Source organism: Chenopodium album, chromosome 8 (genome assembly GCF_948465745.1).
Source record: "Chenopodium album chromosome 8, dcCheAlbu1.1, whole genome shotgun sequence".
In the NCBI taxonomy this organism is placed as follows: Eukaryota; Viridiplantae; Streptophyta; class Magnoliopsida; order Caryophyllales; family Amaranthaceae; genus Chenopodium; species Chenopodium album.
The window spans coordinates 2,339,124-2,410,858 of NC_137841.1; the positions used below are offsets into that span (position 1 = coordinate 2,339,124).

A 71,735-nucleotide genomic window follows, 5' to 3' on the forward strand; every position below is an offset into this window, starting at 1 on the left:
ATTACATTGTACTCCGTAAAAGTTAAGTAAATACGAAGATCATTAGCAAATTGAAAACAGTTTCGTTTGAAGTTTTGAGGTAGTAGAAAGAAAGCTATGCGAGATTAAGAAGTATTATTTGTACAAAATTTGCTTGACAAAATTTGATCTAAAACTATTGTAACTATAAACTATTTGGTAAGGAATATATGCTGATCACTATTTTAAAATTGTTGTCAAACACGCCCCACAATACGTTGTTTAGAGCTTGATTGAATCGGTCTATCCTTGAGTCAAACCACTAAAATATACTTTGTATATGAGTATTTGGCACTAATATTCATCAATTTACGTATGCATGTCATGTAAATTGACACAAGAGAAAGAGAGATGAAATAGATGCGATAAATGATGGCAAATTAATTGACAAAGCACAGTTCTAAAATACCATGCCACCATGCCGTCAAAACAAGGAAAAAAATATTAATTTGGACATTCTTCGTTGATTAAGCTCTAGTAGAAATTCACTCATAAAATTATATGTGTCTTAATCGTTACAGAAAAATATAAAAATTTAATTAGCATAATTAGGTGTATTTTGATGATTCATGACGTTCTTTTTATCAAGCATGACATATTGATATGCATGTAAAAAAGTGATTGATAGCTTATTTAATCTATTATATACATTGTTTTAAGAGTTGATTTTTTATTTAAATTACGATATAGGTTGTTGTTATGAGTTGATTTTTTTTTTAGGGATGACCAAGCTAATGTGTCAATAGTTGATCTGACTTGATAACTTATCTAAAAAAAAATTCGGGTTAGGGAGTTATTTAAAACGTTGATATTTTCAACTAACTAGGAAATATATAATAAGCTAAGTGAGCTTAATTATAACCTTTAAGCTAATTTATATGTAAACATTGAATATATTATTGGCAAATGTGAAAGTGTGAAAATTTATAAGATATTTTTTTGGTAAAATTTGTTTAATTAATTAGTTCTTCTTAATAAAAGAATGAACTAATATGTTACTATACTATTTTGTCATAACGAACTAAAAAACAATACGGAATAATATTTGTGCTTTTTATATTTGATGAAATTATCAAGAGAGATTACTCATTGAAAAAAATTTCATTCATTCTTCAATGAGTTTTACACGCGGAATTACGGCAAAATTGATACAAATTAAATATGGTTTTCAACTTTTCATTGTCAATTTTATTGTGTATAATTTTATTTTATTTTATTTTATTTTATTTTTTATTTTTTATTTTTTTTTTAAATTGCAACGTTAGGGTTATCAAATTTTTCATGCCAATGCATACTTAAATTTTATTTTAGTAATATTTATTTTTGAAAAATTGATATTTTGAAAGGATATCAAAATGGATTTAATTAGCAAGATCCAATGTGACTAAATATTTCTACCCAACAAATAAATTAAATCAAAAGATAGTCTATGAAATGTGAGATAAATAGGAGTACATAATTTCAAATGGAGGAAGTATTTTTACCATCTTCAATGAAACACATCGTTGTAATACATCCTCCTTCAATTCATTTGCCACTATTTAATTTAATTAAGAGAAATACATAGTTTAAACCATTAAAAAATCTATAACTTGTACTAGGTGACGTTCACGGCCAACATGCTTGAACTCAATTTAATAATAGAGTTATCACATTGTTAATTATAAAAATATAAAGTATTAAGATGTAGTTAGGACCCTTCATGCAGTATTTGATCTATTAAAACAGGAATAATATGATAATGACTTGAATAACATTTCACTTGAGCTGACTAATTTAGAACTTTTTGATAATTAATTAAATTGATTGCAATTACGCAGAACTGCGTGAGCAACTAGGAATAACCACATTATTCAAAAATTGACCGATTAAAGTGTTGCAATTCTTGCAAATATCCTTACACACATACTTCGTATTAAGGTGTTGGAATAGTGGTGTTTATCGCGGCATTCATTAAGCCATTAAGGGTCTATTCACATTTACTTAATTTCAGTTCAGTTCAGCTCCAATCAGTTCAGTTCAGTTCAATTCAGCTCCAATCAGTTCATAAGTTCAGTTCAGTTCAGCTTCTAATTTCCTTCTCTTATAAAATATTCATTTCAGCTCAGTTTAATTCAGTTCACTTCAGTTCAACTCCAATCGATTTAGTTCAGTAAATATGAACATGCCTTAACTATAGAATAGTGTTGCAAGTCTTTGTATTACAAGAGTAAAATTAAAATACAGATAATTTGTTCAAAAAAATTTCTTATCTCTGCACTTTACTCTTTTTATTTTATTATTATTATTTTTATTTTTATTTTATTATTTTTTTTACTGATAACTAGTTATTATACATACTCCGTATACCATACAAATTGGAGACTATTGATATAATAAACGCTTTGAGACTTTATCCATACGACCATACGGGTAGGAAATTAGTAGGTTTAATATTTGTACATTGATCATAGCCTCCTAATTATTCAAACATAATACGGAGTATAATTAATAATTTTGTTGATTGTTCTTATTTTCATATAAGGGCGACCTTCGCTAAAAGGCTTGAACTCAATAATTAATTGGTATAATTGTTGGCCAAAGTCAATATAAAATTGAGATCTAGATAAAACTAATAAAAACATTCCTTTCTTCTTGTTTAAAAAAATTAGACATTCTTTTCTTCTTCTTCTTATTTTATTTATGAGTATTAAATTAATGACTACAATACATGGCTAATATTGACTTTTTTTTTACTAGCATAATACTCCGCTCCCTCCGTCCCTTAAATATTGAAATGTACACAAAAAAAAAAAAAAAAAAAGGTTATACTACATATATGTATACATTTTTAAAAAAAATTCTTGTAAAAATTATTTAAAGTTACAATTAAATGAATACTAGATGAAGCCCGTGCGATGCACGATTTATTTGAATATTTTAAAAAATATTTTTTTTTGTATTTATGTGCTAATTTGTTACATATTTAGATAACATTTCTAATATCAAAAGGTAATATTTTATATTTAATTAATTTAAACTTAAAAATATCATTCGCCAGTTTTTCTTACGTGACATTTGAATTAATTAATTTTAAAAGAAATTTATAATCTCTTATTTAATTGGCTACCACTAAAATTATAATCCTACGTGGCAAACTCAAAAAATTAAATCCTACGTGGCTCTCTAAAAACTCGAGAAAAAACTCACTTTTATATATATACTAGTTTTGTGCCCCGTGCGATGCCCGAGTTGTTAAATGAAGATAAATTTTTAATATAAATGTCAAATTTTTAAATATATCATTGATACAAAATTAGTTAGGAACTGATGTGCTTTTATGAACGATTTGCTATATCGAAATTTTATTAACAAAATTATAATTCAATTTGTACAAGGTATTTTATTGAAAATAAAACTCTAAACTAACAATTTTATCCTACAATTATATCCAAATAGAATTTTAAATTAACTTTTTAATCGTCTATTTAAATCCATCCAACGTGGCACTTGGCGAAAAGTTGAAATGCCAAGTGTCGATGCGTTATGACCTGGCTAAAAGTTTAGCTTTATATATTAGTTATATGATATTAGATTCTTTGTCAATTATCAGTTATCGCCAGGGATAGATTACTTCTTGTGCACTATCCTCTAATAATGTATGTATATGCGATTTGATACTTCCCCTACATAAGCACCTACTTATCAATTTTTTAAAAAAATTAATAGATGTACGTCTATGTGCTACAATTGCTGACTTAAACTCCTCTAATAACCAACTAATTAATATTATAATTGAACAAAGTCCATACATTACTAGATCTAGATAAAACTAAAATTCTTGTTTTTAATTGAGTTTACATACTTGTATAATGGTTTAATATAAATAAAATTAAATAATATTGGAATTGACTTATTATTAGTATTAGTTTTAACCTCAATATTAAATCATTATATAAGTAACATGTAGAACTCCATGCATAAGTATATTCTAATGGTTGACATGCCAATGAATAAAATTGCAGCATGATGATGCACAATGACAGAGACAATTATAGACGGCTACATGTGAATAGTTTGATCGTGAAGTACTACGTACAAAGTTGGAATTATTTTTTAGTCATTGATCAAAGTACAATTTTTATTTGTTCCATTTCATTTCATGCATTTTGCTTGCCTCCTTATTTCCAGCTAGCTTGAGGAATCTCTAACAAGCTATATTGTACGCATTACGTATACCACTCCTCTCCAAACTCACGTGGAACCAAAAGTTGTAAATCGCATATAGGTCATGTGTGGCATTTTGGCAAGTGGCATCTTTAGTTATCGTGGCCACGTCTAGGACGTATAAAGAAAAATGACGTAGATTGATGAAGTGATTAGCAGACTCTTAAAATTTTTCCAACTAAAATTAAACCTTACTTTATTAAATAGGTTTTGACTATATACTTTTGTACCAATAAATTTAGATTCGTTATAAGTCTATTGTTTAGAGCCAAATTAAGCTGTGAGATATTCATGAGATTAGCAAATATTAGCTCCGTATAAGATAGCACAAGTTCGTTCTAGTGATGACATATACAATAATTAATGACAAAATAAGTTAGATAGAGCAAAGCTAAGCATAAGTTTTTTTGATGATCTAGATAAGGCTATGTTATCTTCACTTTAGTTAATTAAGATGTTGAATTATTTAAAGTATAGTTTGAATTTTCAAGTTTACTACCGTGTGAAATTATCATTCGATTTATAATGCATGAATATATAGTCTGAGCTAATTTGATTTTGATCTGATTCCATTTTTGCAAGAATAAGTAGTAAGAAATGAGAATACAATAAATAAAAAAATTTGATACACTCTTGCCAACTAGCCATGTTCTTTTCTTAGCATGAGTACAAGTTATTTAGAGGACAAGGAAGTTAATTATGAGATTCTAAACATCTAACCAACTTCATCCATAAATTAAGCATGATCTAATAAACAAGAAAAAGACAAAGGATATATCTTAAATGGAGTCCACTTTATGTGCTAGTATTAATTGAAACTAGATTGAGTCTAGCTTAGCTAGGTAGAAATTAAAATAGTAGTCAGAAATTAAATGTGTTGGTGTTTATTTAGCTTAGGGTTAGCTATGAGTAGCTAGCTAGGGTTTGGCATATTTGAATATAACGGTGCTAATACTTTGACTTCTTATCCTCATGAAATTGATCTTGGTTCAACTCAATTGGACATTGTAAGGTTAAAAAAAAAAAAAAAAAAAAAAAAAAAAACCTTAGGAAATCCTCTTTTCATTGTAAAAATATTTAGTGCTTCGTATTAATTACAAGGCATCATATTACTTCATTAATTGTATCTTTGGGTATTGGTTGGAAGAATTATAACCTTTGGATATTGATAGGTTTGTAATTAATTAATAAAATCGTGTTCGATTCCCGTCAAAAAAAAAAAAATCATTAATTGTAGAAGTTTGATAACACCATATAATACGGAGTACATACGATTATATATTACTCACACAGTCATATATACGGAGTGCATGTTTAAAGATATAAAATACATTTTTATTAGAACAAATGGATTTTATTATAACATGCACCTTTAATTTTATCATTTCACTCCAATTTTTTGTTTTTTTAGCAGCTTTTTTTGTAGTTCTAAATTTTTTGAACTTTAATTTTTTGAACTTAAATCATAAATTATATATTTATTTTCAAGTGAGTAAAATAAAATTAAATAAGTGAACCATTTCTTGAAACATATAATTATATATGTATCCACTAATAATATTCCTAAATTGGGATCACTGTCATCCTAAACATTCGCATCACATTGTGATAAAACTATAAGTCTTCACAACAATTGACCAAAATACTATCTTGCTTCAAGTCAAATTAAACTTTTATACCTTAATGGCTTGTTCTGATTGACTAAATTGAGCTGAACTGAACTTATTGGAGTTGAACTGAACTAAATATTTTATGAGAAAAGAAAATAAAAAACTAGATTGAACTGAACCAAACTGAACTTATTAGAGCAGAAGCTGAACTGAACTGAAAATAAACTGAAGAGAGCAGACCCTTAGTGACTTAATGTATATCAAAATCAAAGAGCCTTTAATAATTTTTTATTTTTATGGAATATAATTATATAGTATTATACTACTACGTATTATTTATCTAGGAACTTGTTATTCAATTCTTTCGCAAAGTTTAATAATTGGGCAATGATGGATAATAAGCATGTTTCATGACGATGGATAAGAAAAGCTACTATCCTACAACGTTACGCTAAATTGAAAGGTTTTTTCAAGATGTTAAAAGTGTACTGATTAGCAACCTTAGCATCCCCAAGCAAGTTAGCTGAGAAGGAGAACTAGATACATACCAAAGGTAGTACACTATTTGATGCTAAAACGCGTAAAAATTCAAAATGACTACTTTGTAGTACTCCCTCCATCCCTAAATTACATTCCTGTTTCTAGTATTTATTTCTCACATAATAGAGGAAAACAGAAATGTAATTTAGGGACGGAGGGAGTATATACTTCGTTTAATACAAGTAGTATGTATATTGCGCAAAATAGTGTTGTTGGGTTTTCTTTATTGGAAAATATATAGTAATTGATAATACATAAGCTCTCTTTATATTAGTAATTTAGTATGGTATATTACTTCCTCCGTCCCAAAATAAATGAGGCGTTGAATTTTTTTTTCACTATTTATGTACTAACTTTGACTTTAGTTTTATGTTAACATAATAACAACATATTTTATCATAAAATATGTTACTCTTTAGATAGATATATTGATATAAAGTTACTTAATATAGATATTACTTTAAATAATTTTCATTATTACGGAGTATTTACTTATGTAAAAATAAGGTCAAAGTAGTAGTGTCTCGCCATATGTGCAAAGTTTGACTGTATTAATTATTTTAAGACATAGGGAGTATATATGGTGATAAACATGATATTTCGTACACGTTAGGTACGCGGTAGTAGTATCGCAAACACACATATACATAATACATACAATACTATTGTCTTTTCTTCTTAACGACAAATGTGATTGTTTGTGTTCGTTTTTCTCTAATAAGATTTTTCTATTCAATTCTACATGTATTGTATATAAGTCGTTGTAAATGAATGGTCAATTCCATCAAATATTGGCATTGATCATTCAAGCTATTAGAAGTCGGTTGGTTTTATATATGTTAATATTGTATATTTGTGAAGTTTATCTTGTTAGGAGTTTTAGACAACTTAGATCTTGTTTTGTATTGTGTATATACATGTCGTTAATATCAGTACAAAGGTTAAACCGTTTTCTCCACATCTTTCTCTACTTTAACGTATCATGCCATTCATGCTCAAAAACTCTAAGCTTATATTTCGAAATGCAATTACATGATTTAACACTAAACAAACATAATCATGCAATAATTAATTAATATGCATGCATGCAAAGCGTACTTACCTCTCTAGTTTCCACATGCGTGGTTGCAAATTAAAGCACCTTATATTTTCATCCTCCAATGTTCTAGGATTAACATGCTTCAGTCAGATATCAGACCACACAATAAATCGCACGTAGTTAGAATTATTTTAAAAAGGGCATCCAATAATATAGATATTTGCCATTATTTATGATTGTTTTGGAATAAAAATCATCATGTTCTTTTGTTGTTTGTACAAAAATTTGATCATGCATTTGCAAGTTATTCAATTCTAAGGTTTGATGATTGTGTGATTGCAAATTTGCAACATATGTACTTCAAACAATAAGGGACCTACATAAAACAACATTAATTTGGATTTACGCTACTAGATTGTATGCCAAAAGAAGTGGTGAGTAGTTTACTCTTTTTTTTTTTTTAGGATACATTTTGTAGTATACTACATGAGATATTTTTGGTTCAGCAAGGATTAGTAAACTTTGACATAAATAAAACTAGTTGAATCGAGTAAAAATATGGATGTCAACTTAATTAGTTAAAGACTTGGGGCGGAGTTGCGGAAGTGGTACCTAAGATATGAGATCGAATCGCTTTTACATCATGACAAATATAAATTGATAAGAGCAAAGCCATATTCCATTTATAATGTGGTTTTTTTTATTTGTCGTTTTGGTGAAAGTATCTATTTCTAAATGGAGTAAATCATTATGGAGTATTAAGTAGGGATTATATGTGCCAATAAAGATGTTTGTTCATCGATCGTTGTTTATAGTTGGAATTTAGTGTTATAATTAACATAGTATATTGTAAATTTTTGTTATCTATATTACTATTTATGTTCTCATTATTTTTTGCATCTCAGGTAGGGTTTTTTGTACATACGTTATTCATTTGATCAATTCTATGAGAATAACGCAATAAAGAAGAATTACAAAGTTACACAATTGAAACATTAAAACCTCATACAAAATTTAATCAGAGTTACACATCGTAATTTTATTAAAAATAATTTTTGAGTTTTACATAAAACATAATTGCACGTACATTTTTCTTTTACAATATTTGTTTTTTTTTTTTTTTTTTTTTTTTTTTTTTTTTTTTGGTGAAAACCTACAATATTTGTTTTTAGTGTAGAGAAAATCGTAGAAAATAATAAATTATACATAATATAATCTCATCACCATAAAAACTTTAATCAGCTTAATTAGCTGACAATACAACATCCCTATAACCCTTAATAAAGTTGGCTATTTATGGTGAAAAAGTTGTTTGATTTGGTCCAGTGTGACCGTGTGAATGCTTTCTTTTATACCGACTTGTGTGGGCTTGCCTCAAATGTACCTTGTTGTCCTTTGTGCAACTTATGATTGTGGTGTCTAAACAATGGTCTTGTAAAGTTGTAGCCCATAATATAGGACCTCCAAAGTTCCCTTGTTCTCGCTTCCTTTGATGCATTGTTGTATTATTGTTTATAAAAGTAGAATAAACGTCACTAATCACTAATGGCATGTCTTGGATTTGTCAAGTTTCTAAGAAAAATAAAATTTAGAGTGAGGGATAATTCAAGTATTTCTAGCTTTTCTCCCGATTTTAAGAGATTCTTTGACTTTCTAAACTTAAAAAAAAAAAAAAAAAAAAAAATCTAATGCTCAAAATTTGACGAGATAGTTTGAACGTTTTCACCATTTACAAATAGAGAATGCGAAAATTTGACGAGAACGAAAGAGAATGCAAAAATTGGATTTTTAAGGAATTCTCATATTTAATTAAACCATGGTTAGGTTTTTAGTGAAAACTAACCTAATGAGGCTTCATTAATATCATTGGTGGGAATAAACAACTTTTATATGTGGCTGGTGACACTGTGTGACCAACCATTATAAGGGTTACTTTGTAAGTGTTATAAGGTTTACTCGTTTAGTAATACTCGTTTAGTAATACTCGTTTAGTATTACAAGAGTTATTTCATCACTGTTATAAAGGTTACTTGGTCAGTATTATAAGGATTACTTGGTCAGTATTATAAGGATTACTTTATTCTTTTACAAGCACAAAACGCGCTAGATTGTAAACAGAGTTAATATGTGAATTATAAAAAATAAAAAAAAAACATTTAAAAATTTCAAGGTAGCAAAAGAATGTTCTTTTTAAAAAAAAAAAATTTTTTTTTTTTTGTTTTTTATGTGAAACATAAAATTGAAATGTGTGTTTGTTTTGTTGGATAAACAAAATGTTAGCCAGAGTCGGTCCATAGTATACTAATTGCACAAAGAATAACATTTTTCACTTACAAATGTTGGGCTGATTTGGCCCAAAAGTAGGTCCAAATGAAAAGCATTGGCCCAATATAAATATAAAACTGGTTAATATGCATGAGACTTATTAGGAATCAGATAAAGCTTGGCAAGCTAATTAATTCGTAAAAGATAATCTTGATATGAGTTTATGAAAATGTACTTAATTGATTTTATCTTTTAAAATCTGGTTTACTTGGTTTTATCTTTTTCGTTTAAACCTTTATCTTTTGTGAAAATGAATATGACTAAAAAGGTTTTGCTAAACTTGAAATTCAGTTTACTTTGATTTCGGTTTGAAGTGATAAGTTTTGATTTATTTCTAGCTTATCTTCTTATCAAAACCCTACTTTGTAAGTCGACAACCTCTATTTGAAGTTGTAGTGTGAAAACTACATAGATAATGTTAATTAACATATTAAGTAGCAATTAAAAAGTATAAATGGTTAATTAACATATTTAGTAGCAATGGAATTTCAATTTATTTTGCAGTTAAAAATTCTATTTGACATTTATGTAGTCCCTAAAGTTTTAACAACTTCTTATATTGTTATATATAGTAATAAAATTATCGCAAGTCCTTAATGTTTAGTGTACTCAGCAAAAAAATTGCCAAAAAAAATATAAAAAATAAAAAAACCAACTAATGTTTGGTACAGTCAGCATCAAAAGTCTCTAGTGTTTGATTCATGTATTTATGTTAAGTTTATCTTGTTAGGAGTTTTAGGCAAGTTAGGTTTTCTATTCATTATAAATGCAAAGATTAAGTTGTTTTTGTTAAGATAATTATGTAAATAATTAGCTTAGTCAACGTATATATTGTTTCCTAGTTTATAGGATATGTTTAAGTTAGTTTCCTTGATATTTGCCTAGGATGATGCCTAGATAATACTGTGTATATTTGTATAAATATTGATGTGCAATGGAGGAAACGATTCACGGAAAATATTCTTTTATGGTATCAGCAGTCTAGGGCGATTAATCTTCCGCTGCACCCTAGCTTTCCGCCATTCCTCTTCTTCCCTTCTTCTCTTCTTCTTCTTCTCTGCTATGGGGGAATCAAAATCCTCTTTCCACCCTGCTCTTACTGTCAACAATATCAAGTACAACATCCCTGTTGTTCTCGAATTGCAAAACGCACAGTACTCTACTTGGGCTGAATTGTTTTAAATTCATGCTCGATCTCATAAGGTGTTAGACCATATTATACCTCCTCCTAAGGAGAAGGCGAAGGTCCCTATCACTGACGAGGAAAAGGAGACATGGTCTGTTCTGGACGCTGCTGTCCTCTCGTGGATTTATTCCACTATCTCCAACGATTTATTGCTCACAATCATGGAACAAGACGCTACGGCGATAGAGGCATGGGATAGGTTGCGTGATTTATTTCAGGATAATCAGAATTCTCGTGCTTTGACCCTTGAACAGGAATTTTCGACCACCAAAATGGAGGATTTTCCACACGTCTCTGCTTACTGTCAGCATCTCAAGAGTCTCTCCGATCAATTGCGCGGTGTTGCTGCTCCGGTGGACAATAATAGGTTGGTTCTTCAATTGGTTTCGGGTCTTACCGAGGCTTACAAGGGAGTTGCGACCCTTATTCGACAGAGCAATCCTCTTCCTCTGTTTTCTCAAGCACGGTCGATGCTTACGCTGGAGGAGGCCGGTCTCGCAAAGCAAGCCGCAACAGGGGCTGCGTCAGCCATGGTGGTTCAGTCCCGGGATAATTCTGATGATGGTCATGATAATGCCGGGGGTTCTCGTGGCCGCAATAAGCAGAAAAATTCAGGCAGCCGCAAGCATTCCGGTGGCAAAGGCGACGGTTCCGATGGCAAGGGTGGAAACTCCGGTGGCAAAGGTGGTCGCCGAGGGAACTCCGGCCAGCAGCAGCTGCAGTGGCAGGCTCCTCCGGCTTCCTGGCAGCAGCCGCAATGGGCACAGTACCCAGGTTGGGGATGGATGCCTCAATGGGCTACCCCTCCATGCCCATACCCCAATCTGGGCTGGGCTCGTCCTCAAGGCCCACAAGCTAAGCAACCTGGTCTATTGGGTCCTCGTCCACAGGCTTATGCAGCTTCAACTCAGCCTATGCAGTACGCTCCAACCGACATTGAAGCGGCTATGCACACTATGACGTTGCATCAACCCGACCCCTCATGGTACATGGACACCGGAGCCACTTCTCATATGACATCCTCCAACGGTAATCTCTCGTCTTATTTTAATTTGAGCAATCATCATGGTATTATTGTTGGTAATGATCATACTATTCCAATTAACGGTTGTGGTCATACTACTCTCTCTTCCCCTAATCCTCCCTTGTCCCTAAACAATGTTCTCCATGCTCCCAAACTCATTAAAAATCTAATTTCAGTTCGGAAATTTACAACCGATAATAATGTAACTGTTGAGTTTGACCCTTATGGTTTCTTTGTGAAGGACTATCGGACGGGGAGGCCAATAATGAGATGTAATAGCACGGGTGATCTTTATCCTCTCACCAACACCACTTCCACAAATTTTTCTTCACCTTCGAGTTTTGCAGCTTTAGCACCTTCTCTTTGGCAAGATCGTTTAGGTCATCCCGGGTCGAGTATTTTACATACTCTTCGTAGTAATAAAAGCATTGAATGTAATCGAACTACTAGTTCAAGCATTTGTCATTCTTGTGTACTAGGGAAACACATTAAATTGCCTTTTTATTCATCTATGTCTTCTACTACTTTGCCGTTTGATATTATACATAGTGATCTTTGGACATCTCCTGTTTTGAGTTCTTCGGGACATCGTTATTACATGCTTGTTTTGGATGATTTTACTAAATTTGTGTGGACTTTTCCTTTGGCTAAAAAATCAGATGTCTATGATAAATTTTTAGCTTTTCAATCCTACATCCGCACACAATTTGAGTGTCCTATAAAAAACATCCAATGTGACAATGGGCGGGAGTATGATAATAGTTCTTTTTGGGAATTTTGTCAAATGGGTTGTCTATCCGTCTTTCTTGCCCACATACGTCTTCACAAAATGGTAAAGCCGAAAGAAAATTGAGATCTCTTAATAATATCACTCGCACTCTTCTCTCTCATGCATCTTTACCTCCTTCATTTTGGCACCATGCTTTACAAATGGCCACTTATTTGCATAACATTTTACCTAGCAAGTTGTTAGGCAACAAGTCTCCTCTTAGTGTTCTTTATCAAAGGGAACCTTCGTATTCTCACTTACGGGTTTTTGGGTGTCTATGTTTTCCTTTATTCCCCTCCACCACAATAAATAAACTCCAACCTCGTTCCACTCCGTGTGTGTTTTTAGGGTTCCCTCCGAACCATAGAGGCTATAAATGTTATGATCTTTCATCACACAAAATTATCACATGTCGTCATGTGCTATTTGATGAAACCGTGTTTCCATTTGCTAAGTTGCATACTCTCTCTACTACTTCTTATGAGGTTTTGGATGATGGTTTTTCTCCTTATCTCATTAACCATATGCAGGCTGCTTCATCTACTGGGCCTCGTAACTCGGCCCAACCTCCCTTACATGAATACACCATCCCTTCCTCCCCTCTCTCTGCTGGGCCGCCTGCTCCAACAAGCCCAGCACACATTACCGCCCCACACTCTCCCTCTCAACTCACGGAATCCCCCCCCCTCTTCTGGGCCGCAACCACAAAACAACCCACAAACTCTTCCTACCCCAATCTCACCCACACCAACCGTGCAGCCCATTATCTCCATCCCTCCTCAGCCCACTCCTCGTCCCACTATGGTCACTCGTAGCCAACATGGTATTTTTAAGCCTAATAAAAAATATTGCAATATTGCAATGTTGCTACTGTTTCTAAGGTTACAAAATCTCCTATTCCTCGTAACCCAATAGATTCTTTACGTGACCCTAATTGGAAAATGGCTATGGATGATGAATTTAATGCTCTTATTAAAAATAAGACGTGGGAGTTGGTGCCCCATCCGCCTAATGTTAATGTCATTCGTTCTATGTGGATTTTTACTCATAAGGTGAAATCTGACGGTTCTTTTGAGAGGCATAAGGCCCGTCTTGTAGGTGATGACAAAACTCAACAGGTGGGCATTGATTGTGGAGAGACTTTTAGTCCGGTGGTCAAGCCGGCAACTATTCGAACTGTTCTTAGCCTAGCTTTATCAAAAGCTTGGCCTATTCATCAACTTGATGTAAAAAAATGCTTTTTTACATGGTGAGCTAAAGGAGACAGTTTATATGCATCAGCCGGTTGGTTTTCGTGACAAGACTAATCCAGATTATGTGTGTTTGTTGGGTAAGTCCTTATATGGCCTTAAGCAAGCACCCCGGGCCTGGTATAAAAGGTTTGATGATTATGTGTCATCTATTGGTTTCATTAATAGCAAGTCTGATAATTCTTTGTTTATATATCGATCGGAGTCACAAACGGAATACCTATTATTGTATGTGGATGACATCATTTTGACAGCTTCATCTCATGCTCTTCGATGCTCTATTATGTCTCTCCTTGCTTCCGAATTTGCTATGAAGGATTTGGGTCCTTTAAATTATTTTCTTGGCATTTCCGTTACTAGACACAAAGGGGGTCTTTTTCTATCCCAACGTAAGTACGCAGAGGAAATAATTGAAAGGGCAGGTATGACATCTTGCAAGCCATCAGCCACACCCGTTGATACTAAGCCGAAGGTGGGTTCGTCAGGTACTCCCTATGCTAACCCGACTCATTATTGCAGCTTGGCAGGGGCTTTGCAATACCTCACATTTACGAGGCCATACATCTCATACGCAGTCCAGCAGGTGTGTTTGCATATGCACGACCCTAAGGAGTGTCATATGGCCGCTCTCAAGCGAATCATTCGTTATGTTCAAGGTACTACGGATCATGGGCTACACTTATATCCTTCTTCTACCTTGTCTCTCATCTCCTACACTGATGCGGATTGGGGAGGGTGCCCCGATACTAGGCGTTCGACGTCGGGTTATTGTGTGTATCTAGGGGATAATTTGGTATCATGGTCATCAAAACGACAACCTACACTCTCCAAGTCAAGTGCTGAGGCCGAGTATAGGGGAGTTGCAAATGTGGTGTCCGAAGCTTGCTGGCTTCGAAATTTGTTACTTGAATTGCATTGTCCACTAAGGAAGGCTACCTTAGTTTATTGTGACAATGTAAGCGCAATATATCTCTCGGGTAATCCAGTGCATCATCAAAGAACTAAACACATTGAAATGGATATACTTTTTGTTAGGGAGAAGGTTGCGCGTGGTGATGTTCGAGTTCTTCATGTTCCTACTCGTCATCAAATTGCGGACATTTTTACTAAGGGGCTTCTGCGTATATTATTTGAAGATTTTCGAAATAGTCTCAACGTCCGTTGCCCTCCCGCTTTGACTACGGGGGTGTGTTAAGATAATTATGTAAATAATTAGCTTAGTCAACGTATATATTGTTTCCTAGTTTATAGGATATGTTTAAGTTAGTTTCCTTGATATTTGCCTAGGATGATGCCTAGATAATACTGTGTATATTTGTATAAATATTGATGTGCAATGGAGGAAACGATTCACGGAAAATATCCTATAAACTAGGAAACAATATATAAACATATCCTATAAACTAGGAAACAATATATACGTTGACTAAGCTAATTATTTACATAATTATCTTAACAGTTTTCACCAATATTTTCTTGTCTAAATTTTTATACTAGAATCAGAATTATTATTTGTGTGATGGGTTTATTTGAAGCAAAATTAGGTGATGTTCGATTTTTTCAACTTATGTTCACATATGATTGTCCTACGATAAGGATAGATAATGGCTCCACATGCCGTGGGTTGTTCCTCCTCAATTTGTCATTGTCATCGTCATCTGGTTTTAGTAGTCCCGTTTATGTATTTTTCAAATTATCAGCCCTTTTCAAAAAAGACTTTTTTAATTTAGCCAAACAAGTCTTTTCTAAAATTCAAGGGTTGAGTTGTACCTCTAAACATTTACTCGCTCAACAAGTCACTGATTATTTCAAGAGTTCCTTCGATTTTTGTAGGCGTCATGACTACGATGAAGCGAGGCCTATTTTTGTACTCGATATTAATTTAATGGCATACCAACACGAACAACAAGTACACCAACACGGTGATTATTATTATGATGATGATGATTGTTATGTTAACGATTATGATGACGACGAAGGAAATCAATCACTTGATGTTTATTATCGGGATGAGGGTCACTTTAGTGACCTTTATCTTCCTCAACTAAAATTAGAGAAACAAGATGTTGATATACTCACGCCGTTATATATCGATGTATTTCGAGATGGTGACTTAGAGTTACAGTTTATGCTACCAATAATTTTCGAAAAGATCTGTCCTACAATAGTCATGGAAGCGGGTGATAATGATACATGCTCGATTTGCCTCGATACAATGTCGGAAGGGCTGGATGTCGTAAGGTTGGTTCGTTGCAACCATGTATTTCATTGCCATTGCATCTTCAAGTGGCTATCAACCAACCAGTCATGCCCCTATTGTCGAGCCTCTACTTCAACAGTAGCTATTCTTTAGTAATCTTGCAACAATTTGCGTTTTTGTAATTTTATTTTTATTCTTATTCATGTATTTAATTATGTAATGGAAGCTTATTTGATTTTATCTTAACATATAATTGAGAACCCCGTTTTTAATGGCTGCTCATTCATCATATTCATTTTTTTTTTAAAAAAAATACTATAATAGTGGTAACAATGACTATTATAAGTGTATAGTCGTAGAATATTCTTCTATTCTACAATCTACACTGACTTTTTATGGAAGATGTAATAGCGGAGTGTGCCACATAGTGATTTTATTGCAGTGACCAGGGAAGAAAACAACTCCAACCTGATTGAGAATTGTGTCCCTGTGAAATAGTATCTTCAAGTAAGCTGTAATACATTTTGCACATAAGATTTACAGTAAACATGAATTTCCAATTATTTGTTAGAAGTGGACTTCTCTGTTTTATAACATTTGAATCTTGTTTTAGGTTCTTATTGATATCATTACCCATTAATTTCTCTCCATAATCATAGAGCATATACAAGCAGGTTTCGATCATTTCTTCAACATAAGTATTGATCTAGAACCATAAAACCCACAGTAATTTGAGCAAAAAACACTGATCAATCTCTTCTCACTAGCATCAAACTAATCATCATGATTAAGTTTCACATTACGGTCATGCTCCTCGAGTGAGTGACTATATTAACTAACATAAAAAAAGACTTAAACAACTAATTAACTTAACATAATTGACATTTTAACCCAAAAGCTTCCCTAATACGAGTAATAATAACATCAACCTAAGATTAAACTCAGCATAATTGTGAGAAAAAGATTGAAAAAAAGATCATAAAGGCATACCAGCCAGTCTTAGTCTGAAGAGACCAGGCTCTATCATCTTATCCTCGGGAAAGAGCATCATGAAGTTTAATCCTTAGAAACTCAATTTTTCCATGATTTCATTAAGAACTAAACGAAAGTAGCTGGATCCTTTAAGAGCTTGAGTGACTGGTAGACACTCACTCTCCACAATGACTTGCTAAAGGCCGAGATTGGAAGCCACTCGAAGACCCCAAAAAGTCACCTTTGCTTCTGCTATACTAATCTCCCAAGTTGCCAATGGCTGCATCAAAGCTGCAGGCCTGCAGCTAGTACCTCTCCAACTGCATTACGTTAGATGATGCCCAAACCTAAAGCGGTTGAGCTTTGTTTTTGGGCTGCATCTTTTGTTTCTTTGCGTACCTTCACTGTATAAATGTAATTTTTATCAGGCTCTAACAACTCTTGCATAATGAACCTACAACAAGCTCCCCAAGTTGCCCAGCAGGTTGTCAAGAAGACCTCCAATTCCTATATTCCCCGCCGCCACTTGAACGCTGAACTACATCAAATTGACACAAAGCTCGCAAAATCGCTAGTACTCCACACTTTTTGGAGTAAAGTGCAGTCTATTATTGTGAGGATAGCCATTTTCCTCATCAGCATTACAAATACAACATCAAGCTTCGGAGTTAGGAAATGTGTGACTAAGTCCTTTCCTAGTTGGGATTGCTTCTAGACACACTCTCCACACAAAAAACAGGACTCTAGGAAGTACCTTAGCTTTCCACATCAAATTCCACAGGTCAAATGCATATGAAGGAGATTCATCTGACCTACACCAAGGAGTTGTCAAATGACGCACTATCAAAGGCAGGTAACGACAAATAGATACTCTAATTTAGCTGGATTCAAATGGCCTTACAAATATATATATATATATATATATATATATATATACCGGGTATAAGAAAACCAAGATGCTTATCCAACTTAAGTTAAATGAGGGTAAACTCTTAAATTTGACCACACAGAAAAAACTATATTGTTGCTAGAACTGTTGCAACAATATATAACTAAAACCAATTTAGCTCCATTTAGACTTATAGCTAAATAAACTAAGAATGCAATATAAGAAGACGATTAAGTTGAGAGTGAAGATCAAATATATCCTAAAGAAGTGGAATGTTGCTAGCTTACCTAGCTACATAGTACATAATACATGAGAACATCTAAGTATGTAACTGCTATGTCACAAAACTCATTAAACCAATATCTCCATAGTCAATCAATCAAAGCCTTAATCCCATAAGTGGGGTCGGCCAACATGAACCAAATTTGATTATTCCGTGTAGAATATTGAAATAAATTAGGTTGGTGCAATGGACTCTTCCTTATGTTGTTCCCAATCTTGTTCACACCCAAGTAAACACTCATTAGGCCAATTTTTCAACACATTCAAACCATCCATCCACAAACTTTTAACCAAATTCAGCCATAACAATATGAACCTCAAACTAATTTTTTCACCACTATTCACACATAAATCCCCTAAAATTGAGTTCTAATCCCAATAATTCCAAGCATATACTGATATACATATAGCCAATTAAAAATGAATTTCAGAGAGCCGGAAATCATACCTTTTTTCTGCAAATCACAAGAATTAACAGCACCAAATCTCTTCTGAAAGAAAAAACAATACTCGTAGCAAATAAGCAATTGACTTTACCCCACCAAAATGCAAAGCCAATCAAACCCAGAAACATCAGCATATGAAAGAGCACCAGATTGACGGCCGGCAGCCCTAACCGGAGGCGACGATGGAGGAGAATGGACCTCCCAAGATCCCCTCATTCTCATTCCATTTTGATGCATTTTTGGTCACTAGAGTAACAACAAGTTTTGGAGATATTGAGCTTGTAAATCAAAATTTACAAATTAATAATGCTCAATTTTATATTCTAATTAATTAATAATGTTGCATTATAGCTAATGTTAATTAACATATAGAGTAACAATTAAAAGGTATACTTGTATATGGTTAATTAACCTATTTAGCAATTGGAATTTCAGTTTATTTTGCTGTTAAAAATTCCATTTGATATTTATGTAGTCCGTAAAGTTTTAACAACTTCTTATATAATTACGGAGTATATTGTTATAAAATTAGTAGTAATAAAATTAGGAAAATTTGCCAAGAATAATACGACCTTTCAGCGGTCTTCTAAGAATGCAATGACCTTTGAATTATTTCAAAATGGAACGACCTTTGATATACATTTGCCGAAAATAGACCAAAAAACATGTAACTTGTTTTACAGGTTACTTTGGACACGTGTCACATTTGTGATTGATTAAACTTTATTTATTTTATTTTAACATTTTTCTTTTAATAATATGATATAAAAAATAAAACTTAAATTAAATTTTAAATTTTTTTTTTTTTTAATAATAATAAAAAAAAAAAAAAAAAAAAATGGAAAAAAACATATCCCTCCCCCTTCCCGGCAGCCACCCACCACCACCTGCTATCCCCATCCCAAAACTCGCCGGTGGCCAGAGCCTATACCTAGTGTTGGCGGTGCCCTCCTGACCCAGACCCCGACTCCGAACACCTACCCGTCCACTCCCTTTGAACCACCACCCGAAAATCCAATGAGCCTAAAACCACCACTCGATTTTAAGGTTTTCGAGTGGTGGTTCAGGGGAGGAATGGATTGGAGATGGGCGCCGGAGGGGCGTGATGGATTCGCCAGCAAAGGGGAAAGGGTTGGGGTGTCGGTCGGCCGCACGGTGAGGAGAGGTGGGTTTTCAAGAGGAGGGAGGGGGTTATAAGGTGGAGGGAAGGTGGTTTATTAAGGGAAGGTGAGGGCGTGTAGGCTCGAGATCTGGGTTAGGAGGGGTGCGCCGTCGTCGGGTAGAGGGATCAGACCGTCGGGCGGGGGTGGAGAGGGGGAGAGCAGATGGTGGTCGAGTGGCTGATGCGTGGCTGCAAGGGGGAGGTTTTTTTTTTACAAAAAAAATTTTAGTTTTCTTATTTAGTTTTTAAGTATTTTTTATTTTAAATTTTAAAAAAATTGTTAAATAAATTGACCAACGACATTGTCACACGTGTCACTGATAACCTTCTAAACAGGTTACTAACAGGCCACGTTCTATTTATGGAAAATGTGTATCAAAGGTCGTTCCATTTTAAAATAATCCAAAGGTCGTTCTATTTATGGAAGACCGCTGAAAGGTCATATTATTCTTGGCAAATTTTCCATAAAATTATCGCAAGTCCCTAATGTTTGGTCTACTCAACAAGAAATTGCCAAAAAAAAAAAAGGAAAAAAATCCCTATTGTTTGGTGCAATCTGCATCGAAGGTCCCTAATGTTTGGTTCAGTCATCAAAGTAACCACCAAAAGTGGTGCTAGGCCACTGGTAGCGGGACCAAAACCAAACTTTTTTTTAACGTTAAGGACTAAAATAAAACTTTTGCCAAACGTTAGGGACCTATTTATACTTCAATTAGTATTATATACTCCTGGATCACGGTACTCCATTACTCCATACCTAATATACTTGAGTTATTTTGCCTAAGTCTTATGTTATTTTGCTTAAAACCTTATGTTATTTTGCTAAAATAATATGTTATTCACTTATTTACTTTAACATCATGTATAAAAAAAAAAACATGCATTTATTAAAATAACATGTACTTATTTAAAAAATAACATATATATAAATTGAAATAATAAGAGGTTTACATCAAAATAACATAAATTTTATAAATCTGGAGTACAGTGAAAGGATCAATATTGAAAAAAAAAACAACATGCAAATATAAAAAAACATATACTTATTTAAAAATAACACAAATATAAATTGAAATAACAAGAAGTTCATATTAAAATATCACAAGATATGAGACACACGCAAATTGCGTGTGCAACATAAGAAATTAATATGCATGACTCGATTCTCTTTCTTTTTCCTAAAATATTATCTACCTTATTCTAATAAAAAAAAAATATCAGTAGGTTTATAAATTGATGAAATCATAGAGGTTAAAATGTAAGATATGAGTACATTATAATGTTCATGCAAAATATGATTTCCCTCAAAAAAAAAAAATTAAAGTAAAATAAATTAAAGGGTGGTAGTTTTTTTTGTTTTTTGTTTTTTGTTTTTTTTAAATGGTAGTTATATTTTTTAAATTATGGTAGTCTTTTGAAAATTATAAAAGATGAAAGGGGTATTTTGGGAAAGTGAAATTTATCACCCAAAACCCCCTTTCACTTTATATATTACTATAGATAAAAAAAAAAACATATACTACTACTTATTTTATAAACCTGGAGTACCATGCACACGGTACTCCAAGAGTAGCATAGAATTTGCGGTAGTTTTCACGATTGAACATAAGCCTAATTTCCTTTCTAACTCGTCATCAGCCGGTTTGCATTTCTTTACATGAATTTAGATAAAGAAAGAGAAGATTTGAGGAGAGAAAGTATTAGATGAAGAGAGAAAGTCTTGAATTGAAACAATAATATATACAATATGAATTTTGAATGCTACCTAAAATATTTTATTACAGGTTACTACTTGTTTGAGATTTTTTTTAATTATCTACTGCGTGCATAGTGTCACCCAATCCTTAATCTATAGTGTCACCCTAGTAGAAATCCTTAATCTATCACTGAATTGAGGTCAAAATTATATTAGAATTTAAATCATAAAAATTATATAGGATATAATTAGAATTTATTTAATCAAAATTATATTCATAGGAGGTTGTGAGCGACTAGCCGACCCCAACAACGAACCACTTGTTTTGTTTCATTGAGAATTTGCCGTCATGTCCAAATCTGTCCAACAAGTTTCCAAACTGGCAAACTTGTACTACTTTGTAGTACACCCTTTTCTTAGATCAGCTAATTTCTGTACTAACTACTACAAAATGTTCTACTTGATCTACTTCAATGTATACTCCATAAGTGTATGTTGTATTATTCTATGAGTACTTCATGCACGAGTGTTGTGTTAGTGTCGTGATTAAGTGGACCACGCCTACAATGGATTACGTTAAAATAAAAAAAAAAATATTCCAGCCAAAGCAACAACATCCAAACACAACGTATGTACTTTGGTGCACTTGTGTCGTGTTAGTGTATCTCGTGCTTAAGTGGACAATGCCTAAAATGAGTTTTAAAAAATACTAATCATGTTGTGTTGGGCTCGTGTTGATATTTCGTAAATAGAGAGCACATTCCAGTAATACGACACATAAAATATAAGCGGGCAAAACTGCATATTGGGTCAACGTGCTCGTGTTGAGTTCATGCCAGTTTTCAACACGCACGGCCCATGGCCCACTAGTTAGCCTATCATGTTAAGCCGGACTTATAACAGGCTCGTGTCAAGTCGGACCATTTTCATGGAGTGCTTAAACCAATCGTTTCCATCTCTATGTGCACGACAGACTAAAAGTTACACATGCTAGCAATGTGTCAACACTGAAATCCGATAGAAATTCGTGAATTGAGATAGTTACATTCATGAATTCATCCAAAAGAATATATATATATACGAGTACATGTAAAGACGTTATAAGCCAAACTAGCATAAATTTTGTTGCATATATATGTACAAGAGAGAATGTATAGTACATGTTCTATTTTCACAATGAAAAACAATTTTTCCTTGGCTTAATAATAAAAAGTTTAACTGAAGGAGCAGATTTAGGAGATAAAGAAACTCCCTCCCATTTTCTATGGAAAGATGGCCTAGGTAAATTTTCAGGTACAATAGTTTCCAATGAATTAATGTTCCATGGTGGGCACATTCTTTTGTCACTCCATTTTGTAACACCTCTTTTCTTATCGGTATTTGATACGAGTAAACGAGATTCGATTTCAAGTTCACTAGCCATCGAATAATTTCCGTTGTCGTTGCTTAAAATATCTCCTACTTCTAGACCAATTACTATGGTTGTTGCAATTGCCATCAACTTTTGGCTCCTCCATGATGACTTATTCTCATTACCTTTCCTAATCAAAAAATCAATCAATACAATAAATCTTAATAATGAGAGTGACCCAATGGTCCACCCTTGCTAATCAATATTATTTCTTGGGGTTTAACAATAAACGTAGCCCAAAACCCGAGTTTCAAATCCTATATCGGCTATATGTCTAGGCGAAACTCGGGTTTTAGGCTAAACTTAGCAATAAAACGATTCAAAATTGATATAGTTACCTTGAAGCATATGAGAAATATTTCTTTGAAGGCGAAGATGATGAAGAAGTACGATCAAGGGGTGATTTTGGAGGCAATGGATTGTGGCAGCAATACGTTGATAAATTCATCTTACTTTTCTCTCAATTTTGTAAGCCTTTGAAGTTTTGATCAACTATGTACGAACTTTGTTGTATTTATAGGAAAGTGAAAGGTACTGCAAGGAATGTGGTTGTACTTCTATTTGGAAGTATAGTACTTACAAGCAAGAGGATGTTTATGAGTGATCCAATAATTTTGGGCTTCATTAAATATTTAATAAAATACTACAAAAAGAGAGAAGACCCAATGGTCCAAACTAAATATGAAAACGGGTCAAGTCCTGCCTCAGTACTTCTTAATATGAAAAAAGCACGGCATGATATATTATTATTATATAGTTTAATTTACCCTCTTAAAATTTAACAGCTATTAAAATGACAGTTTTTTAAAAAAACTAAAGAAGTAATTACAACCTTTAAAGTACAGTGATTATAATTCAAGCTTTTAAATGTGTTAGACATGAGAATTTTAGCTTTAAAAAATTTGAGACTCCGCTCGAATTTAAATGAAGTGTTATGAGAGGCCAAACCATCTCAACCTTAGTCAGTTAGTCTAATTGTCTCGACTCATTAACATTCCTGGGCTAGTTACGGTCGTTTGGATTCACTGTACGGTAAATCAAAGGGCTCATGTTGAGCATATTCTTTAACTAAAATTCAATGACAAAACTTGTGTAGTGGTCAATTCCCAAAGGTGGCCCAACAATTTTGGAACTTCTTTGCATTAAACACCCATCTTCTTGGTTTATACTTGCTTATTGAGCCAATTAACAAAGGAAGATGCAAATGCAATTAACTTGATTACTTTTCTAGAAGAAGTTTCAATTTTTCTTCTTTATTAGTTAGTTTACCGTCAATCAACTGCTTCCGAAATAGAGGGTTGCTTTGTCCTTTGTTATAAAGGTCTAATTCTAACATAAAGGTGTAACGTAATGAACTTTATTTCCTTTGTTTGATGAAAACGTAATGAACTTGGATTGCGTATAATATATGCAATAGTGTGAATAATGCTTTAAACCTCCACGATATTTGGGCATGTCTTTGTCATTGTAAAGAAAAATGGAAGGTTCATAAGGTTTAGTTTTGTATGATAGAATAGTTGATATTAAATTAAAGGGCTTAAAAATTAAGATTCAATGTTCTCTTAATGAATCTTTGGATTAATTTGAATTTTGATGTTTTGGTTGGTTGTCCAAAAAAAAAAAAAAGTGAAATTAAATTATGTCTTCATAAATTTATTTATATAATTCATTCATCAACATATTCTGAATGTTATGTACCATAATATAAATCATCAGCCACTAGATGTACATCAACATGACCAAAGGAGTCTTGACTAAGGTCCTGTTCTGTTCGCCTTATTTCCACTTATTTCAAGGTTAATAAGTTTAGATGTTCAGATAATGGTTAATAAGTTTAGATAATGGTTAATAAGTTCAGATAAATTAAGATAAGATAAGTTCAGGGAAAATAAGTTCAAATAAGTTGTATTAAGGGTTAATCATGGCTACCCAAGTTTAATTTATAAGTAAAATAAACTCCAATAGGAGTTAATAAGTTCAGATAAATTAAGATAAGTTTAGATAAGTAAAATCAGGTGAATAGAATGCACCCTAAACCTTCAAATTTGATTGGCTTGAATTTGATGACTTGTATAAGAAATATTGAATTAAAGATATATACGATTATACGGAGTAGTATTGACAAAATGACAAGGATAACAAAATGAGAAAGGTTGAGTACTTAATTATATATACATTCAACCTTGGTAAATTTTGAAATGGATTGCAATTAGCGGTTAACAATCTTAAATATACACATATTCATTCCTTATTGTTCTAACAACTAATTATTCATTTTTTTCATCATCCGCCCTTGTGGCTCTTTTGATGTAAAAATTAACTTGGATCGTGTTTTACAATTTATATGTTAAAAAAAAAAAAAAATACCCTATAACATCTATCAAATAATAAGGTAAAACTTCACATGATGTCATTTCTCAAAGACTTATGTTGAGTACGTGATCATTTTCTATTAATTTTATATAGATAGTAACTAATACAAAGTATTATGACCAATTACTTTGAAAGAAAATATATTGTATTTTAAACCTCTTAAATCATAATCAGAAAAGAGATGAAATAAATTAACTATTGAAAATAAATTAAGGGTTTGTGTTTAACTCCTAAACTATGAATACATCTATATAAGGTATTTTAGTATTTATCATATTTCAAAACTCATACATTGTATCCATCCACATATACAATCTATAAAATACCGTACGAAATATTATAAACTAAATTTCTCTTAAACTCATATACTCCATGTACAAAGTTCATGATTAATGATCTAGATTTTTTGGATCATCATACTTAAAACGTAAGTAAATTAATGACAATGCATCTATGATTGCATGGATAAACCGACAATTTTTCATAGATTTTGTATTGAGATTAACCTTATCTTTTTCAATTAAAAAAACCCCAAAAAATCCTCACCCTTAAAACCCTTTACACGAATTTAACACCGTTCGACACGTATTCCCCAAAACTTCCCTAAAATTTCAAATCTTTGATTTCGTTCACAGAATCATACCATAAATTTAATCCAATCCCATTTCAATTCAATCTCCCCCGAATTATGCTATTTACTTTAATTTGATTTATTTGCCAAAATTTCACATTTAGGGTTTCCATCTGATTTTTACAACGTCTTGTAAAATTAGGGTTTAGATCAAGCAAAATTGAAGCATTACCCTCATAAATTGTTCCAAGAATTTGAGAAAGGCGTGATCTTTGAGTGTTGAATTGAATTGAATTTGAGTTTTAATTGAAGGAGAAGTTATATAATTGGGGATTGAAGAAGCTAGGGTTAGGGTTTGTTGTTGATTTCGTTTTAGAGAAAATTGGAGAATGTGTGATGGTATGTCAAATGGAGGAATTTAACAAGGTTAATGGTTGTGGTGAAAATGGCAGCTCAAGCGAGGGTTTGCCGCCGAAGCCTCTTGCAGCTGCGTATCGGCAATGCTTCAGTGGTACTCGATCTTCGGCGTTGCGAAAGAAGACGCTTTTGCGACACCCTTCTCTTGTAAGCTTATCAATTTAGGGAATTTTAGTATTCTTTAGATGATTTAGCTTTATGTTATGTATTATGAAATTTAAGTTTTGGTTATTAGGTTTTTATTCAAGATTTGTTAGATTTTATTTTTGACTGATTTGATGAAATTATGTTTGTACAATATTGTTGTATGCTGAAAATTGAATATAGTAGGAGAATTGTGGACTAATCTTACTTGATGCAAGCGAAAAGTCGAATAATTTGGCTTGTTGCTTCTTTAGATGCAAGTTAAATGGGTTTTTTAGAGTAATTGGCTTGTTGCTTCTTTAAATTCAAGTATTTTGGGAATTTGAGAGTAATTGGCTTGTTGCCTCTTTAGATTTGAGTAACATGAAATTTAAGAGTGATCATGTAGGGGATGGGTTGTAGTATTTGAAAAGAAGGGACGATTTTGGATCTCATGTTAGGTTGGATTGGTTTGGTTGATGCAAGTTAAGCATTATAGTAGAGACTGTAATTCATAATTTGGGATTCGACAAGTTAATGATTGTGGAATTGATTCATAAATGAACTACTTCCTATCTCTCTACATAGTGTTTGGATTTATGTAGACATTTAGTGAGAACACCCAATGCAGATTTTATCCAATACAAGTCTTATAATGCATTAATTGGAAGAGTTATTTATGATAATCGAACTGAAATTGAATGACTGTTTTTGTGCATTACACTGGGCATATTCTTGTCAACTTCTTTCCCCTGTAGCATGTGGTTCTTAGACTAGCTCCAGCATGAAACTTGACTCTTAAATATTGGGTTCTGGCTGCCTGTTTGTGTTCATTTAGTTAAACAACTGGTTCCACGGTTCTAGGGTTTCAAGTGTCTTTTTATTTCAAATCATTTTTGATTCCACGGATCTCGGTGTTGCAGCTTTAGTCTAGCCATGGGAATAAAATAAATTAGTTGTTTCAGTATTAGATTGATGCCATATGCTAGTCTTCTGTGCACAGCAAGTTTAGTTTACCTGTTTTGTAATCCTCTGTTGGGCTCATCATGATTTTTAGACTGCTGTTATTAATCCCTCGTTTTTGGAAATTAGGGTACAAGATCAATGAATATAAGGGTATCTCATAGGCTATACATTACTGGTGTTAGCCTGTGAGTAATTTTTTTGGTGTCATCATTTCAGTTTTTAGGCTTATTGGCTGAGTTACGTTTTGAGGAAGTCATTTTAAAGGGGAGTTGAAGCTATTATGTAGACTTGCTGCCTAGATGTGCATATGTTATGTTGGATTACAACAGGCTGTGCATGTCAAGGCTCAGGGCTTGGTTCTTTGTCACACTGCCAATCTAAGGCCTAATGTTAGTCGTACACATTAAGCATATGTATGTTGGACCACGCTATTGCGTACTCTTTGCCAAATATATAAAAATAATGAGTACTAAGAAATTATGTAAACAGGGCAGAATGCATCAATTGGACGGTCTGTTAGTGTTTAGGTAATTTAGTTCGTATTTTCAGGCACTTATTTTTCTGTGACTATGGGCTGTTGATCATAGGATGAGGGATTGATGCTCTGGCCTTTTTGGATCATAAGATTGATGGAATAGTTTTGGAGCAAAAAAAATATGCTCATAATCCTTGGATAAATTTTTAAGGTAGAAATATATGGAATTCTTCTATGTTTTATTGGTTCCAATTTGACTGTAGGTATTGTTTTATGTGGGTATTTTGCTATTGAATGTTGAGCTCTTAAGAATAGGTGAGACAGGAGCAATTTTGGTGCCTATGCTCATTTCTACTTATTATTTTTATATGGTATACACTCTCTTTTGGTGTCATAAGTAGCTCATGCTCTTGGCTATTTGTTTATGTTGTATGGTCTCTTTAGGTGTTATAGGTTTTTGCACTTGACTCATTTCAATCACAATGGGTTCTGTCAGATTGATTTTCCCTACCTTTATGTTTTGTTAGGCAATAATGCACAACGAATACAAAATTTTAATTTCCGCTTTTTTTTTTGGGTGGACGGGTGGTGCTGAAGCAGGCAAACTTTTTCAATTATTCTGTCATGTTTAATTTTGTTTCTTTGATTTTTCTCAAGATTGTATTTTTCTTTTGCGTATTATTCTATGTGGTTGAAAGTTTCTAATTAGAAATTTAGCAGGTGAAAATGCCAGACATTCCTGTTGAGCCCTTGATTGGTGATTGTGAGTCTGAGTTCCTCCCCATTGTTCGTTCTGGAGCATGGACAGATATTGGATTTCGTTCAAACATGGAGGATGTGTATGTATGTCTTGATGATTTTATGCTTCATTATGAGCTACAGCATACTGGAGAAGGACCAAATGCCTTTTATGGGGTACATATCCAACTACTTGTCTTCTTTTGTGTTTGAATTACATGTGATGTATTTCCTTCCTCCAAACCTAGATTCTGTGGTGCAGGAAAGTTGATCCTAGATGTCCATTGTTTGTAGGACAATGCTATAGTTTATATTGTAATTATCCTATACGTCCACTTTTTCCGTTGTAGACTATCTTGTAGCAGGATGCAGAGCTGTGAGTTTTTATTTTATTTAATTATTTATTTATCGTGTGTACTGGTGCTACTTATAAGTTTGGAGTGGGCTGTGAGTTTTTATTTTATTTAATTATTTATTTATTGTGTGTACTGGTGTTACTTATAAGTTTGGAGTGGTATGGCTTGATGGCTTTATTTATTTATTTATTTTTATTTTTTTAATTTTTAATGATGTTTTTTTTTTTAACTAAATCTCAACATACAGGTTTTTGATGGTCATGGGGGCAAGCATGCTGCTGATTTTGCCTGTTGTCATCTGCCTCGGTTCATTTTTGAGGACACAGAATTTCCCGGTGAAATGGAAAGGGTCATCAGCTCAGCATTTTTGCAGACTGACAATGCCTTTGCTGAAGCATGCACATTGGATTCAGGGCTTGCCTCTGGTACAACTGCATTGGCAGCTCTTGTTGTTGGCAGGTTGGTCTTTCTATTTGTTTCACTACTCAGTAATTATATCCTCTGTCAGCATATATTTGGCTTACCACTGGCTGAAAATTTTCTATTTTTCATCTGGCATTCTGATTGTCCTTCTTTTGCTGTTTATGGATGTGATGTTAGTAGGCTACTGCCTACTGGATTGTTAACTGTGTTTGAGTTTCTATCTGCCTTTTTATACTGGTGAGCAAGTTGTGTATGTAGGCAACCCTTGTTTGCCTGTCACAGCACTCCTTTATATGGCAACTTTGGCTGCAGTTATATTACCTGGCCTTGAGTGTTTACTTAGGTATTTAAAGATAATACAGTAGCCTGAGGGTATTGTATGCAACTCTGAGTGATATGTGGACCCATTTTCTTTATTGTTTTGGTTTTGTTTCATGTAATCTATATTCTATGCTAGCCTTTTATAGGAAATATTTATATCACTAAATGTTTGGAGTAATATGAATATTTTAAGAGCCTTAATTCCTGTCATCAAAGTATTTTATTTGGGTTGGGTAGAAGGTAGTTTAAAATGTTGTCAATGAGTTGTTGGAGAGAAAATCAATGGAGTTGTTTATATGATAGGATTGGATTGGATTTGAGATGTAAAGTATTAGGACTATCAGGATAATACTTAAGGTTGAGAACAACTTATTGGATCTTTAATTTGGGCTTTAAGATTTTAATGTCTTCTTTTCATCTGATACGAGGAGAGAGATTACAGTTGGTAGTGATGGAAGGTAATTTACAGCCCCTTCCATTTAGGGTTCAAAAATATTCCATAAAAATGAGCCTAGTAATCAGAATGAAAAAAAAAGGTTTAGCAATTGTAGCTGATGAGCAACAAAATACTAAATCTGTCTTGTTATGAGCTCATAACTCATTTGGAATTAGTTGCATGAAACGTGTTTATGTTGTTGAGGGTTTTTAAATCAATAACTGCTCTTGTCATTAATGACAATAACAAGTGCATATTAGTACTTTTAGAGTAGACCTCATGTTGGTAAAAATATTACGACATGAGGCTTAAAGGTACCAACAAGATGGTATTTTTAGACTTCATGTTGGTAAACTAATTTACAAACACAAGGTTAAAAAGTACCATTAAACACCCGTTATTGTCATTAATGACTAGAGTAGTTATTGGCAAAGAATTCTCTTATGTTGCCATTTTTTAAAAATGAGGGTCCTCCTTTTTACCCAGTTGGCTAATTGGAGACTCAAAAGCCCATGATATTCGAGTTGGTTTTTAGATTCTAAGAAGAATAAAAGGATCTTGTTGAAAGTTACCCTTAGTTTGGCATGACGATATAGAGTAATACTGAAAAGGGAATTGGATAGATACCAAAGTAATAAGTGTAATGTTGGGATGGAGAGTGAAAGGGCTGATAAGTTGGAGAGAGGAGGTTATAGAATAATATTTCAGTTGTCACTTATAACCCAGAAATTATGGTGAAGTTTATCTTGGGACATCGCAAATAGCTAAAATGCGAAGATATTTTAGGATGGAGGGAGTATTACTATTGAGGGGGTTTTAAATGTTGGTAGCTCTTTTGTTCTGACAAAAGCCTTATCTAAGTGACTTTAAGTTCAAAATTATATCTTTGCATTTTTTGGAGTATATTTGGTATTTTTTTTTATATATGAGATGTGTAAATGTGGAACACATTTTTTGATTTACCACAGGTCGTTGGTTGTGGCTAATGCTGGTGATTGTCGAGCTGTATTATGCCGGAGGGGCAAAGCAGTTGAAATGTCAAGGGATCATAAACCGCACTGCTCTCGGGAGCTGAAGCGAATTGAAGCATGTGGAGGCTATGTTGATGATGGCTACCTGAACGGCCAACTCAATGTTGCCCGTGCTCTCGGAGACTGGCATATGGAAGGATTAAAGGGTGGTGATGGTGGACCCTTAACTGCTGAGCCTGAGCTTATGACAATTGAGTTGACTCAAGAGGATGAGTTCCTTATCATAGGATGTGATGGATTGTGGGATGTTTTTAGAAGCCAGAATGCTATTGATTTTGCGCGGCGAAGACTTCAAGAGCACAATGACCCTGTGATGTGCAGCAAGGATCTTGTTGATGAGGCTTTGAAGAGGAAAAGTGGGGATAATCTTTCTGTTGTTGTAGTTTGTTTTCGGCCTGAGCCGCCCCCGAACTTGATTGCTCCAAGGCCTAGGGTCCAAAGGAGCATTTCCGCTGAAGGGCTGCGAGAGTTGCAGAGCTTTTTGGATGGTTTGGAAATTTAGCTAAGATGGTGACGACGAATAGTTAGTTCCTTTCAGATTCATATTATCGTAGCTTCGTAGTTAGTCCTGTTGAGATCGGAGAAGTCATCGAGGTGATTGTCCAACTGTACCATATGCGGCAGTAAGTTGACATTTTCATTCCTGTTCTACTTTAGTTTTATGGCTGATTTATAGTTTAGGCTTAGTATCTCACCTCGTTGTAAGGTTAAATTTTTGTAGTTAGTAGTTTGGCAATGTTGGTTTGCTATTTGAAGGATGCTTTATGCTTCATAATTCACCGAACACGACTTGTAGGGGGGATGGAGCCATATTCTTTGAGCTCCTTCATGATTCTTAATACGAGATTTTCCTCGTACTACAAATTGTGGTACAAATACCTCTATGGTTTTGTTGCTTATACAAACATTTGTTAAGCTCGTTATTTTTGCTGATATAATATATGTTTGTTTCGCAATAATAAGCATGTTACAGTTCTATGAATTTATTTTATGCTTATATAAAATGCTGTTTGGTATTGGTTTTTCTTTTGGAAGAAAATTAAATGCTGCTTTTAAGAACACAAAATAAACTCGTAGCATATCAACCAGGGAAAGATGCTAGTTCATCCTCACTATGTATATACTACCATGTACGATGTATATATGCTAGTGTTTACCGAGTGACCAAGCATCTCTTTTGTATCGAAGAGAGGCGATGAATGTCATTGTACACTATGCTGTTGTATTGATGATGCGACGAGCTTCATTGCTAATTTTGTTTTCCGGGTTCGTTCAGTGTTCAGTAGTCAGTACCCAATTGATCTTACCATTTGTATTGGCAACATTTGTGGATAAGTTAGGCTTCCCCAGCGTCTAAATTACTAGCCAGATTTACTTAGTATGGTGATGCACAGCCCAATTTGTTGAGCTATTTTGTGAGTTGACCCGACCTAAATTGAATCTTTATACTACAGTTTTTTGGGACATAGCCCAACCCTTTATCTATTTACTTTCAAGGAAATACTTGTCTAATAAGACATACGATGAGATAATGTGACAATTATTTTTAGATTAGTTTAATAATATATTAAATATGAGCTAAAATGTAATTCAAGCTTTATTCACATAGTTTTCACTTATAACATATTTAAATAAATTTGATCTTATTTCGTTGTATGTTAAATTTAGGATACCTGTATTGATCATTATTATAACTTACCTAAAATTTTCTAAACTAATCTAAACTTATTAATCTTTATCTAAACTTTATATGAACTTTATTTTTCAGGACATGAGGGGAAATAAGGTGTTCAGTTGTTGAACAATTAAACAGAGGTTATTAAAATTTCACTTTGATAGTGTTTCTTATATAGTTACTAGTGATGTTGTAAATGGTGGAATTTCTGACTTAATTGTTGACACTTTCAGAAGAAAAAGTACACAAATTGAAAATCAATTCTACAATATGAACTTTTGATTGTACATTAATTTGCTACAAAGAATCAAGAATAAAGAATTTAATAACAAAATAACCCCTCTTTTTTTTTTGTTTAGTGTAAATGCATTTAGGATGAAGCAGTGCATTCAGTAGGAAGACCTTCAGGAAACCTCTGAACATCAGCACAATAATTGTAAACCATATAATTCTTCTGCACCCATTTCATCCTTTCCATGCTTGCTGAATCCAGCTCTTCAGTCAGCCAATCCGAACTCGATGAGGGCGAAGAACCCGACCCACACGAAGATGAACCAGATACCCAAATACAAGCATCAGCATTGAACTTCCTGTATGATGCAGTAAACGGGGCTTGAGTCCAATCAGTCTTGACTCGACCGCCTTGTGTAGCCCAATCATCAGCATTCCACAAGCTAGAGTAAATCCTCATTGGTTGATTCTTAGGAAATGGGATTCCTTGTGATTCCATGTTCTTGTGTTCTCTAATAGGAATCCCATCAACTGAGAAAACAATCCTCTGAGGGTTCCATAGGATCGAGTACGTGTGGAAATCCTTAGTAGGATCGAACCATAAGTGGAACTGTTTTTCGCGGTTACCTTTCCCTTGTGCAAACACATTGGTATGGAGAGTGTAAGGCTCTCCACTAATGTTTCCCAAAAACTCAAAATCTATCTCGTCGTGGGTAGTTCCCATCGACGAAAGATAGTAAGCAGTGACAGTACCAGCAGAGTTACCAGGGACGAGTTTCAACTGCATATCAATTTTACCAAATAGGTACTCATTTTTAGACTGAAAACCCGAACCCGAGGATTTGTCTAGGGAGAGGGTAAGGTCATCCCCATCGCCGAGGATCTTACCTCTACCATCTCCCCAAGTAATGGTAAAGTCATTGTTGAAGTTGGCTCTAGAAGTGGCAATAAAAGTGGCTAGAAAAAGAGTGGCTAAAACAAGAGTAGATGATGCCATATTTTGTGTTTGTGTTTGTGTCTTAGTAATGTTTTTTTGAGTTGGTTGATATTTTCTAAATTTGAAGTGAGATTATATATAGGAAGTGAATGAATGCTAGGAAGGTTCTTGCATAGTAGGTGGAATAGCTGGATTTATTTGGTGGATGACAATAGAAAATGACATGAACATAAAAACCGTGTTTAATTCATATTTTAAGGTGTAAATATAAAACACTTGTGAATTTTTTTTTTTTTTATATTAATCGTTCTTTTTTGACGCGGGATTATGCAAAAAAGAAGTATAACCTTTTAGACAATGATTATGGATTTCATCATTACTATGAGTAGTTTACTATTGGCTCACCGTCATGGTATTTCAATGCTTTTTACATTAAATAAATAAAAAAAGTATAAGTAAAATAATATTGAGAATGATAGTAGTTGATTTTATGTATTTGCGAGTATGAATGTCAAAATGTATTAATTAAACCAAAATGAGAAAGCAATATAGGATCTAACTATTTTCAGCTCAGCTCAGCTCAGTGCAGTTCCTTTTCTTATAAAATATTCAGTTCAGTTCAGTTCTGTAAATGAGAACAAGCCCTCAATCTTATACTTAGGTGATGCGAAATATTTAATAACCCTAGTTTAGGTCTCGTGCCACGCACGATAATTTTTAAAAATTAATATCAACGTTCAATGTAATTAAATATTTTATAAAAATAAAAAAAATTTAAAAAATTAATAAATATACACACTACATTGATGTGAATTCTAATTAATGATTAAATAACTATTTTTATTAAGGAAAAAGTATGAATACTTTCTTAAAGTAAATTCTAATCAATGATTAATGGGGTGTTTTGGGAATTTAAAATAATATTCTGAAGGAAAAAAAAAAAAAAAAAATGAGTCATGGTCCCTCAACTTTTGTTGACTAGGTTAGGTCCATCAACTTTGGGTTTACAAACACCAAATAAGGTGGCTAAGGGACTAAAAGTGCACAAAAAAATTCAGAGGGACTAAAACTCTAAAGGTGCTCAAATACAATTGTTGAGGGACTGCATTTGATCTTTACCCTTATTATCTCAATACCAATAAAGAATTCTCTTGATACCAACAAATAAAGTTTGCGATTCCTGGTATTAATAAAGAAGTATTTTGGTACTTCATGGTAATACCATCTAAACATAATTTTATACTAACGAATATATTAAAGTCGTTAACGACTCAAACTATTAGAGACAAAGAATTTCCTTATTTGTATCTTCAAAAAATGTGTTTTTGGACCGTGTCATATTCAATTACAATGTAAATACTATGTTCCAAGTCAATTAAATTCGAGTCGATATGAGTTAGGCTCAGTTCATATTCACTTTCTATCAATTAGCTTATATAGGTCAAATATTATGTTACACATTATTTTCAATTGGTTTCGCATAGTTTCAATTCATATCAATTTGGGTCATGTGATTTTGATAAGTTTGTGTTCAAAATCAATATTATAAGGTCAAATAATCTTATAAATACCCCATTTATCAATCTCATTATAGTACAATATTCGTATTTTATATTACCCACTAAAACATTCTTTAGATTGGCTTAATTAAGGACAAAAAAAAAAAAAAGGATTAGTGAACAGAATATGGGTCACATTCTCACATACCAGAAACCACGTGCATTGATATTCCTTTGTTTCTTTGTCCCTAGATTTCCTTTTAATCAATTTATTTTTCATTATTCCATACTCTTCCATATATAATCGCTTTCCTTCAAACCAAGTTTCCTTTTGAATGAAGACGTTCAACTTTTATAATACCTCAAGTGAGTCAAGTATTAGACATCAAAGTCTGTACTAAAACGTAGTCATTCAGGCCGGGTGTAGGTCAAATAACCTTATATTATAACACGTTAAATAAGTTGCACAGTCAAGTCGGAGTTTAGATCAATTAACCTTTTGTTATAGTGAGTTGCCCATCTAAAATTTTAGTTTAGAGCAAATAACTAGAAAGACTTGAATTCTTATTAAAATTGGAATTATCGGGTATAATAAGAAAGTGATGCAAGAAATATAGGACGAAAGGAGTCTATTAATCCTCATTCGTCATTGCTCATTCTCCCAATTACTAAGGCACTGTAAATGTAGTCCTTATCACACGTAAATCGAAAAATCATCTCAACTTGAGAATATTTCATTAATCATATTACTAAGAATCAAAGTTACAATAATCAGCTAAAAAGAATCAAAGAATAATGAATTTAATTCTAATCAAGTGTAACAAAACACATTTAAGATGTAGCAGTGCATTCAGCAGGAAGACCTTCAGGAAATCTTGGAAGATCAGCACAATAATTATAAACCATATAATTCTTCTGGGCCCACCTCATTCTTTCCAAACTAGCTGAATCCAACTCTTGGGTCAACAACTCTGACCCGGATTTGGGTACTGAGCCCGACCCGCAAGAAGATGACCCGGAAGCCCAAACACAAGCATCAGCTTTAAAGTTTCTATATGAAGCAGTAAATGGGGCCTGGGCCCAATCGGTCTTGACCCGCCCACCTTGGGTGGCCCAATCTTCAGCATTCCACAAACTAGAGTAAATCCTCATTGGTTGATTCTTAGGGAATGGGATTCCCTTTGATTCCATATTCTTGTGTTCTCTAATAGGAGTTCCATCAACTAGGAATACTATTCTTTGGGGATTCCAAAGAATTGAGTAAGTGTGGAAATCTTTGGTAGGATCGAACCATAAGTGGAACTGTTTTTCGCGGTTACCCTTACCTTGTGCAAACACATTGGTATGAAGAGTGTAAGGTTGTCCGCTTACATTACCTAAAAACTCGAAATCTATCTCATCGTGGGTAGGCCCCATCGACGATAGATAGTAAGCCGTGACAGTACCAGCAGAATTACCAGGTACGAGTTTTAACTGCATATCGATTTTACCAAACAGGTACTCGTTTTTTGACTGAAAACCCGAACCCGAGGATTTGTCTAGGGAGAGGGTTAGATCGTCCCCGTTGCCGAGGACCTTACCTCTACCATCTCCCCAAGTAATGGTAAACTCATTGTTAAAGTTGGCCTTAGAAGTGGCAATAAAAGTGGCTAAGAAAAGTGTAATGTAAACAAATTTTGAGGGTGCCATATTTTTTTTGTGGGATAAATGTTTATGATATTTGAATGTTTGATGTGGTTTAGTTAGAGAAGAGGGAGTTATATATAGGGATGTTTGATAGGAAAGTTCTAGTGAAGTAAGTAGTGTGAGTGAGTGGAGAGTGAGCTGGTAGAAGTTGTTAGCTGGAATGTGATTGGAAAGGGGGAAAAAGATAGGGAAATGGTAAGAGATAGCTGGATTTTGGGGCACAAAGATGCAAGTGGAAAACCGTATCTAAAAAATATGGGGTCAATAAGGTTGCAACCAAGCCAACCATATTTTTTATATTCTTGACAAAAATAATTGAATACGCGGATCTATGCATGGGAGAAGGAACTCGATGATTATCTTGATTTCATTATACTATTGCAATATTTTAGGAAAAATATTGTCATACAAAGTTTAGAGAAAATACAAGTTTATCTCGATGATAAACAAAAATGTCATGCTGATTGGGATAATTTGTTAATATATTTATGAAAATGTTATTAGATAAATAAATTTTGTTTATCATCAAATTAAATGAATGGGGGCTCCCTCGAAGTTTATAGTATTATTGTTATCTTGTAAAATTTGTCTCAGACATATAATGTTTTTGAAACATCGGATAAATATATAATTAACAAATTTTAAACAATTGACATGTTAAGATCGAACATGTCCTAAAATAATTGACACATTTAGTTTTATTTTATTTTAATTATTTTTCATCAACTAACTTTCACCATAGTTTTATTTTGAAGTGTAGTACTATAAAAACAAATTTTATAATTCTAAATACTATCTCCAGTCCAATTTACTCGCAATAATTTCCTAAAACGGATGGCTTACATTACTCCAACAATTGTGTTTCTTTCCTTTTTTTAGAATGTTTTTGGGTGGTAAATGACCGATATACCCTTACTTTTTTGTTAAGAACGGTGGGGGTCGTCGGTAAATGAAGAGAATGAGGGCCTGTTGTGATTGACTGAAGTGAATTGAACTAAACTAAACTTATTGGAATTGAATTGAAATGAAATGAACTGAACTGAACTGAACTTATTGGAGTTGAACCGAACTGAACCAAATTGAACTAAACTGAAGCTTAAGAGAACAGTCCTGAGTTTTCTCTCTCCTCTTTCCTCGTGGTTTCAGATCGGCAGCGTCGTGGGTTTTAAAGTCGGTGGATTTCAGATCGGGGGGTTTGGTGGGTTGGTTGTGTCGGTGTGCTGGGTTGTTGGTTTCGGTGTTCGATCGTGGTTTTGTGGGTGCACTGTTGGTTGTAGTCATGGGTGCGGTGGTGGTTCGACGCTACTGGGTGGTGGTGGTGGGTATTTCGGTGCTGCAAGTTGTGCTATTGGTGGTGGGTTATTAGTTTAATTTTAGTTGATTTTTGCTGTTGGTGGTGGGTATTTTGACTTGGGAATCGCAATTTCTCCCTTTATTGCGAGTAAATTGGACCGGAGGTAGTAGGTATTACTATGTATTATAAGTTTGAAATACTTTGTAGTACGGTATACTGGTATGTGTACTAGGTTTACAGAAAGAGTACATAATTAAGTATATATTGAAGGGAAAGTATAAATAATTTTAAAGTATGGAGGATGCCCTGACTAGAGCTCAAACCTTACGGTGTTTGATTTAATATTTACGTGTTAGACACTTGAAAGTGATGGGCAAGGAAGAGCCGACATTTCCTCTAGTAAAACTTGATCATACTACAACTTTTAAGTTACGAGGTCAAACCTTTACCACTAATCACTGAATCAAGGCCTTATTTAATACACTCCGTATTTACAACGCTTAAACATACAATGTTAATCCAAACACTTGTTGTTGCCACTTGCTACCCAAGTATTGTATCAGTAATTGCATATGCAAATCCATAATGGTGTTCCTATATCAATCTTTTAAAATGTAATTCTTACTCCATAAGACATGTATCTACCACAAACATTCTACTAAAAACATGGCGGTGGAAGAGCCAAAAAGTCGAATTATTGCTTGTGGTGTGACTTATTTTATAAGATACCCAAATCCGCGTTACCCAATTCATTTCCTTATAATAATATTGCTAGATTTGGCCTTTTTGGACTCACATCACTTTCTAATTCCAGCCTTTCACCAACTCACTCTTTACGCTTTTTTCCAGCTCACTATCTTAACACTTTATTTTGTATGATATGCATTTCATAAGAACCTTCCTAGTTTTACTTGTTACATGTATAAACTTCTACTATAAAACCCCTTTATTCATCATTCAAATTCATCAACCAACACACACAAAAACATAACAAAATATACACAACAAAAAACATAATATAGTATGGCATCATCATACTCAATTGTCTTAGCCTTTTTTCTTCTAGCCACTCTCATTGCCACTACTAGAGCTAATTTCAACAATGACTTTGCCATTACTTGGGGTGACGGTCGAGCTAAGATCTTAAACAACGGGGATGATCTAACCCTCTCCCTAGACAAATCCTCTGGTTCGGGTTTCCAATCTACCAACGAGTATTTGTTTGGTAAGATTGACATGCAGTTAAAACTCGTACCTGGTAACTCTGCTGGTACTGTCACGGCTTACTATCTATCGTCGATGGGGCCTACCCACGACGAGATAGATTTCGAGTTTTTAGGTAACGTAAGTGGCCAACCTTACACTCTTCATACCAATGTGTTTGCACAAGGGAAAGGTAACCGCGAAAAACAGTTCCACTTATGGTTCGATCCTACCAAAGATTTCCACACTTACTCAATTCTTTGGAATCCCCAAAGAATAGTATTCCTAGTTGATGGAACTCCTATTAGAGAACACAAGAATATGGAATCAAAGGGAATCCCATTCCCTAAGAATCAACCAATGAGGATTTACTCTAGTTTGTGGAATGCTGAAGATTGGGCCACCCAAGGTGGGCGGGTCAAGACCGATTGGGCCCAGGCCCCATTTACTGCTTCATATAGAAACTTTAAAGCTGATGCTTGTGTTTGGGCTTCTGGGTCATCTTCTTGCGGGTCGGGCTCAGTGCCCAAATCCGGGTCAGAATGGTTGACCCAAGAGTTGGATTCAGCTAGTTTGGAAAGAATGAGGTGGGCCCAGAAGAATTATATGGTTTATAATTATTGTGCTGATCTTCCAAGATTTCCTGAAGGTCTTCCTGCTGAATGCACTGCTACATCTTAAATACAAATAGTCACTCGAAAAAACAAAATTTGGATTAAATTCTTTATTCTTTGTAGTTGATTAATGTATAATCTATGTGGTGTAAATCAAATTCTTATTAGTAATATACAAATATTATTCTCATTTTGCGATTTCTTAATTCTATTTGCTTAATACTTGAGAAACAATTTAAGATACTTTTGATTCGCTTCATATAAACTTGAAAAATATAATTCATAGATGTCTAATTGCACAATGTAATAAGAATGAAAGGACATTTCTTTTTACTCCATATTACTCGTACCTATCATTATCATTATTATTATTATGACTTGCGAGTATGTTTGTATGTGTTATGAGTGTGTGGCAAAGTAGGACTCACAGTATTTTGACGATTGTTGTGGTGCGGTAGGTTGTAATATCCTAATAGGTACTGATAAATGTGTACATAGTAACATTGTCCATATTGTACCTCAACGTACCATAGTCCACACATATAAACATTTTACTTCTTAATGTGTGTAATATCATTTTCTAGATGAGATTCAAATCATGTTGTGAAGTTTTATAAGAGGTTGTAAAATGTATGATATGATATCTTACCACAAGTCATGATGAGATTTATATCGCATAGATTTATAAGAGATCGTAATATGTATAGCGTGTGATACATTGGTACCATATCATTGGCTACTCGTAATTGAAATTTATATCATAATATACTAATATGTACTGTATAGCGTATGATACATTGATAAGTACCATATAATTGTCTAGACTCTAGTCTCTAGATAAGATTTATGTTGCGGAGTTTTGTAAAAGACAATAATTAGAGTTGAAAGAGGATAACACTTTAAAATTGTGACTTCGGCTTATACAATTTTGGACGCAAAGCCCGTAAAACGATTTGATAATGTCACCATGTATGGAGATTGCCAGAAACTCCAACCACTTGATCTATTATGCATAGGTGTAAAGCTATATACTTTACGGGAAATGAAGAATGATGTAACAAGTACCTATTATACTACTGTCTTCATATTTAAATAAATGAAACGTTTTTACGTTTATAATGGTTAAGAAAGATTAGTTAAATTTATTAAAATAATACTCCGTAAGTAGTGAAGTATGAGTTTGTGGAGAGAAAAGAAGAGAGAATATTGCTACCTCCTTTAATCATTTTCGCAACTTTTACTATTTTTGGCTGCTAAACATTATGTGTAACAAAAAAATTTATTTCCTCTTTTAGTAAAAAAAAACTAGTGAAAAGACCACTTTACCCTCATTTAAAAAATTAAAATACAACTTACTGACTATAATAAGATTTAATTAATTACTAATTACCACCAAATCTAATTAATAATCTACTCTTCATCTTCAATTACAGATTTCAAGTAAACAAAATACATCTTCATTCATCTTCATCTGCATTCATCTAACCCCATTTTTCTCTCTCCTCTTTCAATCTCATTATCTTTTTTCTTCTTGTTTAGATCTTCCTTCTCTTTCTTCAACTTTGAAGAAATTCAATTCATGGTGGATTTTTCGAATTGGTGGTGATTTTGCGATGGTTCTACCAGATTTGAAGGGGATTTCATGAGAATGGTAGCTTGGATTTTCGTGGGAGGGGGGATTTTTTCGAGGTGGTGCCTGGATTTCGTGGGCTGGTGGCCTGGGTTTTGCGGGGCTGGTGGCCTGGGTTTCGAGGGGCTGGTGGGTTTTGTATAGGTGGCTTTTGTGGGGTGGTTATTGTGGAGGTAGTGAGTTCTCATGGGGGTGTTGGTGGGTTTTCGTGAGGGTGTTGGTGGGTTTTCATGGGGGTGTTGGTGGTGGGCTTTCGTGGGGGTGTAGGTTGGTGGTGGTGGTAGGTTTTCGTGGGGGTGGTGGTGGTGGTGGTGGTGTGAGTGGTGTTGCCGGTGGTGACAGTGGATGGTTGGTTGGTGTTGGGACACATGGATTAGAACTCAATTATTGCATGCTCTAGTGATTGAATCCAACGTACATAGCTAGTAGCAAGCTCCCGTTTCAAGTATATTCATTATGAAATTCCTTTCAAATCTTTTTTAAATTCTCTAGGCATCATACAAAATTACGATGCTACTTTCAATCTATTGAAAGAATATGATAAAGAATATGATAATTCCAAAATTAAGGTTCCTACCTACATACCTAGTGTTTTTACTTTGTAATTTTTTGTTACCAGACTATAAGCATCGTGTCGCTCCATGTTTTAAAACATTCTAAATTTTTTCTAAAACTCAATTTCCTAGTTATCAACCCTGCTTACCCCTATTAAACGCACACAAACACCTTAATCAAACTTTGTCGTCCCTTAATCTTGTCACCAATATTATAGGCAAGGGTTCTATTTCTATTTCTTAAACTTTGTCGTCCCTTTTTTGCACAAGACGTACTCTTCGATTTATCTATCTAATAAGTCATTAGTTTCTGTTGGTTTCTCTTTAATCTACTTACCTTAATACAAAAATATTCTTAATTACTTATTAATAACTAAAATTTTTGTATTTAATTTGCTAATGCATCACTTTATTTGAAGATTTTCCCAACCCTTAGTTAGGAACCTTTTATTATAATAGATATTCAAATAAGCAAACTCTAAAATAAATTTCTACTCAAAAGTTCACACACGCTAGGGGTTGAAGAGTAGTCAAGCCATCCACATGAGTCAACTTTTTAAAGTTTGAGTATCTCATTACATGTATTTAAAGGCCAGGTGTCTAAAACTGATCCAATCCGACTGGATTCGACCTAATCTAAGTGACCCAATTTAAAAGTTAAAGTGTTTGGGCACAATGATTTAACATGATTCAAACCCGAATATACATACTCGAAATCGATGTTGCCCCAATTATTTGAACTGATGAAACCTCTTCAATCATATATCTGGAATCATTATAAGCACGCACGTGTAAGTAGACCGGCTATACATAACAACAAAGTATTGACTCATTTGGTAGGCTTCTTACCTTATATTCTAGAGGTACGGGGTTCGAATTCTAATAAGTGAGGGTGTTAGAGGTTTGAGGTCAGATTCTCTTATCATCTCCTCTATTCCCAAGTGCTTAGCCAGTAAATACCGAACCAAAAAGCCGTAACAGTTGAGGTCTAATCAGAATATGCCCAAAAATAATAAAAATAGACCAGCTAGCTACTCAAAGCTCAAATTATTGGTGGCCCAAAATTATTGAAATGTTAAATAAAGGGTATAAAACTTTTTGTTGATGGATACTTTGCAGTTTGCAAGCTGTTTGATTCATGTAGTGGTCTCTTATCCTAGGTTTCTAGTGCCCCAAAATCCAGCTAACAGTTTAGTATGCACTCGTTATGCTTTTGCACTTTTTCCAGCTAACAATCTACTAAGCTGCCACACTTCACTTTCCTCTCCAACTCAGATTTATCGTTTTATTTTCTAATATATTATTAGGTTTATATTGATCAATTTAAGAGGATAAGAACTCATCAAAATATCATCCCTTATTACTACTTTCTTGTTTCTATTTAGTTGACGCGTTTGATTAGACACATATATTAAGGAGAGGAGAGAGAGTGAGAGAGAATGAAAAAACAAGTGGGGTATCTTGTAAATGCAATCTAAAAAGTTTACTCCAAAAGAGAACGTGTCAACTGAAAAATAAAACTTCCTAAAAAGGAATACGTGTCAACTAAAAAAAATACGAGGTAGTATTTTAATCATTAATGTTTTCCTACTCTTATAAACTTTATTACTGGTAGCATTATTATGATGGAAACACCTTTATGACCCTACGAGATTATTATATACCAACCAATAATTAACTCACCTGATAATTTTCGTAATATAGATCTCTTAGTCCTTTAAATGGTTGATTAGCCTTTAGTGAGCCAAGTCACACTTAACATGAGAGTGATGTTTGGTCAGTATCCCCGTTAACATTAAAAAGAGATATTTTATTTGTTTAATATGATTAATCTAAGCCTTGTATCGAATTATAAATAACATTTTTAACAAATTATTTAAAATAGAAATTGAGCCTCACGTATGACAATTATGTACATGTACACCCTAAGTATTCTAAGATAATATACTTTTCTTGTAATAAAAATAAAAATAAAAAATGAAATACTTTTATCCTCGCACATACTTGACAAAGCACTTCAATAATCTTATTCATAATAAGTAAAAACTACTTTGTTTAGAATTATATATTTTAAATAAATATTTATGAAGTGATGAATTAAAATATTTCATCTAAATAACAAAAGTGAAAGTACTAGCATTATTATTCTATCAAATGATAATTAAAACAATATACTACTATTTCTTCTGTCTCGGCTCTTTTTATGGTTACATTCTGACTTTGGTGGTGAACATTTAAAAACATAGACTAGAAAGTACACTATTATAAAGATCATATGAGGTGGGATGTTGTTGGCTTTTTCTTGAAATGAATTTTCAAAATATTAACTTTTTTATAATTTTTACTCTGATTATAATGAATATATACGTGGTTAAAGATATGTATTGGAGACCATAAAGATCAAAGTGTAACCATAAAAAAGAGACAAAAGGAGTACTACATAAAATGGTGATAAAATCTTTATTAAAATATGTTAAAACTAACTCGACTATAAGTAACTTGTCGCCCCATCAATTTAAAAATTTGATCTACAAAGACATATTGATTCAAAATTTTTATCATACAACCGACCTAAATCGACTTGATGCAAACACGACCAATAACCCGAATTAGCACCTCTTATATAATAATGCTCCATAATCCTCTTTATAAGAAATTATTTTAAATTACAATATCAAATTACGAAGTACGTACTATTTTTCTTTGAAATCCTTAGATCCGCGTTAAGAATTAATTATTAAATTAAAAGCTGTTTGAAAGCTGTTAGAGTGCTTGACTGATGTACCAAAATCCAGCTTGCTAGCCATTACTACACTCACCTAATCCTACAGCTCATTCTTCACTTACCAAATCTACTCACTTCATTACAACTTTCCTATCAAACACCCCTATATATAAACTCCCTCTTCTTATACTAAATTTCATCATTCCCATTTCAAATAACAAAAACAATTTATCCCACAAAAAAAACATTGTCACAAAAAAAAAAAATATGGCACCCTCAAAATTTGTTTACATTACTCTTTTCTTAGCCACTTTTATTGCCACTTCTAAGGCCAACTTTAACAATGAGTTTACCATTACTTGGGGAGATGGTCGAGGTAAGGTCCTCGGCAACGGGGACGATCTCACCCTCTCCCTAGACAAATCCTCGGGTTCGGGTTTTCAATCTAAAAACGAGTATTTGTTTGGTAAAATCGATATGCAGTTAAAACTCGTACCTGGTAACTCTGCTGGTACTGTCACTGCTTACTATCTATCGTCGATGGGGCCTACCCACGACGAGATAGATTTCGAGTTTTTAGGTAACGTAAGTGGCCAACCTTACACTCTTCATACCAACGTTTTTGCACAAGGCAAAGGTAACCGTGAAAAACAGTTCCACTTATGGTTCGACCCTACTAAAGATTTCCACACTTACTCAATTCTTTGGAATCCCCAAAGAATAGTATTCCTAGTTGATGGAACTCCTATTAGAGAACACAAGAATATGGAATCAAAGGGAATCCCATTCCCTAAGAATCAACCAATGAGGATTTACTCTAGTTTGTGGAATGCTGAAGATTGGGCCACTCAAGGTGGGCGGGTCAAGACCGATTGGGCCCAAGCCCCATTTACAGCTTCATATAGAAACTTTAAAGCTGATGCTTGTGTTTGGGCTTCCGGGTCATCTTCTTGCGGGTCGGGCTCAGTACCCAAATCCGGGTCAGAGTGGTTGACCCAAGAGTTGGATTCAGCTAGTTTGGAAAGAATGAGGTGGGCCCAAAAGAATTATATGGTTTATAATTATTGTGCAGATCTTCCTAGGTTTCCTGAAGGTCTTCCTGCTGAATGCACTGCTACATCTTAGAAAAGTTGATCAAATGTTTATTTAGTGTTAGTTAATTAATTCATTTATTCTTTTAATCAATGTATTGTACTATAATCAGTGATTTGGAAATGTTGAATATGAATATTTTTGGAAATTGTGAAGTTTGTCATGTGAATGGTAAAGATTATTCGTATGGAACAATTTGAAGTATTAAACACCCACTAGTTACAGGATTACAGAAGCAAATATACCAAGAATTTTGCTAAATCGAGGTTAATTAATTATACCAAGAATTTTTCTAAATCGAGGATAATTTGTTTTGGATTGTATCACGATTATGTATATTTGGAGTGTTGGGGGTATCACATTGTGATGATATTGAGACATTCGATTCTTATTAGTTGCTCGTGTTGGGTGGGGGGGGGGGTGATATTGAGACATTTGGTTCTTATTAGTTGCTCGTATTGGGGGCTCGTGTTGGGTATGTGTGTGTGTGTGTGTGGGGTGGGGGGGGGGGGGGGGGGGGTTCACATTGTGATATTGAGACATTCGATTCTTATTAGTTGCTTGTATTGGGGGTTGGGGGTCACGTTGTGATATTGAGACATTCGATTCTTATAAGTTGCTCTAGTTGCGCGTGTGATATATAACTTTTCATTGTTGCACGTAATGTGAAATAGAATTGGAATTTCTTTTAAGTGCTAGCATATGAAAATATTGATTACTTCTAGTGAACCTAGTGATATTAATGGGCTTGTATTTCTTTGGTTGCATAAATCTAATAATATTTGACAAAAGCTTGTACATAATTACAAATCTTAAGACTTAACTACAATTAATCTATATTCTAGTATGTAAAACCAAGCCAAACTATATATGAACAATTCTACTAATGATACAATTACATACTGTATGTAAGTAGCCTCGAAATATCGTGTTATCTTCTCTGGAAGTTGAAGGCCTTAAGAGAATAGGCATAAACCACAGCAAACAGAACATTGATCCCTAGAATTACACCAGCAACAGGTCCCAAAAAGTCGCGCTTATAACCAAAATAGCTGTGCAAAAATTCCTTCACTGTAGGATTTCCAGGAACATCTTGGAGGCGGTCACCTATACCGTCGTAGTCACCAAATTGTGAGACTAACAGTCCATACAAACTCCACGCTATGGGGCATCCCCAGTAGTACCATCTCCACCATACCGGCATTCTCTGTAGGAAGGGAATTTTAGTAAGATAATGTACAAAAGTATGATATAAAATGGACTTGATTTGATAATAATCGCTAACATAACGTATGTATGGAAGTGAACTTACAGGTCTTGGGATAAGAAAACCGGAGAAAAGATTCCATACTCCGTAGAAGGCAGAGGAAATGATAGCAGACACGCTTGCATTTGGGGTTAGACCAACACACATCATGCCGTAGTATGTGAAGTATAGCAAGGTGAAGAACATGAAGAAAATGTACCAAAAGAACTTGGCTAAAGTCCACTCAAATCCCATCATAGCATATACTATCACACCATAGAAGATTGTTTGACAGAAAGTGTATGGAAGCTCAATGATAACCTGTATTACCCAGTTTCGAAACATGATTAGCAGAGGTTTAGTATCATTAGTTTAGTAGGAACTAATCACAAACCAAGAACAAAGAAACAGAAGTTCTAGTTGTACCTGTGCAAAGGCATAAGGCAAAGCAGCATACATTCCTGCTGCTCTTTCCCGGTAAAAAACTGTCCTTTCGACGAACACAACTGGCTGAACTCCTGAAGAGTTCTGAATACCAAGAAAAAGAACAGCAGTATACATAGAACCCATTGCATTGAAAAGGCTTTGTTGAGTTTCCCTGCAATATTAGCAAATATTAGCTAAGTAGTAATTCATACTTGTCGATCTAAAATAGAAATGTAGCTTATTATTCACGGAAAGAGAAATCATCAATTTAAGTACCTGTTACTCCCGATCTTCCAAAAAATGGATCCAAACATAACTCCCACAAATGATGCAAAAAGGAGCCTCATCGCGGTGTACATGGTGTTTCGCCAATATGAACAATGTAGTTTCCATAAACAAGCCATAAACTGGGATATGAACGATTGTGAGTATTGAGTAGGGAAGTACAAGTCCTTTGATCCTGGAATTGGTACACTAAGTTCTGTTATCAATGCCTTGCTTCTCCTGAAATATAAGTAAAATTTTTAGCTGACTGAAAATTATAAACAAATCAAGATTGTGCTATTCAGATATGTTACCTATAAATATCGGAATCCTTGTATATTTGAGCAAAGTCAACACCAAGTGCAGTTTCTTGAGCCATTGATGTTACCTCCAACATCCAAGTTGCTGGATTATAGCCCTCTTTGATCTTTTGAACACCATTGATCGCCTTTATTAAAAAAAAAACGACTCAATAGATCAGTATCAGCAGAGCAGCAACTTCTGCCACATTAGTTTGCAATTAGAGACAAGTCTTTAATTCCCTTACCTCAAAGTATTTGATAAGTTGGACACCATGACGGCCTAATTGACCAAAATATATCTGCTGTCCACCTCGCTTGAGCAGTAGCAACTGCGAAAATTTAATAGAAAATTTTGAGTCTCCTTGGTTTCTTAAAATAAAATGGAAGTAAAATTTTAGGTTCTTTTAGGATCAAACCTCATCAAAAGCATCAAAAATGTCAATGCTAGGCTGATGGATTGTGCAAACCACTGTTCGTCCTGTATTAACTGTGTTTCTGACAGTCCTCATTACAATGGCAGCAGCTCTAGCATCAAGCCCCGAAGTTGGCTCATCCATGAAGATTATAGATGGGTTGGCAACAAGCTCTACTGCAATTGTAAGCCTCTTTCTCTGCTCAGTTGAGAGACCATCTACTCCCGGAAGTCCTACAAGTGCATTCCTTAGAGTGTCTAGCTCTACAAGTTCCATGACCTCCTCTACAAACATCTGCAACATATTTTCATCGTCAGGCATTTATGTTTCACTAACATTATGATCATTCCCTACTTATGGGATTAAGGCTTTGATTGATTGATATAATAATATGATCATTATGTGAAGGGAACAAGGCCTTAAATTTTCCATAAAATTGAAATTTAAATTTTATACTGTACCTCTCTTTTTGATGCATCTACTTCAGAGGACAACCGAAGCCAGGCAGAAAATATCAAGGACTCATGAAGTGTGAGATGAGGAGAATGAATATCTGCCTGCTCACAGTATCCAGAAACTCGGGCAAAGGTTTCTTGCTTCTTTGGGTACCCCGATATTCTGACATCTCCATCAATATATCCACCAGTTTTCCTTCCAGCTAGCACATCCATGAGGGTGGTCTTTCCAGCACCACTAACACCCATAAGTGCTGTCAACACTCCTGGTCGAAAAGCACCACTGACACCCTTTAGGAGTTCTAGTCGTTCCTCATTGACACCTTGTGCTTTCATTTCCTGAAAAGATCAATATACACGTATTTGATAACAATTAGACAGGGAGGATCAAAATCACAATTCAAGTGAGAAAAACATTCTCATAATGTTGTAAAAGAGAGAAAGATTACAGGAGGCATGTCTACTGAATATCTGATTTCATCGAAGGTAACAGAAAGAGGCTCAAAAGGCAAAACCATCCCTCTTTTCGAGTTTTCATTAGCTTGTTCTTGAATCTCTACTCTCCTTTCTGTATAATAGAAAAACATAAAAATATTGAGTTAAAGTCATTAGAATCAGGAACATAATTCTATAAATCATTTTAAGGTAATGGACTAACGTGAACGTGAGGATCTCCTTTTGCTGGAAGACAACTCAATAGTTCGACCAGTTAAGTTAGCTTGTTTTTCTACCAAATCCTCTTCAGATAACATAGCTTGAGGTTTCCCAAGAGCTGCAATCAAGAAATCACATTTGTCATTGATAATTCACAATCACTTGTATCTTGTGAAACTGGTTCTGTTCTTTTAGATTAAAATACAGAAAGATTACAGGATATTTTAAGTGTACATAAGGGCTTTCCAAGTTCATCACAGCAAACTTTTGTTCACACAGGTTCAGAGTAGAGCCAATCAGTTCACTAAGAAAAAAGTTCAGATAAGGGTTTTAAAGTGAAAATACGAAGCCTGAAAGATATAGAGACAGAAGATTACAGAACTTACGATTCAAATATGTTAAAGTCCACGTATAGAACAGGTTCAACAGCAACACGTATCCTACCAGTGCTGCAAGTCCAATCCAATACCAATATGCATGGGTAAACACCCCTCGAGACCTCAAGACCTGTAATCCTAAAGATGAATCGCTCCAACTATGGCCTAGGAATTCATTAACGTTAAGTGCACTCTGCCCGTACATCAGTGGAGATATCCAGTATCCCCATATCCACCATTTCTTTACATTTTCTAAGATACAAAAGTACAGAATAATTGAAAATTCAGTTTCAGTTGTATAATATAATATCATAATCACCAAACAAAAAAAAAAAAAAAACAGTAAGAAAAATATACCTCGAGATATAATGAAGCCACCCAACACAATAAGAGTAACCAGAGCACCGGTGCCAAATGTGTTAGCCAAAATCATGTTTCTTCCAACTCCTGCATTAAATCTAAACAACGCCGAAGCCATCTGGTGTACACCTAAGAGGATGAGGTACTGTTTAAAACACCTTCCCACGTTGGAGTCATAGCCAATGACATAGTAAGTTATTACTATCCAAATGGCCGTTTCTATAATAGCTATTGGTATTTTGAGAACCCATGAGGGTATGGCATACGCCCAAGCAGGATAAAATCGCAAGTCTCTTTGCTTATAGAAGACTGGGAGCTTCACAATTGCTAATGCCATCTCAGCAAACCCATTGAAAAGGATTTGAATTTGAGCAAAGAAAAGTGCACCCATGAAAATCATTCCATCTTGAACATTTCTTCTATGCATATGAGACCTCAAGAACAATGTTGCAGTGATTAGTGCCGTCAGAACGAGCTGTAAAGACAAGGATCACTTAATCAGCTAAGCTAATAAATCATGCAAATGAAAAATTTTGAAGCAAAAATGGAATTCCTAAAAGAAATTTAAAAGTGTGGCTAGATATTATCTGTTGTGTAGTTACTTACTTGAAAGGCCTTAAAGATGTAGACAAATTTGTTTCTCTTCATCAACAAAGCTTCTCTAGACATGCATGCTTTAAACAATTCTCTTTTACCAAGGCCAAATGTCTCTGTTGTTAAGGCTGCAGGATGGCTTTTCGACTTGTCAAATGGAATGGAAAGCTCGCTGGCAAGTTTCCTTCCAACATGGAATGATTGAAAAGCTTCTGCAAACTCCTTAACAGTCACAAAGGTATAAGGTTCATTCCCACGACACCAATATTGTTCTTGATCTTTCCTTGATGTAACCTGTTGAAAATGAAAAAGATCCCCAAATCAAATTGAGGCCTTTTTCTCTTTAACCTAACAAAAATATTTGGTAAAATCCATTTTAAATGGTATAAAGAAATTGGTATTTTAATCATGTCACAGGAAGAACTATATTACTTCTTGTAAAAAGTCAGCAACTCCCTTTCTCTGAGGACACTTGAAGCCCATGAATTCAAAGAACTCTAGAACATATTCTCGAGGACCTTGATACACGATTTGTCCATCAGCAACAAGTATTATATCATCAAAGAGGTCATATGTCTCAGGAGCAGGTTGGAGGAGAGAAATGAGAGCAGTTCCTTTAAGAATATGGATAGATTGCCTGATTGAATTGACAATCTGATATGTTGTAGAACTGTCCAAACCAGTCGATATTTCATCCATGAAAAGTGCTTTTGCTGGCCCAACCAACATTTCTCCTGTATCATCATATTACAAACGCCAAGTTACTTATTTGTAGCAGAAGACAAAGATTACAATGACAAAATCAAAGATCATCAAGGAGAGAATCAACGGTTAGTGGTGAATGCTAAACAGCCTTTGCTCATACCGGTGGTTAGTCGTTTTCTTTGTCCTCCAGAGATACCCCTTATCATTTCATTTCCCACCATAGTATCAGCACAGATATCAAGTCCCAAAATCTGTTAAAGCAGACAGAACCCAAATGATCAGATTTTAATTTTTTATATCAACCCAATGAAAGTTACAAGTATATCAGACCAATTCTAAGACCGAGCTATTACCTTGAGAATGTATTCAGTTACTACACTCGCCTCCTGCCCCTCAATTGCTGCTGCCTAATGATTAAAACAAAGCAACTTAAGAAGTCGAATCTTTATAAGAACTGAGTGCTGTGCTTTTGTTGCTAAACAAAATTGTACAATGGTGATTGTAGCAAACGAAAAGAAACATTTCCCCTGTTCCTACAAAAATGAAGTCCATGTTAAACTTCTTACCTTCATGTAGACATCAATATCAGCATCTGGCTTAATATTGGCTTCCTTTTCTCTTCTTGACAATTCTACCAGCATATCTGCATATAACGAACACATTCCAGTTTTACTAATTAGTTCTGCTGCTGCCAAATTATTATGAAAAATGATCATTGCTAACGTCATAAACTAACCATAATTTGTTCCAACCCCTTGAACTCTTGCTGAAAAAGCTAAAGTTTCTCTGACTGTCATCTCTCCAATGTGAAGATCATGTTGACTGATATATGCTGAACTCCTTTGTGGAACAAACTCATTCATCGTGTGTCCGTTATAGGTGACATTTCCCGAAAACTACAGTTACATGAATTTACAGGGAAATTTAGCTAAATTTTTTTAGGAGGAAAATGAAAATTAAGAACTAGAAGCAATTAGTGGGATATACAATATTACTGCTAAGTCTACCTTAAGATCTTTGGCAAGTTTACCAGCCAATGCTAGCAGCAAAGTAGTCTTTCCTGAGCCAGGAGGGCCTAGAAGTAATGTCAACCTGCAAAGAATTTCGATATGAGATCGTCCCTAAATAATAAGCCACGTTTATACTTCAGGTTGTTCCATTACGAGTTAACCCTTAGGACTTTCCCATATTACCCTTAATGATGCCTTTATGTCGTAATTCCAATCAAAGTGAAAGATATATTTGGTATCATATTATAATACTACAAAATGACCCTCGATCAAATGTGGCCTATTATCAAGTGACAAAGGGAGTAAACTAAATTCGAACGGTTCATAATTACATTCAACTTATGATGAGCATGCAAATCAACTTACCTGCCAGGCTTAATATGTCCGCTGACATTATGAAGAATTGTGAATGGTTTTCTCCTGTTTGGTAGAATGTGGAGAAGATTCAAGAAACCCTAGAAGACATACCCATGAAAAATGGCACACAAATTACTACATAATCAACTCAAAGAGAAAATAAAAATTCAGAAGATAAAATTATAAATGTAAAAAAGAAAAAGAAAAAGAAAACTCTCAACCATTGAATACTTAAGAAACAATTAGTTACCTCAATTGTATTGGTGAAGAAATTCAATACAGAAGGCAAACCTCTGCTTCCCACTAAAACTTGTGCATCAACATTCAAATTCTCATATCTTACTTCAATTGTGGGGATTTCAATTCCAACTCTGATTATAGAAATTTTTTAGTTCATATTAGCATAAACTCCAAACAAGTCAACTTAAACATGAACTTAAAAAGTCCCTGGTCTTTTTATTAACACAAAACATTATTATATCCATTCTAAAAAGGACTAAAATTTATTACTTGTTGAAGTAATAGTTACACACAAACCAAAATTGCAACAACAATGAAATGTGTAAACTAGAGAAATTCACATAAGCCTAAGACTTGATAGTCTTCTAGTCAATGGCATTGGGTTATGTCTAATTGTGATGCTTATGGTCCAAAGCCATCCCACTATTTGTTGTTGTGCTTGAAGTTGGGCTTCAACCTAGTCTATAGGCAGTGGTGTCATCCTTTAAATTAAATACTTCCTCCATTATATATTACTCACAAGTCGCAACAAAGGTATATTTTATGTCTTACAAATTATACCCCTTTGTTGCGGGTAACATGTAACGGAAGGAATATTTAAGATACACATTTATGTATAACTTAACATTCAACATTTCAATGTGTAATAGAAAATTTTACAAATAAATAAATGGGTGCATTACGATTTAAGAAATACATAGTATTGATCATAAAAAGAAAAGTTTAAAGTAAAAACACAACCGGATCCCAAGGCTATTATTGCTAACACATGTGCTCATTTGAGAGAGCTCCAAGTGAGTTAATAAGTCAAATAATAAAAAACTTAGTTGTAGCATGTATATGGTGCAACCGGTTAAGTAAGAAAACCGTGGAATGCTATCTATGCCATTGGGCCAGCATAGGGTGCTAGCCCATGTAGTGCCATGCCCATCTCAAAGATCGTTGGCCCAATCAAGATAGCAGCCTAGGCTCACTAATCACTACATGGTTAATTTGTTTTGGTTTGGGTCGGGTCAAGTTAGGTCATACTGGATCGTACCAAGGCCCATGCCATTGTTCCTCAGGTAGTATAGTCAATTATTCTTGGATTCTTAACCAACGCAAAGAAAGAACACTAAGCATAAAATACTGAAAAAGTCAATTTCATGTCACATCTGATCTTGTCACATTATTTAAAAATCTTTTGTGAATTGACCCATCAGAAAATTTCAATTGGTTTATGACAATCTTTTATTATGCTCTTACAATGAGCCAAAGATGGGGTCGTTAATGATGAGTTGAATCAAGTTAATTGCTTAAGTAATACACAATTTTTTAGAGAAGGCCCAACGATCACATTAATATATAACCCTTAACTTCTCAATCAGAATACGATATTCTTACTAACCTTAACTATTTTAAATTCTTACTTTGAACAGAAAATATGAATGTTTACTAACTTAGTTATAACTCGTATGATACTATTTGAATCTTGTATCCATCATTTGCCTTTTAACCTCCTTTAAATTGACTTGTCACATTCGTGAATTTTACTTTTTCTTTGTCGACTAGTCTAAATTTGATCCAAATGTATACCGTACTATTTATTGTTACAATGCGTGTAATATACAAGAATACAACTAATTAGGCAATCAATAAAAGATTGCAAAGCTAAGATGATGCAGAGTAGTAGGATAGAGTATCAAGGTAGATGAATAATATTTAGAGAATCAAGGAGAAATCGAAATCCGCATGATATTAAAAAATTATTTACCATGATACGCTCAATCTTCATTAATTCAAAATTTGTTATTAAAAAAAAAAAACTAAAATAAACTTTTTAACCTTACTCAAAAAAACTTGTCACCTCAAAATATACATTACTAAACAGAATTTGTATAATGCAAAAATGCAAGTGTCACAAAGATACTACTAATGTTAGTAACATAAAATAAAATGTGCGACAATACTTTCACTATTTGTCTCAGTGATACGTAAGTTGTTTACGAGATCTGAACGTAAAATCCGAAAAATAAATACAGAGACAAGAGACATACCTATCAATGCGTTGTCTGAGCCTAAGCAAGAAGTTCTCATTATCTTCTTCAGCAGTTTTAACAAGCCTTTCTAAGAGCTCTCTTTTATCATCAAAACCAAGTCTATTAACATCAATTTCTCTAGCAGGACCAGATATATCAGTCAAAATACCTTTCCTAACTCGATTATAAGTTGGTAATCTCTCAATTGCAGCCCACTTTAATGCTTCTTCATCATCTTCGTCTCGAGTTGATGTCGAAAATACTTCTCTTCCACTATTTCTCCACACTGCTGATGAATTTCTCCCTATTCTTGCACTTGCTACTCTGTATAACTCTGCTGCACTAGTTGCCTCCATTTGTAAGAAAAAATGGAGGGAAAAATGTAAAAATCAAATTTTTTTTGTTGGGACTTTTTTTTTTGGCAATTTGAATAAAACCCAGATAAAAAGATTTGATTTTTTGTAGAAATAATCAATACCCAGAAAATTTTGGGACAACCCCAGAAAATGTTGCCCTGTTATGATACAAAAAAAAAAGCTAGTTTTTAGCTGAATTTGTGTGTATTTTTATGCAAAATAGTGACTTTTTATACCCCAATGTTATGCGTTGAATGTTTCAGGAAAGATAATAATTTTTGAAGAAGATTAAAAAAATAAACTATGATGTAATTGTAAAATGAAAGGGGATTATATTATATTTATAATAAGATGGCCAAATTTGACTATTGACATATTCTTGGTTGCGGAGATTTTAATCAACTCTATGAATGATGAATGATACTCTGTAGGTTTCATGCCTCAAGTAATTAGAATAAATGGTTTAAGACCATGGAATTTTCCAATTGTTTGACATTTGAAATTCAATAGTTTTTTTAAAAAAAAATACTTGTATAAAATAGAGAAGTGCAAAAAATTAAAAAAAAAAAAAAAAAAAATAGTAGCTGGAAATGTGGAACTTGACCCAATGACCACCGTTTCACCGTTTGCTAGTTTAGTTCATTTAGGTTTGTTTGGTTCATTATTGAAAAGAAGTGAAAGGAAAGGAATAGAAGAGGAAAGAAGGAGATTTTATTTCTAGAGTTTGGTTAATGAAAGATAATAAAGAGATGAGAAAGTAAAAATATGCTTTTATTTTCTCTATCCAGTCAAATTCCTCCAAATTTGGGAGGAAAGAAAAGCTAAAAATTTGTAAAGAGACTTTTCTTTCACTTCCTTTCCTTTCCTCTAAATTCTCATGTCATTCATTGAACCAAACCTGAGAACTGTTGGGAGTGGATTCCAAACAAGCTACAAATTAGGAAAAGGATAATAATAAAAGAATCAATAACACTCAATAAGGAAACGAGGTGAAATAGGAAGCATACATGGTCAAAGATATCACAAAATAATAATCAAGGATTTAATTAGTCCAATTAAGAAGTCAATAATTAATCAAAGATTTTATGAAGACTATGGAATCAATCAAATAAAGCTAAATCGGGAAATGAATAACTTGATTGACGGAATATTATCCGCGCGGTGGTCCTTGCTGAGTACGGACAGTACGGACTTAAGTGCACCTTTCTGAGTAAGTCGATTGCCTTACTGAGCCTTTTTGAGTAAGGCAACTTCCCTTCAAAGTTCGGACCATTTGAAGACACGAAATGAATGCTTGGGCAACAAGCACAATCAAGTGTCATAATTGAAGGAGCAAATCAAGAAAATATCAATCACTAAGTCAACATTTCCTAAGATAAGAAGATTCCAATCAATACTGTCATCATTACCATAATAGCGAGGATTCTTCAATATTTACCTTTATTACACTTATAATAAATCATTATAAATAGGATGCTCATTGTAATAGAAGGGAACACACATTCATACATTGTCTAATACAATTTACTACACTTTTATATTAAAATCTCTGATTTATATCGTCCTTACTGACACCAGTTCGTCCTTACTCAGAAATGTCTCTCTTATCTTGATCTTTTATTATAGTTCTATTATTTTATTGTTCTTAACTAATTCATTTGGAGGTTGATCATTACCATAATAGCGAGGATTCTTCAATATTTACCTTTATTAGACTTATAAATCATTATAAATAGGATGCTCATTGTAATAGAAGGGAACACACATTCATACATTGTCTAATACAATTTACTACACTTTTATATTAAAATCTCTTATTTATATCGTCCTTACTGACACCAATTCGTCCTTACTCAGAAATGCCTCTCTTATCTTGATCTTTTATTATAGTTCTATTATTTTATTGCTCTTAACTCATTCATTTGGAGGTTGTGTTTATTTTCTTGTGGCAGATTTGATTACTAAACCCCATAAAACCTTTAACAAATTCCTAGAAACTCTTTTCTAAGATTTGTCCTAAACAGGAACATAATAACAGGCCGTTTGGTTGGGGGGTATTCATCAAAGGGAATGAGAATCACTTTGCTATCATTTCCTTTATTGTTGTTTGTTAGGCCATTTTTCCCATTCCCTTAACCCTCTTCATTCCCCCAAATTCTTCCAAGTTGATTCCCCACCCCCATAGATATTTCAAATCCCATTCCCATTCCCTAGCTACCCCAACAACACCATACCACCATCCTACTACCCACCCAAACCTCCGTAAAACCCAGCCACTGCACCATCGCTCATCCTCCACCCCTTGCCGCACTTCACCCGTCCCTCGTTGTCGCTCCCCGCACCCGCACAAATCTCCCTTCCCTCGAAAAAACCTCCCCTAGCCCCGCAAAACCCTAGAAACAACTCCCTATTCCCGTAAAATCGTCGACCGTCCCTCCCATTGCCCTCGAAACCCTAGTCGCCGATACCTCCGATATAGGTGTATGCTTCCGCAGTTTTTATTCAAAGGTTGTTTATTTTTACTTTAATTCTTGTTTATTCTTAGTTAGTAAGTCGGGGGAGTTACACCCCCAGTCCCTCGTCGCTAATTTTTTGCCCTATTGTCAAAATATGGGTTAAACTTTGAAAACTTGACTATAATTCTCGATGTTCTAGAATTGAAATTATTTTTGCTAAATTAAATTTATGTTTACTGAATTGAAATTATTTTTGTTCAACTTAAATTATTTTTACTAAAATAAAATTATTTTTGCTTAACTTAGCATGTTTTAATTGAACTGATTTTTTTATATATATAATTATTGAGCATTATTGTTTTAAAGTGAAGGGAACATAACCTTAATATAGTTGTATAGATTTAACTCTCCCCCTCCCCCTTTTTATAAATTTTAGTTTCCTTTTTATTTTGTCCACCCCTCCTTGACTCCTATTGTTGAAAACTTGAAATATATCCTACCAAATAACACATGTAAGCGTCCCACATTGATAAAAAAAAAAAATTGAAAGAGTTAAACACTTATAAGGCTAAGGGGCTAAACCCCCTATTATCATATGGTTTTGGGATGGAACATCTTTTAGTCTTGTGGAGTGAACTTTCTCTTAGTTTGCGGGTACGACCCAGACCCGTATTTAACATAGTAATAGAGTTGGCCCCATGGTTTAGGACCTTTAATGGCTTGAGTATATTGCCAGACCCATGGCTTGGGACCTTTAATGGCATAAAGTATTCTGGGCCAAATTGAATTGGATCATGTGATCCTTGAGTTAAAGGCACATTACATGTGAGGGGGAGTGTTGAAATATATCCTATATATCAAATAATACATGTAAGTGTCCTACATTGATGAAAAGTTGAGTGTCAAAACACTTTATAGGCTAAACCTCCTAGTACCATATGATTTTGGAATGGAGCCTCCTTTGATATTGTGGAGTGGACTCTCTCTTAATTTGAGGGTGCGGCCCAGACCCATACTTAACACCCACTCCTTTCGTTGGATATCAAATTGAACGAATTCGAAATTTTAAAATTATTTTGAAGAGATTGGATACGAGTTTAGGGAAAAACGAACAATTTGGAGAGTTATAACACGTACCTCCGATTTTTATTATTTGCAACTTTAAAATATTTTATATCTCACAAATAATTACCCAAAAGTTGCAAATAATAAATATCGGAGGTAATAATAATAATATTGATTTGTTGGGTATCTTATACTCCGTAGATTGATAGTGTAAGAAATTCAATATGTAATCCTTGAACATAAGTGATTATTGGATATAAACTAACATGAGCTAATTAAAGTTAAGTGATCGAATTGACTATTCGATTTATTTTATGATGAAATTAGTATATTGTCACTTGATTAGTCTCAAAATTTCAATAAAGAGCAAATTTTGCGTGAGACTGGTCTCATTGCGAGTCATATATATCGGACAACAATAATCTATTATCTAACATTTATAATCTAATAAGTAGTATCTAACATGAGAAATCTAATATCTGACATTGATAGTCTAATGTTAATACAAGGCATGATTCTATTGATTCTATTCTGCTGCCCTGCTGTTCATTCTCTCTGTCTAACTCCAAGGCCACTTTAGTAATATGCTTGTTTTTTAGCCGCTATTTCCTTTTACTTGTAATGATCATGTAATGGTGATTGGTTCTATGCCTCACCTGCTTTTTTGTCTTCTAGCCACTATATATTCTGCTGTACTAAGTCCTTGGATGAACAATGAGAATGACCTAATTACTTCTGCCTCATTTCCTTCTATTCTTCTTCTCTCTGCATTCTAAAGATCTGAGCTTTATCTCCTTGCACTGATTGAGCTATTTCACTCTTTATGGTATCAGAGCCAACAGTGTAACATCGGGATTGTTTTACCTCAGTTCTATTTCTTTTCTGGTCATTGATAATCTCATTTGATTGATAAAGACTCTGTTTTTTATCTCTTCAAAGGCAAAAATCTCATCTTTATTAAACCATCATGGCTGCTGATACTTCCAGTCCTTTGTATTTACATCCGAATGATGGTTCTTACTCCATTTCTGTTGATAAGCTTACAGGAGCAGCTGACTACAGATCTTGGAGGAGATCGATGGAGATTGCACTCTCTTCGAAGAAAAAGCTCGGCTTTGTAACAGGCAGTGTGCTGAGATCTACATATGCTGCTGATGTTGCTAAATCAGAACAGTGGGATACATGCAAATCCATGGTAATTTCTTGGATTCGTGCTTGTTTATCTGACACTATAAAGAAATCTGTCTTGTATGTTAGTACTGATAGAGAGACATGGGTTCAATTAGAAAAACGTTTTTCAATGGCTAATGGCTCTAGAAAGTATAAACTGAACAGAGATATATATAATCTTAAGCAAAATCATGAATCTGTGAATGTATACTACACTTCCTTAACAAGTTTGTGGGAAGAGCTGGATGCTATGAATATATTGCCTACTGTATCTGAAAACTCAGCAGATGTGAGAAACTTGTTAAATGTTATTGCAAAATATCAAGAAGAGAGCAGACTTTTTCAGTTCTTAAATGGTCTAGATGACAACTACAGTGCTATGAGAAGTCAAATCTTGATGTTGACACCCCTTCCCACAGTTGAGTCTGCTTGTTCAATGTTGCAACAAGAGGAAAGCCAGAGGGAAATTCTTGATTTTTCTGGTATTGTTGAACCTAGCAGTTCTGCCATGTATAGCAGGCAACAGACACAACAATTTGGTCAGGGAAATGAGAAAAACTTGACTTGTGGAGCTTGTGGTGGTAAGGGTCACTCCCAAAAAAGGTGATGGAGTGTCATTGGGTATCCAAAATGGCACCACAAACACAAAACACATCCTGCTCCAAATTCGACCAAGGCTGCTGAAAAAAATCAAGATCAGAAATGGTCTGGAGCGAGGTCTTCTCCCAGGGCTGCAGCAGCTGCTAGCACAAGCACTAGTGGCAGCATCACCTTGACTCAAGAGCAGTTTGCTAAACTCCTCAGACATAGTTCATCTTCTAATGCTGCAGTGCAACAAAAAGGAGAAGAAACAGATGAAGAACTGGAATGTTTCTCTGGAATGGTGTCCTGTCTCTCTGCTGTTAGTGTGTGTGAAGACTGGATAATTGACTCCGAGGCCTCAGATCACATGACTTCATCAGTGCAAAATTTATCAAAACCTCAGCAAGTCCATCCACAGCTGAAAATCAATTTGCCAACTGGAGACACATCTCTTATCTCACACATTGGCTTTGCTGAACTTGCCAATTCTTTGGTGCTGAAAAATGTACTTTGTGTGCCACACTTCAAACACAATTTTCTATCTGTAAACAAACTGGTGAAAGACTCTCAATGTGAAGTGGTTTTCTATGGAAGTCACTGTGTGATCAAAGACATAAACTCAAACAAAATCAAAGGTTTGGGAAAAATGAAAAATGGATTGTATTACTTGGTTAACAAACCATTTGATCAGAATTTGAGTGTGACTCAACTGGTTGGTCACTTGAACAAAGGTGACAGTGATAGTTGCAGCTATACTTCTCTCAGTGCAACATCAAAAAGGAATACTGTATCATTTCCTATTTGGCATCATAGGCTGGGGTATGCCTCAGTCAGCAAAGTTGAAACACATTGAGTGTGTGAGACAGACAATCTCAGGGAATAATTAAGTGTGTGTGACCTGTCCAATGGCAAAATTCACAAAGCAACCTTACAGTTTGAGTGAATCACATGCCAAGACACCCTTTGAATTGGTTCACATGGACATATGGGGGCCTTACAAGGTCTGTACTAGAGGCAAATACAGATATTTCTTGACCCTGGTTGATGATTTTTCAAGAATGACTTGGGTGTATCTATTGCAACATAAGTCAGAAGCTCTCACTCAGTTCAAAGCTTTCAGCAACTATGCTAATAATCACTTTGACAGAAAAATAAAAATTCTGAGATCAGACAATGCTTTGGAGTTTGAGGATGGTCACTGTCAAGATTTCTTTGCAAGCATGGGAATTGTGCATCAAACTTCTTGTGTGGATAGACCACAACAAAATGCAAGAGTGGAGAGAAAACATAGACATATTCTGGAAATTGCTAGGGCAATCAGATTTTAAGCAGGCCTGAGTCTCTCTTTTTGGGGTGATTGTGTGATGACAGCTGTGCACATAATTAATAGACTCCCAACTGAAGTCCTAAAAAACAAAACTCCATTTGAAATGCTGTTTAAAAAACTCCCTGAATACAGCCACATGAAAGTGTTTGGTTGTCTTGCCTTTGCCTACACACACTCCAATAAAAAAGACAAATTTCAACCCAAAGGATTGCCTTGTGTTTTCTTAGGCTATCCTGCAACACAAGGGGTATAGATTGCTTGATCTAACATCCAAGAAAACCTTTGTCTCAAGAGATGTGATTTTTCATGAAGAAATTTTCCCTTACCAGCTTCAATCCATTGATCAGCTCATGAAACCTCTACCTGTTGTCCTTCCTCATACCTCAAGTCCTTAATTGATCTAGCTGATGATAGTGAAATTCAAGCAACAGCAGATGACCATGCTGAAGAGCAGGACACTGAGACTGACTCAGAACCTCCTCAAATCACCCAAACTTTACCTCAGCCAACCAGACATAGCTCTAGACCAACAAAAGAACCAGCTTGGATGAAAGATTATGTCAAGCCAAACACAAAAAAAGACAAACAAATAGCAAATGTCACTTTGCAAAATGTTCATCCAGAATTTCATTGCTTCCTTACCACTCTCTCAGAAACAAATGATCCAGTGCACTACAAAGATGCTGCAAAAGAATTGCATTGGATAGAAGCTATGAATCTGGAACTTACTCGGTGTGAGAAAAATGGAACTTGGGATGTCACACCTTTACCACCTGGAAAAAAGGTGATAGGATGCAAATGGATATACAAAACCAAGTTCAAATCTGATGGAACAATAGAAAGACACAAAGCAAGAATAGTAGTTCTGGGTTGCAGACAGCAGTTTGGTGTTGATTACAGGGAAACATTTGCCCCAGTGGCAAAAATGACCACTGTAAGAGCTATCCTTGCTTTAGCTGCTATGTATGGTTGGCATACCACTCAAATGGATGTCACCAATGCCTTTATGAATGGTGATCTTCTAGAAGATGTCTATATGACAATGCCTCAAGGATATACTGGGTTTGGTAGCAGAATTCAACCCCTCACTGATGATGATGCAGCTCCCTGTAAAAATAATCAACTTGTCTGTAAATTAAACAAGTCTTTGTATGGCTTGAAACAGGAACCTAGATAATGGTTCTCAAAGCTCTCTGAAAAAATTCTCTCTTTTGGGTTCTGTCAGTCAAAAGCAGATTACAACTTGTTCACTAAGACTGTTGACTCAAAATTTACAGCAATATTGATTTATGTTGATGATATATTGATCACTGGTAACAGTGTGACAGAAATTGACAAAGTCAAGTCCTTTCTTTCATCTCAATTTCATATGAAAGACTTGGGACAACTCAGGTATTTCCTTGGTCTGGAGATTGACAGATCTGAAAAAGGAATATTCATATCTCAAAGAAAGTATACTTCAGACTTGCTCAATGAGTATGGGATGTCAAGTGTGAAACCTTTAAAGCTGCCAATGGATGGTCATTTGAAACTGAGTGCTGACAAGGGCACACCCATACAGAATCCAGCTCCTTACCAACAACTTCTTGGCAAGCTCATATATCTTACTGTAACTAGGCCAGACATCTCATTCACAGTTCAAATGCTGAGTCAATTTATGCACTCCCCAACTTCAACACACATGCAGGCTGCCAAAAGACTCTTAAGATATCTTGCTGGAACAAGATATCAGGGCATATTGCTTGCCTCATCTTCTGCTGCTCAACTTACAGCATACTGTGACAGTGATTGGGCTAGTTGTCCCACTTCTAGAAGATCAACTACTGGGTATTGCATACTTCTTGGAGACTCTCCAATTTCTTGGAAATCCAAAAAACAATCTGTGGTGGCAAAATCTTCAGCTGAAGCTGAATATAGAGCTATGGCTCTAACAGCTTGTGAGGTTACATGGATCAAATATTTGCTGAACGAAAGATCTCACACTTAACCACCTAGCTCCTGTTGTTCTCAAGTGTGACAATCAAGCAGCTTTAGCAATTGCTGCAAACCCTGTGCTCCATTAAAGAACCAAACATATCGAGATAGATTGTCACTATGTTAGAGACATGGTCAAGAGTGGTGACATCAAAACTGAGCATGTTTCTTCCTCGAATCAAGTGGCAGATGTCCTAACAAAGATTCTGCCTGTCAAACAACAATTTGATCTTCTTCTCAAGCTGGGAGTTCGTTCCTCTACCTCTCAGCTTGAGGGGGGGTAATACAGGGCATGATTCTATTGATTCTATTCTGCTGCCCTGCTGTTCATTCTCTCTGTCTAACTCCAAGGCCACTTTAGTAATATGCTTGTTTTTTAGCCGTTATTTCCTTTTACTTGTAATGATCATGTAATGGTGATTGGTTCTATGCCTCACCTGCTTTTTTGTCTTCTAGCCACTATATATTCTGGTGTACTAAGTCCTTGGATGAACAATGAGAATGACCTAATTACTTCTGCCTCCTTTCCTTCTATTCTTCTTCTCTCTGCATTATAAAGATCCGAGCTTTATCTCCTTGCACTTATTGAGCTATTTCACTCTTTAAATGTCATATTTTTAAATTATTAACTAGTATTTGGGCCCGGACGATGCCCCAGATCATTACTTTATTTTCTTGTAATTAACTTTGTTATACATATTAAATATTTTGTATAAAAAAATTAACATAAATATCACATAGTTTGGCGGTAAAATGCTTAGTTCTAGAATAAGATGTTGTAAATTCAAATCTTATGAAGACTTTTTTTTTTTATTTATTTATTTTTATTATTACTAGTTATAAGTGCATGACATTAAATGAGAAACATATCGAAAGGAGATTCACGTGGCGTTGAGTGGGTGATGACATGGAGTAATTAGACGTTCGTTGATTGGATGATGTGGCGCAATGAAGGAATCTTCATGACACATAGACTGTTTTAATAACGCCTTTTAATATATAGTATAAGTTTTAGATATATTAGACTTACTATGAGTCTGACTCACCCAATTTTTTTCCTTCAATGATATTCATTATCTACTAAATAATTAAATATGATAACGATCCTTCACCAATAACTAAAACAATTCAATGAGTGCTCAAATAAAATCCACCAAATTTAATGATCTTCGTCCCACTTTACAATACTAGTCAAGAACTCTCGTGACAGTCGAAGGTAGACTTCTTTTATTGTTAAGGAATATAATTGCCAAGAAAATTCAAATGTCTACCATCTAGAAGAGTAGAAGGTTTATGGCTACTCCGTAGTTAAGAACCAAGTATTCAAATAATCATACTATACGAAATACTCGTACCAATAATATAGATGGTCAAATCCCTTCTATAACATTTAGGCTTACTCAGTTACTCCCTTGTTTCAGAGTTCATATGTTGAGAATATACATTATATGCTAATATGTCGTTTTTTTTTTTGTTTTTTTTTATAATATTATTAATATGTGTCAGTAAAAATAGTCCGCTAGTGACAAAGTGAGATATGTGAATAGTGTCAAAAGTCAAGCATATAAGTGATGTATTTGTGATGAAAAGAATTAGTGATTATGGTATTTGCAAACCACACTCGCTCGTAAGATGTTTGGGTCAACTGATCTCCTTAATTAACTTAGTACATAACAATCAAGCCAATGTGATTAAATCCTTTTTTTTTTTTTTTTTTTTTTTTGTTAGAGGAATGACCACAATAATTAGCACTTCACATACATCAAAAAACCTAATTACATGACTGAACACTTAAAAGTAAAGAAGGAACCAAGAAGGTAGGAGAATCATTTACTCTTAAGCAAATGTGAATTCTAGGGTTGATATGATTGAAAGTAAAGGATAAAGGTATGTAAGCGGATCATCTACGTGACTACGTGTAATAACTCAATTTTAGCGAGGCCAATTGAAGGGATGGGGTTCTAGCCTTTAGTATCCTAAGATCGACTTGAATACTATGTAGTACAAAGATACACTCTTTAATTCAAATATATATATACTCCCTAGTACCTCCTTTTTTTTTGTTTTTTTTTTTTTTTAGAAAAAACGTTATTTTAGTGTTTTACATTAATATAAAAGGATATATTTACGAGAAATAAAAAAAGATAAATGATAAACATATAACCCATAAATAAGAAGCTAAAAAAAAGAAATATTTTGTCATGAATTCCCTACTTAATTTCATTTCAGTAAGTGTATTTAATGCTTAAATATAGTCCTTCTTAAAAGCTACATATATTATTACCCATAAAAAATTCCTTTGTTAACGTGAAACCAAAAAAAAAAGGAGTATATTTTTTCCAAATACTTTTGACATAATAAGAATGGAGTCATCACATTATATCCTTCTCGAAAACATTGACTTAATTTTTGTTTTTGGCAAATTTTCGAGTCCGTTGAGTATGGATCGGCAAAATCAGTGAATTTTATGACTAATGTCACTAGACTAGCTTAGCCTTGTGGTCAATTCCAAGGGATTATTAAAGTCATGTTATACTTTTATAGTTTTTTTTTTATTCAAGTAGTTTTGACCTCGTAATATTTTACAGGAAAATTGTAAATAACCACCCCTTAAATCATCAAAAATTGATTTTACCACCTATTTTTTTCTTTATTTTAAATAGCCACCTCTTAAACTGAAAAACATTAGTAATCAATACCTTTAAAAACCGATTATACATTTAAAAACCGATTATACATATAGAAAAAAAATGAATATTATGATCCTTAAAGGCCAAAGTTGCGGCAGGTTATCCTCTCAATCCTCAAAAAAAGACATAATTGGAGCTTACGCCATAATATTTTGTCCATTGAAATTAATGATGAGAGTCAGGTACACGACATTGCAAATCCAAGCATTCGTCGTTGCCATTGACCTAGAAAAGTCGAATCTTATAATGACGGGCCTTCTAGAAAGCATTGAATAAATGAAAAGTAGTAGTTACATAATTAATACATCCTCCGTCCCTAAATTACATTCCTATTTCTCTCTTACATAATTAATACATGATTGTATGTGTATCAACTTTCAAAATAGGAATGTAATTTAGGGACGGAGGGAGTACTTTCATAATTAGTACGGAATATTGATCTATAGTCTTAAAACAGTGACTAGGCCAAATACTTTTGGACATGCATGTTTTCACTTCAGGTGATTTTTATTCTGTTATTATTACTATTACTATAACAATAATTATCATAATAATTCCTACATTTTATTTTGTTTGTCTCATTTGGAAAGATATTATAATAGAAAGGTTAATTTTCAAAATTACCACCCAAAAATGTAATCATTTTCGAACTAACTATCCGTTTAATTTTTATTTTAAATTACTACCCCTTAAATTAAATAAATGGTCAGATTACCACCCATTTCAAAAATCCGGTGGATTTTCCGTCTGTAAGCCCCACCTAACACTTATTTTGACCCTTTTGACTGATTTTCTCCCAATTTTTCTCTTTAAAAACGCTCTCTATACTTTACTATTATTATTAATAAATCATAATTTATAAAAAAAATTTGGGTGGTAATTTAAAAATTATCATAATAGAAATGAAATTTACTACTCCATAGGTAATTATCTATACTTCTAAACATAATTATGTGGGATTTTAAAATTCGTCTCTTTTTTTTTTTTTTTTTTTTTTTTTTTTTTTTTTTTTTTTTGCTAATCTACAATTTATGTTGAATTTTATGAAATACATATCTTGAGATATTTAGATTATTGCATTGGAAAATGTGAAAGAGTACTGCATTTGAATATGATAAACTTTTGAAAACAAAGGGATTATTATGATAATTATTGTTATTTTTATTATTTAATATTATTATACGAAGTATTAGTTATTAGTACTATATACAATAAGGGTACTGTTATACGTAGCCTTTAGGGCTATGAACAATCACTTAATAATTTTCGTTATTTGGTATTAATTTAGAAATGCATGACACAATCATGTGCAAATTAGTGTACTCTATACAATATACTAAAGTAATCATGGGAGGGACATTTGACATGATTTTGTGAAAATAATTCCCTCCAAAATGCTCTACTTTTTAAAAAAAAAAAATTATATTAAAAAAATTAAAATTCTTTTGATAAATTCTTTTAAAGGATTAATAAATTCAAATTTCAAAAATAATTCAGTGTTACAAAAGTCATTTAATTTTAATTAACTATTATTATTAATAAATCATAATTTATAAATCCGTGCATGGGGCCAAAAACTAGTTAATGTTATATTTTTATTTGTTTTTTTTTTTTTGTTTTTTGTTTTTTGTTTTTAGCATCTTATATATAGTCCTTAGGGCTATATATATAGCATTTTCCATATAATAATACTAATTAATAATAAAAATTATCATAATAATAATAATTGTCCACAATATAAGAGGAGTAGCCTCGCCCTTAGCCTTATAAAGTGTTTAATTCTCCTTTTTTTCTAAAAAAAAAATCAATATAGAACACATACATGTGCTGTTTGGGGAGACTATGGGGCCTATGCCTCAAAAGTATTATTGTAGATTTATTTTTGCTGTTATTATTTTTTTTTTTTTTTTTACAGGATTTATTTTGTTGTTAAAGTAATAAAAGGATAGGAGAATTAAATGTTCCTGATTAATATATATGAATTATAATTAGCTTGTCAAGTCACATAAAATTTCAAACTATTCCCTTTGTATCTAGTTTGAGCCCCAAAACTATCTACTAGATTGTGATCTTAATGAGCCTTACTTTTTTTAATTAGCTTTTAAAATTTAACTTTATTAATATATCAATTTGCCTCCTTTTGGCACCTTTTTTCTCAAGCAATTAAATTTGCTTGACCAATCTAATTTCAATCTTTAGATCTATTATACTCAAACTACTAGCCAAGGAAGTTTGTAAATTGCAAGGAGTCTAATTACAACTAATATTAGGGATGCTCTAATTCCATAATTTTTAAAATAACCACTCACAACCTATGAGCTAATTGTCCATTATTATTACTTAGGGCCTGTTCTCATTGACTGAATTCAGCCGAACTGAACTGAACTGAAATGAATATTTTATAAGAGAAGGAAATTAGGAGCTGAACTGAACTGAACTGAAATGAATATTTTATAAGAGAAGGAAATTAGGAGCTGAACTGAACTGAACTGAACTGAAATGAGCTAAATTTCAACGTATGAGAACAGACCCTTAAACTAAATTATGTATATGTTCATTATTGAAATTTTATGTTAAATCAAGACCAAAATGCGCATCATAATTTTAAAATTAACTTACATATATACTTGAACAAGATATAATATTCAAAATGGCACGTACTACACCAACTATTGGTTGGTTTCTCACTTTCGCATATTCATAGTATTACCTTGAAGGCTTGAATAGAGTTCGAACTAGACTTTAGACGATAAGGTAAGGTCAAATTAATGAAGTTTGCCATTTACTTCAGTAGAGATATTAATTGTTAGTAATGCATTGACAAATGTATATGTTTATGTGAAAAAATAATTAAAAAAACTGAAATACTCTGTAATACCTTATGTTAGGTGACTTAGGTAATTGAATAGTCCAATATGAGCTTTTAAATGAGCCGTGATATATATAAAATCACAATTAACCAACGTTTCGTTGTCACCTTTAACTTCATAACTTTTAAAATTGTTGAGTTAGTTTATGTCATACTATGACGTATATATATTAGTATTGGTCCAAATACGTACAAGCAAGGTACTTATTATCATGTCAAGTGTTAAAATTATCCATTAAATTTATTGAATTTATAAATCAAGGTAATATAATGAATTACTTGATTATCATCAACTTTTTACTTGCTTTAATTTAATTTGTTGAAGTTTTTTTTGCTTTAATTTAATTTGTTGAAGTTGAAAGATAACAATTTCACATTTGATATTATTGTTAAAAGTTTCATTAAGCTCCTGGTAATTTTTTTTTTTCCCTGCCTGCATGCAAAGTTCATGAATTATATAGAACATTAAAGGGCTTATTTCATGAATTATATAAATGAAAGGGGCTTATAAATGAAATAAAGGAACATTAAAATGAAAACCTATGTGTGAGTGGATGAATCTGACTAAAAAAAAAAATCATGTAGGATGAAGCACCACCAAAAGTCTGAAATCAAATCAAGTCTAATCTGATCTGTTATTTGCTCGCTTTTTATCGATTTACTTCAATTTTTCATTGGTATATGTATATTAAATGCATCACATATTCAAATGCCATTGAGCACTTTAAAAATTCACCAAATGTCATCGGACTTTTCAGAATTCACCAAATACCATCGAGTTTTAAAAAAATTCACCGAGTGCCATTAATGACTAACGGCAGTTAACTCCGTTAGTCATTAAGGCTAATTATGCCACGTGGTGGCTTATGATTGGTTGCTTATTAAATTAGTAAATTAATTACTTAATAAAAAACTTTTAAAAAAAAAAAAAACCCACCCACCCACCATGACCCAGCCCGACCACCGTCTATCACTGCCACCACCATATCCCCACCTCCAACCAGTCCCCACCGCGGCGACGACCCAACCCTGAACAATCGAGCCGGCGACCCAGCCTTGAACAATCGCGCCGCCGGCGACCCAGCGTAGCCAGCCCGCGCAGACAACCCACCTAGCCGATTCGCAAACTCTCCTTCTCCCTCGAAAATCCCTCCCCTCACCACCGTCGACGACCAAAGCCCCCCTCCCCACGTCGGAGAACCCAAATCAGTTCATCCCCTCCGAGCTCCACCCTTTCAACCACCACGCCAAAACCCTAAATTAAAATCCCCAAAAATCGAAATCTAGGGTTTCGACACCTTAAACCCCAATATCGATTTCCCTAAATTCGTAACCCCCTCCACTCTATCCCTCCTACTCCGACGAACCCAAACCACCTCTTTCCCTCCCATCTCCACCCCTGAACCACCTTGCTTAAAATCGAAAACCAA

General features: G+C 34.0%; 4 protein-coding genes and 4 pseudogenes across 5 annotated transcripts; 4 read left to right on the forward strand and 4 right to left on the reverse strand.

Annotated features, from left to right (window-relative positions):
* Positions 1-22,725: 22,725 nt before the first annotated feature.
* On the reverse strand, positions 22,726-23,563 carry LOC145555620 (protein CHLOROPLAST VESICULATION-like). The gene is made up of 2 exons (XM_081617365.1): positions 23,364-23,563; positions 22,726-23,155 (listed from the first exon to the last, which is right to left on the reverse strand). The coding sequence occupies exons 1-2, from the start codon at positions 23,471-23,473 to the stop codon at positions 22,786-22,788; spliced, it is 480 nt and encodes a 159-aa protein (XP_081473491.1). The 5' UTR covers positions 23,474-23,563; the 3' UTR covers positions 22,726-22,785.
* Positions 23,564-25,963: 2,400 nt separating this feature from the next.
* On the forward strand, positions 25,964-32,175 carry LOC145641557 (putative protein phosphatase 2C 22). 2 transcript variants are annotated; one of them, XM_081692402.1, is made up of 4 exons: positions 25,964-26,533; positions 28,668-28,865; positions 29,292-29,503; positions 31,193-32,175. In XM_081692402.1, exons 1-4 carry the CDS (start codon positions 26,366-26,368, stop codon positions 31,755-31,757), a joined length of 1,143 nt encoding a protein of 380 aa, XP_081548528.1. In that variant the 5' UTR covers positions 25,964-26,365; the 3' UTR covers positions 31,758-32,175. The 2 variants fall into 2 exon arrangements, with proteins under 2 accessions (XP_081548528.1, XP_081548529.1); XM_081692403.1 differs by having other exon boundaries at positions 25,965-26,533; positions 28,671-28,865.
* Positions 32,176-33,180: 1,005 nt separating this feature from the next.
* Positions 33,181-34,214, reverse strand: LOC145555621 (putative xyloglucan endotransglucosylase/hydrolase protein 23 pseudogene; annotated as a pseudogene).
* A 2,088-nt stretch (positions 34,215-36,302) lies between these two features.
* Positions 36,303-37,343, reverse strand: LOC145555623 (xyloglucan endotransglucosylase protein 7 pseudogene; annotated as a pseudogene).
* Positions 37,344-39,531: 2,188 nt separating this feature from the next.
* LOC145555622 (putative xyloglucan endotransglucosylase/hydrolase protein 23 pseudogene) lies at positions 39,532-40,600 on the forward strand (annotated as a pseudogene).
* Positions 40,601-45,516: 4,916 nt separating this feature from the next.
* LOC145641558 (xyloglucan endotransglucosylase protein 7 pseudogene) lies at positions 45,517-46,543 on the forward strand (annotated as a pseudogene).
* Positions 46,544-47,148: 605 nt separating this feature from the next.
* Positions 47,149-56,692, reverse strand: LOC145555624 (pleiotropic drug resistance protein 1-like). Its single transcript, XM_081617366.1, has 22 exons — positions 55,835-56,692; positions 53,809-53,929; positions 53,568-53,656; positions 53,199-53,283; positions 52,928-53,087; positions 52,758-52,834; positions 52,545-52,598; positions 52,352-52,442; positions 51,919-52,220; positions 51,499-51,780; positions 50,890-51,367; positions 50,542-50,784; positions 50,160-50,273; positions 49,951-50,069; positions 49,508-49,840; positions 49,050-49,340; positions 48,879-48,962; positions 48,646-48,779; positions 48,344-48,571; positions 48,068-48,239; positions 47,708-47,962; positions 47,149-47,602 (listed from the first exon to the last, which is right to left on the reverse strand). Exons 1-22 carry the CDS (start codon positions 56,170-56,172, stop codon positions 47,327-47,329), a joined length of 4,326 nt encoding a protein of 1,441 aa, XP_081473492.1. The 5' UTR covers positions 56,173-56,692; the 3' UTR covers positions 47,149-47,326.
* Positions 56,693-60,660: 3,968 nt separating this feature from the next.
* On the forward strand, positions 60,661-62,298 carry LOC145642574 (uncharacterized). The gene is made up of 2 exons (XM_081693773.1): positions 60,661-61,444; positions 61,559-62,298. The coding sequence occupies exons 1-2, from the start codon at positions 60,661-60,663 to the stop codon at positions 62,296-62,298; spliced, it is 1,524 nt and encodes a 507-aa protein (XP_081549899.1).
* The last annotated feature ends 9,437 nt before the right edge of the window (positions 62,299-71,735 follow it).

Bases quoted from the DNA above. Each gene is read 5' to 3' on its own strand.
- LOC145555620 (XM_081617365.1), bottom strand. From the start codon at position 23,473: ATGAATTTATCAACGTATTGCTGCCACAATCCATTGCCTCCAAAATCA. The intron at 23,156-23,363 runs GTAACTATATCA...TTTTTTGATTAG, and splicing joins TATTTCTCATATGCTTCAAG to GAAAGGTAATGAGAATAAGT.
- LOC145641557 (XM_081692402.1), top strand. From the start codon at position 26,366: ATGGTATGTCAAATGGAGGAATTTAACAAGGTTAATGGTTGTGGTGAA. The intron at 26,534-28,667 runs GTAAGCTTATCA...TTAGAAATTTAG, and splicing joins TTTTGCGACACCCTTCTCTT to CAGGTGAAAATGCCAGACAT. The intron at 28,866-29,291 runs GTACATATCCAA...CTCAACATACAG, and splicing joins GACCAAATGCCTTTTATGGG to GTTTTTGATGGTCATGGGGG.
- LOC145555624 (XM_081617366.1), bottom strand. From the start codon at position 56,172: ATGGAGGCAACTAGTGCAGCAGAGTTATACAGAGTAGCAAGTGCAAGA. The intron at 51,368-51,498 runs GTAAGTAACTAC...TTGTCTTTACAG, and splicing joins ACATCTTTAAGGCCTTTCAA to CTCGTTCTGACGGCACTAAT. The intron at 48,240-48,343 runs GTACTTAAATTG...CTAATATTGCAG, and splicing joins TGGAAGATCGGGAGTAACAG to GGAAACTCAACAAAGCCTTT.
- LOC145642574 (XM_081693773.1), top strand. From the start codon at position 60,661: ATGGCTGCTGATACTTCCAGTCCTTTGTATTTACATCCGAATGATGGT. The intron at 61,445-61,558 runs GTAAGGGTCACT...AAAAAAATCAAG, and splicing joins GACTTGTGGAGCTTGTGGTG to ATCAGAAATGGTCTGGAGCG.